This window comes from Hetaerina americana, unplaced genomic scaffold, assembly GCF_022747635.1.
Source record: "Hetaerina americana unplaced genomic scaffold, ioHetAmer1.1.p SCAF_2, whole genome shotgun sequence".
NCBI lineage: Eukaryota > Metazoa > Arthropoda > Insecta > Odonata > Calopterygidae > Hetaerina > Hetaerina americana.
In genome coordinates, this window is record NW_027286763.1 from 87,339,686 (window position 1) to 87,411,774 (window position 72,089).

The window sequence follows — 72,089 nt, forward strand, 5'->3', positions numbered from 1 at the left end:
AGCTGACCGGTCGGACCCCCATTCACTGCTCTGTTGAGGCTACAGCCAACCAGTCACGATACTAATTGTACGGACCCTGTATCACGGGAAATAATTGAAGTTGATTCCCTTTTCCTTCCTCCAGTGTATTTAATGTATGGTACCATCGCTGAGATGGGCACCCCGCTGAGGTCAGCTGCCTACGCCGCTGCTTGACTGATGAATGGATACTGCATGGACTACCTTTTTTCTGGCTTTTATCCTTTGCCCAATCTCACATAGGTGACTAAACCAGAGCAACTATCCCTTGACAGTACAGAACTAGGTGTTTATAGAAAGGGCAAGTCCTTCTATCATATTGAAGTCTTAGTCCATAGGCATGGGATACAAGTTAGTACATGAGGTTGGTTTTAAATATATATATATATATATATATATATATATATATATATATATATATATATATATATATATATATATATATATATATATATATTGTGAGGTTATGACTATTTACTAGATGCCTATAGCTATCAAGAACGCCAATCTTGACCTCCAGTGGAACTACAATAAGGTGGGAAATTCTAATTGAAATTTGTCCCGATATTTTTGTGCTAGTGATTTTCCTGATTCCACCTTCCCCACCTCTCCTGTGTTTGTCCTTCAGTGTTCCTATCCCTTTTCCTTATATCTATTTCCATGTGAATGAATATTTATTTGCCATACGGCGGGACTTCGCATTTGAATGTTCATAATACATATAATATACATAGAGAGATAGCACATATGACACTCACAGAAATTTCTATATACTGGTAAGTGTGCCACCACAATTGTCAGACATAGAAGAATCTAATATGCCCGATGATGGTAGCACAACTGCTGAAACATAACATCTATAAAAATCACAGAATAACATTTAAAAATTGTTAACAAAACTTGCTGCTGTTAGGTAGAGAACTTCCATATTTTACAATATTTTGTCCAATGAAGTGCTGGTTTCTCCTCTCAGCCACCTCAATTATACAATTTTTCTACTTCAATTGTAACTATCATTAACATTAAATACCTTGGCAGGGACATTATAATCCTTAAAATGGATTTTTAACATCTTTCTCAGTCTAGTCTGGCTCAGCATGCATTTTTTTACAAACTGAAAGGCAGTATTCAACTGGTTGATGCATTTACAGCACACTTCTTGAGGCAGTCCATCCACTTGAGTAACCTATACATTTGTCAGAGAAAAAGCAAGCGGTCAATAATTTGTCAAGAATGCTACATTAATAAAAATATGTAGAAGTATATATAGCTGCTGTTAAGTCAAATGCTAGCTAAAACCCCAAAGTCTTTATTTGGTGAGCAGACATATTACAGATTCACCTCTTTACAAGGTAACCTTTCAGCCATCTAAGAAATTACATAATTGTTATTCAAGCATAGTCTTCCCTGCATATTTGCCATTATTCCAGTTTATGATGACAGAATAGAGCTACCTCTAGCATTTTCCCTAAATCTTCTTGCTGACAGGAAAATAATCTGTGAAACTCTGAATGCAGAAGTGGACTTAAATCAGGAAAAACTGATCCCTTCACTTTAAAAGAACATTATTTAGCAATAATCACCACTACAGGAGGCATGAAGGATAAATTAAATTACAATTAAGTCTCATAATTTAAGAACTTAGAATGTGATATTTTTATGTAAAAACCCAAAATGAAATTAATAATGAAAATATTCATTAATCAGGGAAGAATTCAATTTTCTCCAAATAATAGAGAATATGAAATTATCATCATGAACTAATTATACAGGTTTAATGAAATTGTGAACTTTTCCCAATTTAAAAATATTTAAATGCCATCACTGACTCCCAGCACTGTTGAAATAATAAATTGATTCTATAATCCTCGAGTTTTGCAAATGGGCACTGAGGTTGCTCCTTATTAACACTGGTATACACACCTAACAACTATGAACCAACATAAGCCCTGAAAACCTGGTTTCAGGCCAGCTCACACTTTTGGCAAGGAGATCAAAATAAATATTGAATAGAGTTGTCCAAAAAATATTTTTTCTATGTATATACACACACACATTTTTTTCTTCTTGGAATATCCTTAATTTGTATGTACGAACAAATTGCTGGACAAATAAATTATACTGTTCCCAAGCACACACATACCATGATGATGGGTTAGAATTTCATTACACATTTATAAACATTCTGAAATACAAAAAAGCATTCACTGTGCAGAAGCATTTATTCCATAAGTTTTCTGCTAGGTCAATTCAAGAAATTGTGAAGGATAACACATATAATGGAGAGTTAAATCCAACCCTGTGTTTAATTCAGATTTGATGGGAACAAGGCACGGGTAAAGCTACCATCAAACCAATCACTATACACGACCATCTATAACTAATAGGTACAATCCGAGTAAATTCTATCATTTTTCGGGGTACCTAAATAAAATAATGTGTTAACTGCAGAAAGCACGTAATGACAATCCAATCTGCCATCAACATTACCCCATAAAAGAATGGACATTGAAAAAAATATGATGTATTTAAAATGAGTTGTAACATCGTTCACTACTTAATAGGTTGATGGTCTTGTTTTGATCTCACCATGGTTGGTAGTAGCTTATTGATCTTGTATGCTAAATCCAATCCTTTTCCTTCCTCGCTGAAAATGGATACCATTTTCTCGTTTCTTGAAATACAAAGTCTACATTGTCTGTAGAGCATTGACTCTAAACTGTCTGCGTCTGAAAAAATAGAAAAAACCATATATAACGATTACAAAAACGAAGAACCTAATCTAAAATTGGCTGTATTAATTATGTGGAGCACCTTTTCCGTTTTCTATGAATGGGAAACATGACATCCCTTCCACTGTTTTCCTCCATCAGCAGCTTTTACTCTGAAGACACTTAAATAGCGTTAAATTGTTTACACATGACGCTTCCAGCAATTAGAAAAATAACTCGCGGCCAAAAAAATTCCAAAAGTGAACGAAAATGGAAGAATGTGATAAGGTTTATGATTCTGGCATGTTTAAATATCGTGATAAAAAAATAACTCAAATGGACTGCCAGGAGTGACTTCTCGGTGTTACAGCAGTAAACGGCAGTGAAACTCTGTTAGGTAATCGACCATATACATTTCAAAATAATATTTCTCTCAATAATAATGTTAAATAATGCGGTAATGCGTATGCCAAACGATCATTGATATAATTTATTATGACGAGAAATTTGTTAAGATTATTAAAACATAACAGTTTCATATTACCCTATTAAAATCACAATCCGCAAAATTGGCGGTTCCATAAAAATGACTGTTATTTAACCAAACTACTTTCCCAGTTCTCAGGATGTCAAGAAATATTTAACAATATTACATCAATAAAATGAGGAGTAATACTTTTAATGCAGATATTTATTTGAAATAATATCGTCATATTCTCGGATTTCATACCACAATTGTCTTCACCAAGGTCCATGCTTGCTCCGCCAACTCGGCCAGGCGTTGATACAGTTTTTCACGTAGTACTTTTCATTATACCTGGATGGCGTAGCAAGCAAATTTACCTAATTCGCCAATCATGAATTACGAAACGGGCATAATTATTTTCCATTTCTAAGGCCAACCCAATATTTCCTTATTCTGTCATGCACATTATTTAAGCTCTAATAAATTGTCAAGTGACAATTTTGCTGCGATAATTAATGTTGTTAGTTCTGTATAAAACATTTAAATAGCGTTCCAATTCTAAACAAAGTTTGGCTACGTTGTCAGTGTATGTGAAAGTTTCTGGCAAACTGGATGTAAATCGTGAAATGGCATTATGATTGGATTGGGTACTTTCCTTTGAAATATATTCATTCGTTTTTCCATGTTTACTAGTAGATAGCAGTACATTGAAGACCGCTTCGAATTTATGAGAGAAGGGATAATTAAATGAATGAAGGATAAAGAACTTGGCCGATGAACAATGCTAGGCCACGACTCTCACATAACAAGAACAATCATCAAATAGTTGTTTAAGACATTTCTACCATTAAGCCACCTCGCAATTATCCCTAATATTTTCCCAATACCAAAATAATTGATGCAGCAATGGATGGTATCATCCAAAAGACGAGGGAAAATAGGAAAACCTTGTATGGAATTAATTTAGTTTTTTGAATGTATTTTGCTGATACTCTTAATGTTAAATGATTATTTTAAACACGTAGGAATAACCGAATTCCTCAAAGCATATTCTGCTTGTGTTACATTTCAAAGCCCCACAAACAAGATACTTTACCATCGGCTGAAAATGAACAATTGATATTATAACTACCTTTTAAGTAAATTATCTTTATTAATCTCTACCATTGAAATATTCATGTGAATGTCGTCAGAACAGTACAATGATATTATAACATGACGAGCAGGTACGAAATGGTCAACAGTACATTTAAAATAATAGTTACGAAATCCAGCCGGAAATATTCATTAATAAGAGTACAATGAGTTGATTCACAACCGTTTCACAATTGCATTTTTGAACTTAATTCTACTAACTGCCTGGCATCTAGTTGAATTAAATTACCTAGTTAGATTGATAATAGGTCTTTGACAGCTCACAATGGTCAATATCAAGAGTGTGTACTCATGATCGGCTAGAGTATAGATAGAGGCTGCATAGCAGAAGCAGGTTGTAGATGGTCAGAATTTGAAGGTCATGTGGCTCAATCCATTCTGTAGTGGAAGTATTTCCATAGTTTTATGAGCCTGCCTCCTGAGTCTTAGTCCTTAGGTAAGTATTTTCTGAAGCAAATCAAAGTGGGCTTCTATCAAGTAACACACTGGTTTTAAGTTCGTTTTCAAGTGCAAACCCTTGGAAAGTTTTTTATTAATATGGAAAGCATGTGAATTCCATGTTAACTTCCCATCAACATTAAAACCTAATAGCTCTACAGGATCATTTTTTGCATTGGCACCATCAAGATCCCATATAAATTGTGATTTAGTTTCATTAAGGAAGAGATGGTTGCCTCTCAACCAGAATTTAGCTTCTGTTTGGTGAGAAGCTAGACATCCCGGGGGTATTACATTTTTGAATCAGAGTTGTGTCATCTACATATAACACGACACTCGAAGAAATCTCTTATCGGAAAATTAGAGTAGGATCCCAACAATCTAGTCCAAATATGGGAATTGAATTATTTAATTATCTACAGGCAACTGCAAGAATAGCTAGCTTTGCTTAATCAGATCAGTGATATACTCATGGCTAGTATCTAAAGCTTTATACTCAGTTGATGAATACTTCTCTCATAATATTTCTGATCTCATGTTCTGATATATATTTTGTACACCCATATTGTTTGTATTGTGTGTAATGTCTTAATAAGATCTTATTTTTCACATGCAACGACCAAATATTATTATTATTATGCTGTAAGCAGAGAAATTGTATGGTGGGTCATTAATTGAAATTAGATACAGGATGGGATCAAGATCAGATCACTTCGCCACTCCATATATTCACCATGGATCTATGAGACCAGAAATATTTCCTTGGTTTAAACAAGCCATTTACTTAGAAATTTCGATTTATCCTGAGATCAATGACCAATTGCAAATATCCTGTCAATCTCAACCTTATTCTTACAAAGGTACCTCAGCATGCAATGATTTTTTTGTAATTGAGTGAGATAAATTTTTCTTTAACATAACTCTCAACCAGGTGTGTGTGTGTATATATATATATATGCATATACACACGTGTATATATACTATATGAAAATATATGTGTGTGTGTGTGTATATATATATATATATATATATATATATATATATATATATATATATATATATATATATATATATATATATATATATATATATATAACTTTTAAAGTTTTTATAAGTTAAGCTTTTTAAAGTTATATATAGATATATATAACTTTAAAAAGTTATATATATATATATATATATATGTATATATATATATATGTATAACTTTTTTCTATTGCCTTTTAATTGGACAGTCTGTACCTCACCCCTAAATATTAGAATCCCTCATGTAAGAATTCTTCCCTGATTGGGATGCTCCTAATCCTAAAACACACCTCTCCCTTTGATAAATGCTTTAGTGTATCCAATTTAGCATCCCTCCCGCCCTCTGATCCTCCACTCAAATTCAAAACAATAGATCAGGTGTTTATCTGGCTCCTGGAATTACCCAGGTATTAATATTATATATTAATTACCCCATTCTTTACATATTTTCACCCCCCCCCCCCTCTGCTCCCAACACCTTCAATATTATTCCAACTCTTCTAAAAATTCCCCTCCCAACTCTTCCCAAACCTTTCACCACCTACCTCTTCCAACCAGCATCTCCAGCCCCTTCTGTTATAACCTGTCCCTCAGTTACTTTCTGCTCTTCCCTGAGAGTATTTTTGTCTGCTAGTGCTAACTTCACATACATTATATATATATATATATATATATATATATATATATATATATATATATATATATATATATATATATATATATATATATGAAAGAGGATAAAAAGAACACTCACACGTTATATCTTAAGAAATAATGTGTCAGAGTTCTTTTTGTGTGTTATTATATTGTTTGTTGCAGGTCAAGTTTTATATATATATATATATATATATATATATATATATATATATATATATATACATATATTTACATATATTTGTATCTCTATATATATGTGGTTCGTGATAGTCCAGGGGTAGAGCGTTGGACTGGAGGGTCCTGGGTTTGATTCCTGGGCAAGTCTCTGGGCACCTGCAGCTCCACCTCCAAGCTATGTGATTTTTCGGGTACCAGATCTTCCTGGGAAACCATAACAGGCACAGGGAAAGGAACTGGCCCCCCTACCCTGATGTGTGAATTTCACATGCCGTCGGGCTTAGTACTGGGTGAACTCTACCATTACCTACCAAACCGACCTTCGGGTTGATTACTGTGTATATGGTTTTTTATGCTATCAAAGCAATCATTGCAAATACTGTCTAATTAATAAAAAAACACAAAAGTTACTAAATTAATGAAAGAATAATCCTCAAGATACAAAACTCCCAAATAGCTCTATTGAGGAGATAATAGTATTATTTTCAGGAAATGAAAAATGACTTATAAAAATCATAACACTTTAATTTATTTTCAGTTTTCTCCTTAAGGCTTTGACTATTCCTGTTTACCCAATGTTATGCCTTCCAAGAACGCCTTAACTGCAAAATTGTGAAAACTTACACATAGATAGTGGCTGCCCTTGCAATCCATTCATTTTATTCACAAAGGCTGCAATGTTTAAAATTTAACAGGATAAATAAACAATTTGTTATGTCATCACTCTGATTTGAATAGACAACAGGCATTCATAAGGAGATCAGTGATGCCTACAAAAAATGGCAGAAATTCCAATGGAGGGTAGACTCAGCTGATATTTCCATATCAGCTGTTTGGCTTTGGTCCTTTGATTGATCATTGTAGTAATGCCTCTTTTTTTTTGAATACCTCCTTCATCAACTTCCTTGCCATTGATTTAGAGGATATGGTTATGCATGATAGCACATCAAATGCATGCTTTCTAACATTAACTGGCAGGCCAATAACCAGCTAGACATTCTGAAAAGCATTGAAAATATTATAAGAAGACAGCTTAAAAATACATCATCATCTTCACTGGTCAATCTGCCCTCAGGACAGTTGCCAGTTGAATTGTTCCCTTCTTGTCTGTTCCTGTGCAATTTTCTTTTAACTCTTTTAATTCCTCTCTACTATTAGACCTGTCATTCAAATATACAGGTATCTGTTTATTTTGATCTGCATCTCCCCCTTCCTCTTTGCCTCAATCTTTCCTTCTATTATTTATTCTTTCTGCAAACAGCCTTGCCTTAAAATACAACAAATCCAATTTAATTTCTCTTTTCTCCTAGCTTTCATAAAACTTGTTTAATTCATTCTCCAAATACAACAGTTAGCAGTATTTTCTTCAGTTCTATATTTTTTTTGCTGTAAGACTTTGTGTAAATTTATTTATGTTAAATCTGTTTCCAAAATTATACTTCTTGTCTCTTCTATACAACTTTCCCTTCATTAAATTGCACTTTAAAGACTTAATGAGGATCATTGATATACATTCATATGGATATATATTTACTAGTGCTTCTGAAGGAGGCAAACATTTATCAAGGGAGTTGGCATTACAACAGATTTGGTAGCCACAGATGGAGAGTGAATATGCAAGAGAACAATTACATTGAGATGGGCAACAGCTGAGGTACCACTGTTAATTTGTGGCTTTTATATGGATAGAGGTGTGGAATTTTTAATGTGTGAGAGATATAATGATGCTAAAGACTGTAAGGGAGTACGCCATCCATTGGATGGGATGTTAAAACGCAGACCCTTTTGTGCCATTTGTTAATAGTAGGCTAAAGCCGACATCAGTTTTCTGTCCTCCATTCCTCATAGCGCAAATTACCTCAGCTGCCAATCATCTCCCCTAAATGTACTACTACTTCATTACTGCAATGGCATCAGAGATGCCTCTTCCCTTCGTGAACCCAAACTGATCAATACCTAAGTAATCATTTACCCTGCTCTCTATCCTCTTGCTGATGATCCTGAGAACCACTTTAGCTGTGTATAAAATCAAACTTATTGTTCTTTAACCCTCACGTGATGTAGCCTTTACCTTTTTGGAATAGGAACTAACACTAATCTCACGAAGTCTTCCGGCCAGATTCCTTCCTCATATATGCTGCGAATCAGTCCCTATAGACTCTTCCTCCCACATTTCTTTTAGTAGTTCCACAGGAATGTTGTCTACCCCCATGGCCTTATTTGATTTCATCTCCCTTAATTCCCTTTCTATCTCATTGTCGAGTAAGCCTAGACCTAAGCAATCTTCATCTATATCACTCTCTTTCTACGCCTAAACTTGCTGGCCTAAGTTCTTCACCATACAGTTCTTCTATATATTCCCACCATCTCTCTTGATCTTTTTTGGTTCTTCTGATATTTTCCCCAACATCTCTGATTTTTAACTTGGCTTTTCCCTTCTTACTTACTGATAGTGTTTTAACCCGTCTTGTACGGTGTACTAATTTCACTCTTTTTCTGCAAACTTTCCATATCCCCACACTGCATCTTCCACCATGCTTCTTTCGTTCTATTTATCACCCGTCTCAATTTATTATTTAAATCCTTCCACCTAGCTCTGTCTTTACATTCTTCCATTTCCTTCTCTCATCTATCTTTCGAATCGTCTCATCCATAATCCATGGTTTCGTTGTCCTTATCGTATTAACAGTTCATATTGTCTCTTTTGAAGCTTTAGATATCCCTTTTTGATAATTTCCATTTTTTCTCAATGGTACTCTTGTTCCTTTCACTCACTCATGATTTCCGCCACAGACTGATAATCCTCCTTTCTTGTCATTCTAGCTAATTCTTCTACTTTCCATTTCCTAACTTGCCTGCTCTGCCTTATCTTTTTGAACCGGATGCTATACTCCATGACTACTAAATTGTGATCTGAGTCCACATCTGCTCCCAGGAAGCTGTGCAAATTGATCCCACTATTCCTGTATCTGTACCTAACCATAATATAATCTGATACCTTTCTCAGTCACCTGACATTTTTCACGTATATCTAAACCATTTGTGTTGTCTAAACCAAGTGTTGGTGATGATTAGCAGGTGTAGCGTGCAGTTCTGAAATATTTTCTCTCCACAGTCATTCTCGTAGCTAAACTGTTATCCCCCCCACCTCATCGCCATATCTTCCTTTTGATACCTACAATCGCATTTTAATCCGCCAACAATAAGGCGATAATAAAAATACGATTTACATAACTTAAATTAGGAAACAAACAATACATTCATACCATCAAGGTTAACACTAGTTAAGTTATTTTTCTAACTGCGTCGATTTTCTAGTGCAATATTTCACTCAGATGGCGCAGGAAGCCAAGGCACCGAATTGCCCAATGAAATAACAAGAGGACTACCAACATTATTAGATCAAGTTGTAAGATGCAGATGCTGCAATTCCTTAATATCAGGCTTATTTGAACTTAATTTCTCGTAGATTGATAGTAATATATGTGATATATGTGATATGATTCTTAAATGAGACCCACTCTTCAAAGGTTTCGATACCCTTTAAATTTGGTCTGTATGACCGGCATTATTATATTTGGCTGTTGCCGCTCCGCATGAAGTTAGCGAGAATTTAAAATGTTATGGAGTCTTAAATGATTGTGATTCTGAAATGGATGAGTTTATTATTGAACTTAGATCAAGTCGACGAATGCCCAATGATCCCTTTTTTGCCAACGGCAACGCATATTGCTCCATGGGACGGATAGAACCTGTTTACGACGTTGATGAGGAGGAGCTATGTCATGCGACGTATGTTTTATATGCATTTTGTTAGTTTAATCAACATGCGTCTAATATTGAATTTATCAAACTACTGCTACTCCAATGAAGTAGTAGTTGATTGCTTCTAAGCTAAACATGAGCTAACTCATGTTGGGGGTTCAGACTAATTCGGAGAACTTACGGTAAAGGGGTTATCAATTTTTGGTTTATGCATTGAAGGTCGAAGACTTCTGATAGATAATCTAAGAAATTTGGATTATAGATAAAATTTCCTTTTAAAATTCTGTTTATAATTTCTATCCGGCTATATAGTTTTTGGTTTTATGTTTTTTCAAAATGGATGAATTATATTGACAACTATGTACTTGCTTATAGAGTTCCAGTGTTTTCTTGTGATGCGGCCGGGTGCTTCAAGACATTTACGTTAGTTTACGAATATGAGCAGCATTATAATTCTGCGCACCGGTATGTTTGTAAGGAATGCAGAAAGACATTGCCTTCCCCTCATCTTTTGGACCTTCATATTATGGAAGCACATGACACATATTTCTCTCTTCTTGCCGAACGAAAACCGATGGTAACGTAGTAGGGTGTATTTTACGTTGTATAATTTTGTTGTTTGTTTTTTATTGCTAATTAGAAGTGAACTAACAAAGGCCAGGGACGGTATACTTCACAAACAAATACAAACATCTTCTCATATCTACTTACGTGTTCAACATATTTACTGGGGTCTAACAATATGAGAGGAGAAAAGAAGGAAAAGTTACGCTTAATGAAGTGCCATTAGTAAATATATTAAGCCTTAAATATAGGGTTTTTATAGTAAAAATGTTGATTGATAGGCAGAATACTGTGATTGTTTATACATTTATGGCATGCATATATTGCTTTTCATTTTCTATGGGTGCATTTGCTAACTGTGGATATGAACACGCGGCTATGGTACCTATGCTATAGACTTGTTGTAATATCATACATCTCAGTATATATTTGTATTCTGTCCAACTTGTGGGGAAATACATCCACATTCTCCTCACTACCATAAACCTCCCCTCTCCTCCTCACCTCCCACTGCCTGTATCTGCCATCTTTTAAGACAACATGTTGGTTCACCTGTTGCATCTATATGAACAATATAAACAACATAACTTTGCCTTTTATTTTTTGGATCAAGCATCTTGTTAGTTTCCTTTGGTACTCTCACATCAGACACTCGACTAACATTTTTAAGTGACTTTCACTTCTCTTTATTCTGTTTCTTATCTAGTAGCTCATCATACTCTAGTTCATCATATAATAGCTCATCAGCTCTAGTATCTCTATCTCTACTGCAAGTCACTTCAATACCTGGCTTCCTGGAAAGAAAAAAAAATTACATTAATAGCTGCAATTTACAACACTATGTAAATGGGTTCAATTAATATGCAGAATAAAGTTGATCCTGATATCTCGGTTATTTCTGAGTAATAATGTCTTAAAAGTGACACTGTACATATAACAGTTTTCATCTAACCCATGGTCTACAGCCTTGTTGAATTGGAAGGGGCTTGTACTTCAATTGACCTATGCAACTGTACTGATGGAGCCTATGAGAATTGCACCTGGTAGGTGCCAGGAATGGAGCCACAAGGCAGGAGCAAGTTGAAAGATATATTCCTCACAACAACTACAACAGCCTGTATTATTCAGGTGGCTGCATAGGCATATGTCCCTAGTGGGATCATATACATGTTTAAGTGCTGGTTTTACAAAAAAACACAATTTAGGAAGGCAGCAGGAAACCACCTCAATTTGGATGGAAAAAAAAGAGGTGAAGAATCCTGGTAACTGCAAGACTCTGTCCACGGGGTGGGGTGTTGTGCTGAGCAGTGAGAGAGGAAAGGTGTCCTGTGGTCATCATTATATAATATCCTTACACAGCCAAGCTGAAATCTGTGGAAAGGAAGACCCCAAATAGGATCACATTGGTTTAGTTAGGTATGTAGAATGTAATGATGATAATGAGGACAAAGTAGGAATGGTGGAGAATAGGAGAATTAAGAAGCCATGGGTGACAGGAGAGATTGCTAAGAGGATGAATGAAAGAGAAAAATGGAAGAATGTAAACCCACAAATGGGGAGAAGAACATATAAAGAGCTAAACAATAAACTTGGGTGAGTAACTATTAGTGCCAAGGAAATACCGTGGAGATATAAGTGCAATTATATGAAGATATTTCAGATGCTAGGAAAAGTGGAAGCATTATTAAATAAAAGGTAAAAGAATAATCAGGATATAGCAAGGGAAAACTATACCTGCCATATGAGATAAGACAGATTATATTAAAAGAGCCAAAATAGATTGAGGGAAAGTGGAAATAATAGGCTTGATAGCTTTATGGTATTCGGCCAGCCAATTTATAAATAGATGAGGAATGTTAAGTATGCAAGGATAGCTTGAGTCCAGAAATACTAGATAATGAGTTATAAAAAGCACTAATGGAGATAATATCAATCAAGGCAGTAGGAATAGGTAATATCCCTGAAGAAAAAATAATAATGTAGCGAAAAACGGAAAGAAGAGATTCTTTGAACTTACATGCAGTATTTATGAAGAAAGAATTGGCTAGAAGATTTCAGAAGAAGTAATTTTTGATCCCCATCTGGAAAAGTGTAAAGCAGACTACATAATGATTACTTAAATTTCAGTTGCAGCAAAGGTATATTTCTTGGAATCATCAATAAGTTATAAAATAGTGCAAACAAATATTCAGGAGAAGATCAATTGTTGTTTAGAAAAGGAAGAGGGACGTGTGACACTATTGCAGTTACCAGAGGGTTGTTAGAAAGGGACCGTGAATATAATGAGGATGCCTTTGTATGCTTCATAGGTTTTGAGTAGGGATTCAATCATGTAAAGTGGGTAGAGTTCATGTAGATAATGCAGAATATGGTAGTAAACTGGAAGGATGATGGGTGACTTCAGAACTTGTAGATTAATCAAATGACACAGATAAGAACAGAGAGAGAATCAAGTTGGGCAGTGGTTGAGTGGGGAGTGAGACAGGGTTGTCTGCTAGCACTGGTTCTTTTCGACATATATTCTGAGGAATGTTGAGGGTGGGTCTTGGAAAGGGCTTCAGTATAAGTGGCTGGCAAGGTGATTGAGTCAGTTATGCAGATGATCAAGTGAGTGAGTCAGATGGCAGCCATGGGATTTCAGTTATTATTGAATGAATACTTTACAGGAACAGTGAAGAGTTAAGGGATGGCTGGGTCCAGTTATTCCCAGGGTTGGGAGGTGGATTCTTGGATCCTAATCCTGCTAATGAGTTTTCACCTCAAGCTCCTGGCTGTTTTGAGGCTTGATTTTCATTAAATGATTTTGAACTTCACAGTTTCATTACTAATAATTCATAAAGTGCTGTGAGACAATTTGCTATTAAGACCAATAAATGAATGTCATTTATTTTCTCCCCATTAGGAAACAACTTTTGGGCATGAAATGCTTTTCTGTAATAACATGTAATATCAAGATGAACTTTGTAAGTCTTGGGCTGTGTCACCTCTCTTGTCAACTAAGTTGCCTTTCAAGCCTCTTTCTTTCATGCATCTCAGAAAAAAAATCTTCCATGTTCCCTTTGTAGTGATAGAAATTTGAGCATTATGTATAGTGTACTACTTAAACAAAGGTTAGGTAAGTCTTGATCAGCTCTTGCATGACTGTGTTACTTCTGAGTATTCTTACTCTTATTGCCTCCGCTGGATACCTAGTGCCTTGCAATCGCAAAATCTAAATGCATAATTAGCATTATCATTTTAATTTTCATAAATAATTCCCATCCTATCCATGAAAGAATCCTGACTAAAGTCAAATAGGCTCCCAAGTATGGCAGCTATGGATTTATGCTGTTGAGATTCATTGTCTTCATAATCATGCTAGTCTTTACTTGAAAAACCTTGTATAACAGAAGCATTGAAATTTACAGGTATTCTGTTTTATAGGTAGTCAAACTCATAGGTATATGTATTCTGTATACTCTGAGCCCACAACCTGGGATCCATTTGTTAATGTAAGAAGGCAATTTGTAAGTCCTTGTAGGTACTTGAGCTGATCTTTCAAATTAAAGTAATTTTATTATGTGTATCTCATTTACTTTTCAGTGTAGATATGGTTCTTAATATTTTTATTGAATTTATGATTGGTTTTAGAAGACTTGTTAATTGGGTCTTAGCTTTGAGAAATGGATCCTTGGTGCAATGGACAGTAATCAGGAGTCAGTGAAAATAATTGGATATGATAAGTAATTAAAAAGTATTTATTTTGTGGTATCCTAGGGTTATAATCAGATCAGAAATAAACGAAAAGTTATGAGCAATTTCTTCAAAAATTTAAATTATCAAAATATGACAAAGAGTTATTTAAGTAAATAATATCTCTTTGTTGTAATTAAGAATGACAACACTTTTATATAGATTTTATATAACATGCTTCGATAACATTGGTGACCATGTAATCACTGATGTGTGGAATAAATTATTCAGGTTTATGTTTTGTTGATGCAATATTGCCATGCTTCAATATTTTTTATGACTAATCTTTTGTGTGCTGAAATATTTTTGATGTTGTCTGTAATTACATTTATTTTAGGTTCACCTGTAATTTTTTTGACCAAAATATGTCATATTGATATCAGTTATATTCCTTTTTTTAATTTGGCTAATTTCATCATTTCCAAAGAGTTTGGTTTTCTTGTATTATTAGTTATGTGGCGAAGTATTCCTAATGTTTACTGATAGTTGTAAGCCCTATTAACTTTAAGACAAATGATTAAACAATTACATTTTAAGTTATTGGTAGTGACAAATTATAAATAAGGTTTCATATACATAGGGCTAGGAAAGCTCAGAACAGTGATAAGCCATAGTGCCAGTGAGCCCTGAATATCAGTTGAGTTAATGAAAGCCCCGCATATTCAGTTGGGTTGGAGTATCAAGAAAAATGTTATTTCCTTAAAAACCATAAGGTTTATGAAATTTAAATCCACAATTATCCTTGACCTCGGTAACAATTGGAAAATATTTTGTGATTACAGCTTCTTCAGTGAGGTAAACATAGAACTAGACAGATATAACAGCAACTGTTTTGAGTATGCATCAACATAAATGAATATATTGATTTTAGCGGTAATAATTTTAGCAGAATAAGTTTTTTCTGATTGCCATGCTTTTAGAGTTTTGCCCGCAAATCAGCAAAATTTGATTATTGGCTATAGTAGGAAAGGGTGACTTCAAGAACTATGAAATCCTAAATTCATTGGAAAACTCAGCTAGGAATCAAGTCATATCATCATAGATATTTATAATGCCCCAGAAAGCACATGAAAATGGAGAGGCTCTCATAAGTGATAGTTGAGTTGCATTTCCCTCTGACATCTCAGGTACTTTAGGAATCCATTACTGCTTACACAAAGGCAGATCAAATGTAACCCCTCTTTTAATCTTTTAATATAGGTAATCTAAGGGTTAAGGTAGGTTTTGGGATGGACACAACTATGAAATAGTTATTTGGTCTCACCTAACAAAACAATCCCAAAAACCTTCTCTAAAACAAACCTCTCTTCATCTCCATCTACTTCCTTCCCCCTTCATTCTGCCCAACATCCTTATCTTATTCCTACCCCTTCCTTGCTTTCTTGTTCTCCCCTCTTTCATAATCTTCAACACTCCATCGCCATTCAAAACGCTCTGCTTCCATTTTTTCGTGCCTCTTTTTGATTTCTTCCAGCAATCCTTTGTCCTCTGCCATCATACCTAGCACTTCATTTGTTTTCCTTTCTGTCTACTTCACCTTCTCCATCCTTTCCCACACCCACATTTCAAAAGCCTCTGATCTATGCATACCATTTTACTTCAATGGCCATGTTTCCGCAGTGCACAGACCTGCAATTAAAATCAAAGTTAAAGAGTCTTCTCTTAACATCCTTTCTCAACATCCCTGCTATCAATTCCCTCATCCTTGTGATGGCTTCTATAGCTAATGCAATCTTCTCCTTATATCCCTATTACTTTGGCCATTTGGGCCCAAAACACTTCCAAGAGACATAAACTATTTCACTTGCTCTAGTTTTTGCCCTCCTGTTGTAACATTTACCTTCGCCTTTTTCTTTCTGGAAAACCACATAACTTTAATCATCTCTAATACCACAGTCGGGGAAAGTGTGTATCCAGAGAAAAAGAGTAAAAAGCAAAATAATTCTCATTTATGGGAGATATTAGATCCTTTTATCATCCATAAATTTTGCTAGAGAAAGAAAATAGAATGACACTGAACCCTATTTGGAATATATTCATCCCTTTGGGATACTTTACCCAGATGTGTGTTGCATTATTTGAACTCTTGGTTAACTTTTCAAACAAGTATGCTGGAGACAGAAGTAATGTTCCATTAACATGCATTATCTTGCTAGTAGTAATACTGTACTTGTCAGTGGTATGAGGTGATTAATTTTTGAGGAAAGGTATGATTTGAAATTGATTCAATAAGATCAAAAGATACTTGCACCTGTCATATGATTAAAATCTGTAGGAAAAAAGATTTACTTACCAAAAATAGACCTTTTTATCAAGAATTGAATGACTGTTTCATTCAGTTTGTCATAGTCTCCAAAAAGGTTGACATTGATGAAAAAATATTTCCTATTTCGGATGACATTCAGCAAAGATGTTCATTTATGGAAAACAGATTAAATCTGGTTTTAAACTGTTGTTCTTGGACCATATGTTGTTGGGTCTTGTTGCCATATGAAGGTCATAAACTAAGTATGAATAAATATTTTGGATCAGAGAATGAATTTTTGTAATTACCTAAGGGTTTTAACTACTCCTTGCGGTTCAGTTTTAAAATGTCATCATGTCTAAAATACTTAATAACCCTGATTGACCCGCTTGTATGCAGTAGGCATTATCTGATAACATTGAACAGGGAGCATAAAATTTTCATTTTTCAGTATTGAACTAAAATGTGCAATTAATGATTTGTTTTAATGTTTAAAGAATGTTCCTTGTGCTCATTGATATGATAATTCTTTGGTACCATTTTGTTTGGAACAATATAGTCATTAATAAAGTTGAAGAAGTACCTACAGCAGAATGCAGAAGAAAAATCAACTGATTCCTCAGCTTAACATCAATATGCGTACAATCAATTAATGGGAATGAGAATAATGACAACATTCAGATCAGGGGAAAACTGGTAGTGGCCACAATTAATTAATGGATAAGATATGTGAGCTTGCAAAATAATGGCAGTATTTTACTGTGGTCTCTAGTAAAAGCCTGGTTTAATTTAATTTCTGATATAAATTAAAAAAATCTAACTGAAGCAGTAGTCAATATGTGTAATAATCTACTGCATGCTGCCACAGTTTACGGCTGGGATGTCCAAAAGGAAATGACAGGTCTGAAGACAAAAATGTGCATGTCAATAAAAGGATTCCTTAAAACTCATGAGAAAGGTATAGAATGTCAAATATTCTTGCTGTGGCCTCATTACTCTTTTGAATCTTTGCCTAGCCTACAACTGGTGGCAGTTATTTTGAGTTATGGTGGACAAGTGTGGTGTTCATCAACATATAAAAGTGTTCAGATATTTCACCAGAAATAAATTATGAAAAATTTTTCAATGTGATTATATTTTTATGGTGGTTTAATCAGTATTTTGTAAATGAAACATTATAAAACAATTAAAATAAAATTAACCTAATGCCATTCATAATAAACTTTATTGTCTCCAAATTGTTTCTGTCTTAATGTTTTCCAATTAATGCCTCTCTAAAAAAATACCCCAACAGTTTATTTTAACATCATTATTAGGCTGCATTATATGTATAAAGTTACCATTAAGTATTTATGTATACATTCTGAATAGGAATTTTGCCACCTTCTATTGCAGTAATTGTGTAACATATTGTATAGCTTCCATTTTTATTTTTTCAGTATCAGTGTTTCGTGGAAGAATGTATAGTTAAATTTTCAACCCCTGAAGAAAGACGTAGTCACTGTATAGATTTGCACAAATTTCCTTCAAATTTTCGATATGACTGTGCAAAGAAGAGTAAGAGTAAAAAAGACCAAATAGACCACAAGAAGGAAATTATAGGTGATGATGCTGAGGTAGCGGCAGGGGGAGAATCAAAGAAAAGCATCATGGGTTAGTAGTTTTATTAATGGTTAAATATATTAGGCATGTTGGGGCATCCCACATTATTTTCATTCTTCTGACCTGCTAGAACAGAAGTTCCAGTGGGTCATATTTTAACAAAGTTATACTGTCTAATCAATTCATTGATGACCCTAAAAATCTCATTCAAAGTATAATTTCCATTTCATTCATGTATTTGCTCATTTTCACCTAATTCTGATATGCATATTTATGTATATCTTCATTTGGTTCTACCCCTCTCATTACTTTGCATTGTGTGCAATTGATTATGTTTAGATATTTCATTAGTTAATAGTCATGCATAAATTTTATCTACTTCATCCTTAATACAAGGTGCGTCCCAAAAGTAATGCAATTGGATTTCTTACGCCGCTCCTATTGGTTAGAGTGGGATTGAACTACTTGGAGTTGGTGGGGGGGACACTAAGTTTTGCCACAAAACTGGTCTCAGTGCTCTCCAAGCTGTGAAAGTGGCAGGACGTCAGTTACTGTAAACCTCTGCGCGCCGACTGTGTCACAAAAAAAATGGAATCAATGATCGAGCAACGTCACGAGCTTACTAAGTTTTGTGCTTAACTGGAATAATTCTCTTGAGGAGACTAACAAAATGATTTGTGAGGCTTATGGGGACAATGCCCTGTCCTACTCACAAGTTTTGAGGTGGTTAAAGGCCTTCAAGGAGGGCTGGGAAGAGGTTCAAGACAAGCAACGCTCTTGGCGGCCATCAACCAGCAAAACCAACAACAATGTGGCTTGTGTTCGACAACTGTTGGACTCTGACTGTCGATTGAGTATCCAGATGGATGTTAGTGAACTGAACTTGTCGTCTACTGTTGTGTTCTGCATTGTCACTAAAGATTTAGCGATGAGGAATTTGTGTGCCAAGCTCATGCCCAAGGTGTTGTCAGACGACCAAAAGACCAACTGTGTGGAAATTTGAAGTGAACCTTTGCAACTAACTGAAAATGAACCTGATCATTTTGTCAATGTTATCACTGATGATGAAACCTGGGTTTTTTAATACAACCCAGAAACAAAATGCCAAAGCTCTGAGTGGCACACTGACCAGTCCCCCAAGCCCAAAAAGGCAAGAATGAGCAAATCAAAATGAAAACAATGCTCATTCTCTTTTTTGACCTGTAAAGGAGTGGTCCATTAGGAGTTTGTTCCTCAAGGACTGACATTTAACTCTGCCTACTATGTGGATGTGTTGGAAAGACTCAGAAAAAGAGTCATCAGGACGAGAAAAGACATCTCTGCTACCTGGCAACACCATCATGACAACGTGCCTTGCCACAAGCTACAAGTCTGCGAGTTCCTGGCCAAACACCAGGTACCAATGCTACCCCAGCAGACATCTTTTAGAGGCCGAAGGACAGTACTTTGAAGAATTTTAAGTGTTTGTGCAAATCTGTGCAATAAATTAATTAAAAAAAAAATAATTGCATTACTTTCGGAACGCACCCTGTATTTTCATGGAGACATGTTAAATGGAATAGTACTGTATTCAGTCCATAGGTCATTTAAAGAAATAATTTTTGGTCCCGTCTTGCTAGGATCTTTCCGATACATACTAGAAGAATTTCAATATCAAATTACAGGGGAAACAGTATTGATAGTAAATAACTGCTATATTCGTTCAATAGTTTCAGCCTCAACTTTGTGGAAGTTCATTTTAATAAATGAAAAAGAAACACTTTGTTCCAATCCACCACCTGCTATATTTGTTTGTTTTTACAATATGTAAGGATCTTTCTCTTTTCCAGTATCCTTGCAGTAACTATGCTTGGCAACTTCATTATATATGTTTCGTATTCATTTTTCATTATTTTAAAAACATATTGTAATACATATATTTGTTCCCTCTTAGGAAATTCTTCTAAGCTACCACCTACAAAGTCTAACATTTCCTGTACGCCAAAAGCTTTTACTTTTGGCTACAATCAAGAAAGGGCATTTGCAGCCAGTAAAACTAGAGGAGGGAAGAGTAAACATTGGTATCAAAAAAAGAAAAACGCTGATGATAAAGAAGAAATCTCCACCACAAAAGAAATTCCAAATATGGGAGAGTTGATGGATGTTCTTCCATCCCATTAGCACTGGTTTATAGCATGCAAAGATTTTGCTCTATATACATTCAAAGATTTGGCTCTTCGGTGAGGACTGTGTATATTACAAAAACCCTAGATTTTTTTGCCTCATGTTAGAAATGGCCATGCAAAAATCATATGAAACCAACTATGTACTTATGGCTCTTGAAAGGTGAGTTTTGTAAAATAAATTGTCAGCATAAATGTGTAAGCTTTAATTACTACTGGTCCTTAATTAAAAGCCTTGAGATTTTTGAGATGTGCTTTTTCTACCTGCGATCTGTGCAATTTTGTCACTGCTTGAACCTTGGTGTACAAGCTCTATACAAAGAAGATGTGACTGGTCTTTCTATGCATGAACTTCTGGAAAGATCAAAATCTATGAGGCGATGCCCTATAGCAATGTCAGTGAGAAGTAAAACACTGCCTTGCTCGTGGTCCTATCTCAAATTGTCTCCACATGACAGCAATTCTTTTCTGAGCTTGGACACATTTGCTGTACAAATTCTTGCGTCAGTGAGAATGAAAGTGTTAGAGAAGCAGCACATGTACTATGAGTTTTGTTTTATCCTCAGAAAAGGTGCGACTGAAACTTATGCAATGATTTAAGAGGCATTCTGCAATGAATCTATGAGTCAGGCATGGTGTTTTCGTTGGTACAACCACTTCTGGAAAAACCTTGACTGATGAAGAACAGAGAAGCAGATGACCATCGATGTCAACAAATGTTACCCATATCGACAGTGTGAATGATTTAGTGAATGCATGCAAACCGTAGGTTAACTGTCAGTGAAATTTCCAATGAAGTGGACATTAGTGTGGATTTTATTTTACCATTTTGACAGATATATTGGGTGTAAGAGAACACAAATGTGGAAAAATAAAGTCCTGGTGCTTTAATCACGACAATGCACCGGTGCACACATCATTGGTTGTTACCGAGTTTTTGGCCAAAGACAGCACATCGGTGATCTCCCAGCCATCCTACTCTCCGGATCGTGTTCCTGCGGAGTTTTTCCTATTTCCTAAATTGAAATCCACCTTGAAAAGATGCCTATTTGAAACTATTGAAGACATACAACCTAATTGTGCCGCTGCTATCCCAAAAGAAACATTGCAGGTGGCATTCGAAAGTTGGAAAAAATGTTGGGAGAGTTGTATTGGCAGCCAAGGGTAGTATTTTTAAGGCAATTAGCATGATTGAAGGGCAACTAAGAAATCAAGTATTTATTAAAATATTCTCATCTTTTTTTTTTGAACAGACCTTTTACTGTGATCTCGTCATGTACAATTTGTGCTACCCCTAATTAAAATTGAACCATGATAAAATATACTATTTTTTAATGCAAAGAATTTACTCATTAATTTAGCAAAAGACAGCATACTGTACTTGCTAATGCATGTCTAAATGATGGATAAGTGACGTTAATAAGCAAATAACATGCCACTTAAATGAGCTTATATGAAAGAAATACAAATTACTCGAAAAGTTAAAATTCTCCAGGGACCCCTTTCTTTAAGTTACCAGCCAAATTATAAGTCCTCACAGAAACAGTTTTAAATATGATATAGAACATTCAAAACAATGTATTCTGTGAAACGTAGGAATAATGTATTGTCACGGATAGGTTTTCACTGGAGGGCTGAACAAGAATAAGCTACAAGTATTTGTAACTTAAAAATGAAATTGTCCAAAGACATACGAAAGCCCTGTGAATGACCTTACTTGACCCTCGATGAGACTTTTTCATTTGTTATGTTACTTCTACTCTCTTACCCTGTTTTCTTCCTTCTTTTCTCCCTCCCTATAATCACCTAAATACCTTCCTCCCATCCAAACCCAAGCCTTGATGCATACTTAACTGATGATGCTGCTAAGTGGCAAAAACTTGGTCAGATTGATTTAAAAAGTCTGTTGTGAAATGTTGCTGTTTGCATTTCATAAAGTTAGCTGGACAATATTTATTACTGCAAGATCTCTTCTGAGGTTTTTGAGTTATTTTAATAAGTGATATAGTTTTCTATATTTATCTTTAATATACCAGTTTTTGAATATTATACTCCACTTCTTCTATGTCATCCATATTCTAAAGTTTATTATTAGGATTTTCAGCACAGTTTTTTATAATCATTGGGGAGCTAGTCTGAACCTCCAACATGCAGGACCAGGCCATTTTTGATCACGGTTCATTCCCCTAGGTTGAATGGTTTGCATGGGTGTTGAGCTCAGTGTACTTTTTTTAAAATTTTTTACTCCTCATAGCCTTTGGACATTGTGATTTTTGTATCCAAATCAGCTATTTACCTGTAACCTAAGGCAGCTAATGGGATCTTCTCTGGGTCAGGTAGAGCTTGTTTAATAAGGCTCCTCCCCTCTTTTCCTAACCCTTTTTCAAACTGGTTTTTGGTAGAAATTTCAAATAAATGGCCTAATGAAGTATTTTACGAGTGGCATTTCACTATATGCCAATACAGAACATATGCTGCTCCTACTTCCTCCAGTCACTGTTTTATACTTATCTCATTATGGCCGAATTAAAGCAGCAGCATGATTATTGCTGCTGTCGAGAGTGACCATTAAGTTGATGTTTATTTATTAAAGTTTATATGAGGTAAGGTTAAGGTAATGCATGTATGTCTTGCCTTTCATAAGTTGGTGTCGACTAATCAAAAGTCTCCACTTCTACAAGTCAGTTCCACCAATCATTTTCATTTATAAACTATAAGATATTCCTTTCGGTAGCCGCACACAACTGGGTGGCAATCGATTTTGATTTGGCCTGCCCAATCAACTTGATTTATGATACAATAACTTTCTCAAATAAGTATCCGCTGAATTGAAACAGATTTCAACATTAAAATTAACATAAGAGAATAATCAGTTAAGTGTATTGTAAGAGTTAACAATGGATAAACTACAAAAGAGTAATTTGTTTAATTTTTAGCAATGCTTTGCCAATACAGTAACATCATTCCTAGTGTGCTCCACTTGGTTTTGAATACCATTACTTGAGAGTGAAAAAAAGTCTCACATTTACAAGAGTACCAAAACAGTTCTGTTTCAGCGAACAAATTGCAAACAAGTTTAAAAAAATTATTTAAAGTTGTCTTGTAAAACTAATATACATAGATTTCACCACTTTCTCAATGAATGCTTTTCAAAATTGCCATCCCCAGCTGAAGTATACATTCTTAGTTTGTAATGCAATGAGTACATTTATAAGTGGTTATGTTGCTTAAAATACGACATGAGGAAAGTACTTATAATGGAAATTCAATTGAAAGTCTACCAGCAGTTCTTGGAGGTCAAAAAAGTTTCAAACAGTCCTTTCTTTTTTGTCTGTAGGCATCAATTGATAAAATAAGAGTCAGTGGTTTTTTTCAAGTTTGATGGAAAAGGCTTTTCTGGCCATATTTATTGAATAATAAAATGCAGATGGTAACTAAAAAATTTTCTTTGAGATCATGAACAATGGAGTCATAAAATATCACAGCATCAGCAAAAACTTTTGTATATGTCACACACATGTGATATCTTGTGGCCTGTTCTTGGTTCTCACATGTCGACGTCTGGAATTTCGTGAAAATCTCTTCCAAATTTTCATGACCTGAAAATTAAAAATGAGATTATATCAATTTTGTTTTTATGTTACATTTACAGTGACTGTTACTTTATTTCTCAATGGTTTTGAATTATTATAATTCTTCAAAAGAGTTTAAATGCTGTAACTTGGTTTTACTGGCATAAAATTGGGCCTATGAAAATGGATTCATTAATTAGTTCATTTTATGAAAAATTTTTTCATTCATGAAAATGCATTATTTTAAGATGAGAAGAAAGACACAGAGATCATTAATTAAAAAGGTCGGATTTGAAATTTCTTTTTCTACTTGAACACAAGTTAACTCATGGGTTGAGTGACATATTAATTTATTAATATCTAAACAAATTTGGCACTTGGATGAATGCTTCTGTAATTCTGGCGGTGCAATTAAGTCATGTCCAGTATTTAATATTTCTTGCAATTCATTAACTCTTTTCTTACCTCAGAGTGGAAAAAGTTGGTGAGAGAAAATAAAATTAGTATTCCGATGCTGACATAAACAATCAGCCGCAGCCAAGCTCGTCGAGTTCGCCACTCTTGAAGTTCAGACATTTTCAGAAAACGGTTGCGATACTCTGGGGGTAGTTCAAAACTTGATGGCTTAGGGTAAAGAGCTTCAAAGAGATCTTGAAGGAGAATTCGAACTTTTTCATTATTTTTTGGCTGGCGTGGATCCAAATTGTCATTCAAACAAACAAATTTCCTACAAAGAGAAAGTGATATTGTCTGAACAGTTCATAGTTAAGACATACAGGTACATGCATTTAATTTCACCTACATTAGCATTTTAGATTATAAACTATGTGCAGCAGCACTTTCTTAAACTTTTTTACTCAATTCTCTGCTAACAGTTATAAACATGCCTTTATTACTACATTTGGGTCATATATTAGTTTTACAATACAGTGAATATAATCACTTGACTCATTGTTTTCCTTCACATTAATTCCCATAGATCACAACTCTTCGGAGAAATTTCAATTCAAATTTTTAAGAAAATAATGAAAGTACTCTTCACAAGAAAACTAACCAGCATTAAATAATTAACATTTACGCTAACAAAAAATGATTAGAATGTGTGTGCTAGTCTGCACTGGACTCATTAGTTCAGATGGATGATTAAAAATCACCCAATATAGCTTAGTTTTACTGTATCCAACCAACGGCCATAATGAGGCTTGTAAGAAACTTAAACTGCTTTTTCTCTGGTGAGGCAGCATTTTAAATAATTTTAAAGGCTTCAACCATTTTTCCGAGGCCAGTTGAAGAGAGGCTATTTCCATATTCATTTCAAAATGTACTTCCTCCACAATACTGTACCTCCACCACTTTTACATTCTTCAACTTAAATGATGATTAGCAAATGATTGAACAAATATGCAGTTTCTACCATTTTAGTAATTTATCCAAGCTCATAAGATAATATTTAAAAAAATGCAGTCTAATAGCACTTTTTATATAAAAGTAACATACCTGGGTTTTTTGCGAATATCATCTAGCTGAGCAATGGCAGAATTAAGATCAGAGCTCAGCATTTTAAAAGCAACCTCTTCATCACCAACAACTTGAAAATTAAAGCGATGACATTTTCCAAATTTCTTCATTAAGATATCCTGAATGGGATGGCATCCCATAATAAGGGCTTTGCTAACCACAGGCTGAAGGAAAGGAAATGTTCTGATCATTCAAAACCAACCCCAGGTGGTGACAATTATTTAAAATTACAGACACTGTGGTATTGAATGAGTAAAACAATGAAATGCATGTCTATAGTTTTCTATTTCATAATTATTCATGCAGAGAAGTGCATATCAAGGGAGAAAGAGAAAGAATTTGGACACATGCAGGATTAATAACAAAACTACACGGTGACTTAATAAAACCACATGTATGTGAAGGCTGCGGTCTATCTCCAGCTTCATTGCAGCTTCAACAGTTTGACTGATTAATTCACCTATGGACACAGGACACTGCTAGAATTAAGATCCATTCCGGGAGGTTGTATAAAATTCACATGAGTAGGTGGAATTCCATAGTTTTAATAACACTTGATTGATTTTAAACTGGTGCACTATTTCCACAATAACATATACACTTAAAAAAGGAAAATGGGATTCTTATGCAAGTTTATGCTTCAGTGAAAGAGGCAGTGTATTATGTAAAACAATGATACAATAATATAATGTGAGTGAAAGTTGTCACTACATTCCATAATAATGGCTTCAAAATTTGGTAGTAAATTCATAGAAGTATATTCTTTCGTCTATGGGTTTTTGTGAGATTGTTTAAATTGCTCCATTATAAGCACAAAGAGAAATAATCATTATTCCAAGAATTTCATCTCTTGAAGTTAAAAGAAAAATAAAGTATTGGAATACTAATTGAATCGCAATATAATCCCATGATCAAATTAGTATTAAGGTGGTTTGATTTTTTGTTTCATTAAATTATTTCATACTGCATAAAACAGCCATTGCAGAAGAAATTAAGTCAACAGGACCACATAAGATTCTACTGTTAGCATTACCTACTGAGTGGACCAGTAATACCTATAGTGTTGCAGAAATAAATATGACTACTTGAGGGTTAAATAAAAAGTATGCAATTTTAAGATGAAAGAAAAGGTCAAAGAGAATCAAAATTCATTGATTGGAGGAACCTCTATGCATATAAAGAACCAAACTTTGTAATTTCTATTTGTTCAGCATGCTTTTCTTAATTTATCTATTCTTTCCAGCTATGAATTTTTAGAAATCATTGAGAAACCAGCTGAATCTGAATCAAATTACATAAGTACATCAAAATTTTCAATATTATTATAAAACAATTAATCATGAAAGACATTTTCTTACCAGTTTCGAGTCCATGTATCGTTCATTTAGGGGTATATCAATTTTTTCATCCAGCACAAGGTGCTGGGAACAGTTTAAGAGCATCCTTTCAAAGCGAAGTACTTTATCATATGTGAGTGGATGATCATATATTCGAGCAAGGACAGTGCGGATTTCTCGATCAGACCATGTTCTGCAAAAACAAACAGAGGTGCAGACAGTTTCAAAATGCTTTGCATACCTGATAATTCTGTCATAGAGGACTTGAAGAAGTTCAGAAATACCCATACACAAATGAAGAGAAATGCCCCTTGACTTTTAGGTCACTAATTTGGGCTATTGGGATTTGCCAGTGCTAATTCCACAGAATTTTAGAACCGACAGAAATGTTAATTTTCACCACATCTAACTACATGTATCAACGATGTCAAATTATGACAGATTAAAATGCATCAATCTCAGAGGGTAAAAATTGTTTTCCTTGACTGGGATTTGAAGGGGCAAATGATTTTTACATACTGAAAGTGATGCATTGTAATGCACACTTAGTACATGACTCTGTTTAAAGTTACTTCTAACTTAACCAAATAATATGTAAACATAGTATTGGTATGCATACATATGTATCTGTATCTATATATGTTGTATTTTTCTACAATTATGAAGTTTATATCAGTCCATATTTGGGTGTGAATTTGCACCAAATCTCTGGACAAATAAATCCATTATTATTATTATTATTATTGCATTTATAAAAACTGGGAATCAACAGATTGACAGATGATTCTTTTGGAGTTTTAGAAATTTACTTACCCTGAGTTGTCTGTGTCAAAGTTATCAAATATTTGGGAAACTAAGACGGTGGTTTTTTCACTCATCAGAAAATAGAAGTATGAAAATGCATATTGCATATCACGGGGGCTTCGAACCTTATGTGATGAGGTCTCATCCCATTCACTAGGAAACCTGAAAAAAATATTTATCAGAATTTAAAATTGGTCACATTCCTCATGAGGTCAGAAAATATCAACATTCTACATTGATGTGCCCTACGTTTGACTGATAAAATTATCAGATAAACAGATGCATAATTATTATTGCTGTGACAGTATTTTCCCCCAATATAGTGCCCACTTACTTTATTTCATGAAAAATTTTCAATGTCATTTTGAGTTGGAAATTTCATATGAATTTGGTACTGAGCATATTAGAAGTTTATTTTCTTCCGAGTACTGAGAGCAATGTGTTATTAAAAAGACCACCTCATGAAATAATAGTTTCATTGCTTTCTTGTTGCAGCAGTCAATGGTACTGTTTCATATTTTATTCTCAGGTCAGAGCGTGCAATCCAGGCTGAATTTCATTGACAAAAAATCTTGTGACATTGGTGAGGGTATCAATGAAAGCTAATTAAATATTTTAAGCAATTGCTTTACAATATTAACATGTGCACATAAAACCAACGAATAATATAAAGAAAAATAATTCACATTATTCAAAATTTGAAACTAAGAAGTCAACAGTAATGTTTCACAAAATAATACACCTGGACAGGAATGCTAATTGTGGCAAGGTAAATATCATTTCAGTCATGTTAAAACTACAGAGTATATAATTATTATCGATCAACAGAAAACAACAAAATGACTTCTTTAGAGGCCTAATTTAAAATAAACACAATACATATTCTCTACTATTAAGCTCTGATTTAATATATATCAGCAGCATAATGTGTTGTTAAAATAGTAAGGGGAATATATTTGCAGAGCACCACATGCAAAATCAGAAATTTGAGACCCTCAAATGCTGACTGACCTTAGCAAAACCTGCATACATAATTACTTAATATTGAATGCCATAAAAACTAGAGCAATAAATTGTGGAATACTAGAATGTGGACCTGACCTTGCTTGAAGTTCCTTCATGACTTTTGAGTCAATGAGATGGGCCATGTGAGCTGGAACTTTTCTGGCTTCAAGTCCATATGCCTTGTCATACAGGCGATTAACATAAAGAAGTGAATCTGCAAATGAGTCATGGAGCTTTCTTCCAATCCACCTCTGACTATAGTATGGATTATCAGGCCATACTGGATGATTATCCTCTTCTTCCTGGGGTAAGGGAATATTTGGAACATCAAAATCATTTGCTTCAGATTTTTGTCTAGGGATTTTCATATCCACTAAACCTTGAAGATGCCTCATAGACACTGTGTGTTCACCACCAAGGCCTAGAGGATGTGTTTCTGGAGGTTCCAACTTTTTGGTATCTTGATCTCCATTCTTTGGAGTTAAGGCAGAAGCATTCATCTTGAAAGTAGCATAGGATTGCTTTGTTGCTGAGGCTGTTAGTTCAGTTGCTGGCTTATCCTTCATCAAAACCACTGGAGCTAATCTTACACCTTTTGGAAAAGAAGTTATTTCCATCAAGGTCTTTCCGGTGGTGGATGATGAAATAGCTGTCTTGCTTTGCTTAATCGATTGTGATGTAGATTTAAACTCCATTACTATGGGAGTCTTCTGCCCCTTAGGAATGTGAAAACTTCGATTTTCCATTAAACTGTAGAACACATTAAACTCCACCTATTGGAAAAAAATGACCATGAGGCAAGGGTGAGTGATTATATAAAATTATACTGACACACAAAATGATAATTTAAATGGGCAAGAACTAACCACGACTGGATTTCCATTCTGCTTTCCTTTGAGGTTCACATACACACTTGTACTATTCACTCCAGACTTAAGCACCAAAGTTAGAGTAAATGACTTAATTGACAAAGCCATAACTCTTACTGCTCTAGATTCAGAGTATTCTCCTTGCACTATGTCATATCCACTCTTTATTAAATTGGTTAAATTCCAGTAAACTGCAAGGGCACCTGCAATAAGTATTGTACATGTTTCTCTGTAGTTATTGATCTCACAACAGGTAATTGGAATTATTACACAGTCTGCAATGATTTGAATGCCGATTCATATATTGATTGAAATGATAGAGCAATGAACTAATCAAGTTTTTGCTGGACCAATTTTCTCAACAATCAATTATTGTTGTTCTTCCTTGGTGGCCCTGAATATTATCATTAACCCTTAGTATTGATATTCATTACTAGTTACATATAATGGACTGCAAATATATGTGACCTGTAAACATATTTCAAGTCAAAGGAACCAAACCTTCAACTTCAATGTTGGTTTTGATATTTAAGGATAGAGCTCACCCCATATCAAGACCAAAGGAAGTGGATTTCAGAGAGTTCTCACCATTACCTGCAATACGTTGTTTGGAGGAAAGTTTTAGATGGCCCTTCATCAATATATCAAATCTTCATGGACATATAAGCTTTTATTCCTAGCTTAAACATTAGTATCATATATTGTGAGTAATTTCCTTCCTTCGGTTATTCATATTTTCTACCATCTTTCATGGCATCCAAAAACCCTACTCCCTTCCATTCTATCCCCTATTTCCAAAACATTCTCCCAACCATCATTACATTAAGAATCTCATTCTCTCTCAAGATCTATTATATCCACTTTTTCTACCTTCTTGGAATGGCACCCAACAAAATCCTCTTTTCCTCCACCATATGTACAACTTTGTCATTCGGTTTCCTCTCCATTCAACTTATTTTCTTCATTCTTCTCTCTACAGAAAGCTCTGGCACTCTGAGGATTGTATTTCTCAGGTTTTATCTGAGGATTTTTAGAGGTATCACCTAGCTTTAAATTAAAAATCCTCCTGTCAGTAGCTGATCTTTCTACCTGCTACACTACCATACTACTTTGCCAGTAACATAAATTAAAAATACCTGTGCACACAAATCAATAAACCATAGCCATATTTCTATTGTAGTGATAAACAGGAATTATGGTTAAAAACGCACCTCCTATAAAACAATGAGCACTGAGTAAATAATGCATGTTTTTGTCATAGTAAGCAGAAATGGTCCTCTCAATGGTTAAAATTTTGTGGTCTATTGCTTGGATATAATTATTTTTTCATGGATTCGAATTCATAAAAATATGGCTTAACTTTCATCTTTGAAAATTTACTAACACTAATTTATCTCTCTCTCTTTAACTCTCATTTATTACTTATGATATTTCAATTGTGCTCCCACATATTTTGATATATACCTTCTGGAATGAAGTATTTTTTGACACTTGGAATGAGCTCAAATGCAGGCATATCTTGAAAATGAGATGTGCCACAGTCTCCTGCATCAAATCCACAGGCTAAAATATTACAATTCTGAAAAAGAAAATAAGGGATTAGAGCTACAAGTTATAATCCATAAAAGTGAAGATACTTTTTAAACAATTCCATTATACTTCTGAAATCTAGGGATGCTCATAATAAACATCAATCTTTATAAGAGAGAAGCAGAAACTGTGCCACATAACAAATACTATTTATTACTTTAATTTTGTCACAAATATATATTTTGGTGAAATTTAAACTACAAAATGTTTAAAATTTCTCAATAAGGCAAAATTTGATCATTTTAATCAAATATTAATTTTGATTGTTTTTAGTAAAGCAGATTTTGATTTCACTGAATATCAAAACTCGCATTACATTGACAAATTTAATTGGCATGCTTGTCAAATTTTAACAATTTAAAGTTGTTCATAATGTCCAAGTGAACAAAGGAAGATAATAGTATGTAGAATTGAATAGGGGCATATAGTAGAGTCCAATGTCAGGATGTTTCATTACTACTACTACTTGGCTACCACACAAGCTTATATTAAAGCTACTACCCCAGTTGAAAAGATGGAAATGCCACCATTTTGTGATTAAATGCATAAATATTCATCTGAAAGTGGTGATCTACCATCTGCTATTGGAATATGTCAAAAATATAATCCAGTGCTTGGAGAAAGATAAATACAAGAATTAAAGGAGGAAGCACATGGTAAATACATTATTATTTACAATAATAAAGCCATGGACAAAAATGGTAGCTGTATTTTCAGCATTTTGCTATACAGCAGTTCTTCTTCGCCTTCAAGGACATCCTCTGTTCCATCTACTGAACAGAAGGCACACTTGGTGTCATCAGTGATGCTTGACATGCCAAAAGTACATATCAAGCTAATACTATAATAGATGTAGACACAATTAGCTTCTATGTGATTAAAGGAGAGAATGCTGTTGATTAAGCACTATATTTAAGATGTGTGTCAAGACTGCAGGTTTTGAGGAGAAGTGAACAATGTCCAATGTTTGGACAGCAAAAATTTAATTGACAACATTTTTGAACATCGGAACCAATTCAAATCAATTCAATTAAATGAGTATGTCTTTCTTTAATATTGTAAATTGCGAGTGTAATAATACACATCAAACACAGGCCACTTAATCTGAGGATTGGTTAGTAGCAGCTCTTTAGCCATAACCATTACTTTTGTACACCTATTGGTAAACATATAAGAGGGGCTTTACATTCATTAAAATTCAAAGGAAACTCCCCAAGGTTATGCTCTTCAATGTCAGAGATGTAAATTCATATTTTATGCTTCTGCAAGTTACCTAAACTTCCAAGATTTTCAGTGAAATTTTCCAGTGATTCTAACTTTCACATTAACATTTATACGGAAAAGCTCATGCTGTGATAGAGTACCTTTAAGGGTGACTAAGCTAATACCATTTTTTAACATGGCAGATGTTAAGATTAGAGAAAGTACTGCTAAATGGCTGAACTGTTTGGCAAGGTCCCTAACCTGTCGCTGACTGGAGCATGCTTTTGTAAAGCTCCTCTCAAATGAACATAGTATTATTTCAAGAGGGAGAATAAAAATGTGTGGGAAATTATTGGAAGAATACGGTCAGAAGTATGGGTAATGTTTAAAAAATTATTTTGCAATTTTCAAATGTTAAACAACTGCATGAAATCAAAACAATTGTTACCAGGGCCTATATTTTTCCCATTACAGGCATCAAAGTATTGGGACCTCAAAATTTCAAATTTAAGCTTTCTTTAAGATCCTAATAAGACTTTTATCCAAAATGGTTCAAAATCAACTAACTTCTAGTTCTAACTAAGTTCTAATTCAAAATATGATTTTTAGTTCGATCAATTACTCATCACTAACCACATCACAGTATTTGTCAGCAAGCCAAGAGTCTGTACAATGTGAACCACACAACTCCTCCGCCACCAAGCTATTTCCTCCATCTCCCCAAATGTCGCCATCCTCTTCTGCCCTCTGTAATGTGTCTTCATCTTCATCCAAAGCATCTGGCTCACCTCTTCTGGGGTAACCTGGGCGGGATCCCGTGCCCAGCCATCTGGCAGACACTTCGTTGCCAGGGAGACAATCTCCACCATCCCAGTGACATTCAGAATGGTTGCATGCACGGTCACAGTATCCATCACCTATCCACAAAGGTGGACAGCCCTCATGGCACTCAGGAACAGGCCATGACAGATATACCTGACAAAGGAGATTTAATGAAGATTAATATTTTAAGATTGATCAATGGTACATTTATTTTACAAATTTTTGAGGCATTCATTTTCATGTGAAAAACCAACATCATGACTGGATATTACTCTGAGCAGAAAAACCACCAGGATCATTAAAATAAATCACAGCTAACAAAGAAAATAAAAATGTCCATAGACATATTTTAGCCATTAGCATTAACAACATTTATAAAATATGTATTGGAGAAATGAATGGTACCTCAAAGTGATAATATACACAGCAAAGCCTAAATCCATGAATGCATGCATTGAAAAGTTTTGAGCTTACTTTGATTTTTCTTGAGTTCAAACCACTATTCATTGTTAATTTTTACTTATTTCAGTAGGATAATTCTCACCTTCTGGCCATAAGTAGTCGTGTAGAAGTCATCAGGCCAAACTTCTTTTCCAAAAAGCATGTCATCATTGAGATACAGGAATTTTTCGGACAATCCAGGAATTCTGCAAAGATAAAAAATAATTAGTTTAAATAGTTTACGTAGTAACCACTCAATCTTCTATGGTGGTTTAGTTTTATTTGAATCAAGATGCACATTGAATCTTTTGTGAGTGATGATTATACACAATAATATCTAGCACACAAATTATATCACTGACCAATGCCTTTTCACAGAACTATCTATATATACTGTATTCCATACTCACTTAATCAAGAGGCTAATATGCTAACCAGCCAACCTTAAAGTTCTGAGTTGAACAAATGTGATTATTTATGGGTTCCATCATGGTATAGCATCATTACAAACCATTTAATGGATACCCAGTCGTAACCCATTTTGAAGACTGCCAATTCAAAAAGAAAATATTGGTAAATTGCATAATTAAAGATGGTGAGGCAAAATAGGAAAAATGCTTTATCTACATACATATGACAAAATATGACTCCTGAAATTTGAGTGTAGGTATTTTACCATCCATTTTCTGAGGCTAAGATAGCTGGTGCAACAATCTCAAATAAACCAGGTAGAGTCATAGAGTGCAAATGTTTACATGTTCCACTAAGCAAAATCATAAATCCTTGAGCTACAAAAACTATATTTACTTACCTTTCTACACTATCTCCCCTCTCAATGTTACACAACTAACCAATTTGGTTCACGGAAGTAACTTTGATGAAACACGAGCATTGTTAAATTAATGAAAATGAATCCCAAACAAATGGTAGCAACTTGGTGTCATAACCATGAGTATACATCAAAACAAGAGCAATTTTATTCATGAACTTCAACACATGCTATATTGCAAGCTAAAAGAAATATGCAACTAGGTCCTCATTCATTTTCAGCTTTCAATTTTATTCTCCTTTCCTGCAACCTAATGAGCTTAACTGCTACTTCTCTACTGAATAACACTTTCATTGATTTTTATGCCCCCCTAGGATGAAGAGCAAGTTTAGTTTCAAGATTAAGTTCTTAAAAAAGGGGAAACATTCTCTGCTGAAAATCTCGATATATTCTTGAATATTTCTATGATATACATTGAATGTTAAACAGACAGCTATCATTTTGAAGCCCAGTAAGGAATTTTGCAGTTTAATTATGGTCTATTTATAATTGTAACCAATGAAATTTTATTGTATAACTGCCCAAAAAATCACCTTCCTTAACAACTGTCAAATTTTGGCTCTTCCATTTGGTGATCGGGTCATTGGCATGTAATTTTAAGCAAAATGGGAGAAGGGTTACATTTGGAGTTTAAGTGAGTAGAAAAACTATACCTGTGCAGGTGACTTTCAATGGCAGGGCTGCCAAAAGTAGGAAGATGGGACTTGTTTGGGAATATCTCACTATGGGAAACAAGTGTAAGTCTGGGATGTTCAAGATTGATCCAATAAGGTATCTGTCCATTGGTAACCAGCCAAATATGTCTGATCCAAGGAGCAAACTGCTCTACTGATCGGAGTGAATATCGAAGCTCCTGTAAATTCAGTCAAGGAAGATTAAAAATCTGAATATATAAAGAACAGAATTATATTAAGTAAACAATATACATTCAAATACCTCTTTATCATCAAAACGGGAAGGGGAGAAGTCATCCAAATTTCTAGTAGCTGGAAGTTCCAGAATGAGCGATGCTCGGTTAACTTTTATTTTTTTCCCAAGTATTGTCACATTTCCAGTCAACTGATGAGATTGTTTGAAAGAACAAAATAGCAAATTTAAATAGAAAGCATACAAAAGCTAATAATAATTACATTATGCTATCCCTTTATGGTGGACTTTTAACTTATTTTATCTAGGAATCGAACATTGGGGCCTGGGTTCGAATCCGGGAGACGGCAGATATATTTCAGTGATATCCCAAGCCCCACTTGAGGTGCTTTGTGGAAAGCACTTTGAGTGAGTATGCCATCCGTCAGATGAAATGTTACACCATGGACCCCTTGGCACCTTATGCTAATAGTAGGCTAATGCCAAGGCACGATTTCTCTCCTTCCTTCTTTCCCATTCATCTCTAATGGAGCCAATGACCTTAGCTGTTAGCTGCCACCCCTAAAACTACTATCACTATGGATGACCAGTTATTTCCATACACCTGTTTACAAATATTTCTGCAGATAACATGTTTGCCATTTATGCTCTTCCACTTTTCCTTAATAAACTATATCTTCTTGATACACATTAATTTAAAGGTATTTCATCTGAATAGATGTCTTCATATAATGGTAGGCTTCATTTGAATAAAGTTAAAGCAGTGATGAGCATTATGTGGATACAGTAACAATTTTTTATACCAACCTTAAGAAGATCATTCATAATTTCAGTTGATGGTAAAGATATTATTGCCACACCTCTTTCTGGGTAGAGTAAAATGTGGTCAATGGCCACAAAGGCACCGATTGGGGAAGATACTATGTGAGATAAACCAGTTGTACTTGGAAGACCACTAACCAGGACAGTTCTAGGCATTATATATGACAACGGTGCCTTCTGATCAGCTGCAATAAAAACACTGTAGGGTAAGCAATGCTAAAGATAAACAAGTGAATAATGTGGACACCATTTATCTAACCTCAGTCAAGTATACAGATACTTAAATATCCAAATATAAATTCTTAAGTAGCTATATTACCAATCGAAGAGTAACGGTTACATTATAATTAAAATGGCACTGCTTAGTAAACCATTGAACAGGGTTCAAAAGTTTATCAATCTAAATCATAATTTTTAATATTTACTACAATGTATGAAAAGGATAACAAAATGGAAAAATTTCATACCAGTAGTCCAATAAGCATTGTGTGCTGAACAATTTTGGCTAGACCAAGGACTGCTCTGAGTCAGTGATATCAGAGCTGAAAGAACAGCTTCTTCTGAAGGAAAAGAAATCAATGTCCAGTGGTGGGTACTCTTTTCAACTTTATCAAGGATTCTCACTTCAGTGACACTAGCCAAGGAGGCATGAGAAGATCGTATGCTAATCAAAGATGCATGGCGAGGAAGTTGACATCTATAAATAAAAGTTATTAAGAGTAAATGTAACTGCAATTACATTATCTCAGTGATAATGTTCACAAACTGTTTTATTTCTTAGGACTAAATTAATTTATTTTAAGTCCATTCACAACATTAGTTACATGCAACTATTTTTCAATCACACATAACCAAGCCCTACGGAGCCCAAGCCAAGTGGAGGAAAGCATATTTAGGTCAAACCTGCAGCCTCTAAAACAGCAGATGAGTATGTGCATGTTTATGTGGATAGCCCCACTTCCACTGAGATAATATAATGACACAGCAGAGAACATTTCATTATAGTAACATCATGGGTACTTTCTTTTTCTTATTTATAGCAGTTGCTTTTCCTGGTTGTTTACAAGCAAGCATATTAACTCTGCACATTCATGTATTTAAAGAAAGGAGCTTTCAAAAGTTTGAAAGATAGACTATTCATTAGATGGAATGATTTACGAATATCTCCTAAATGAACACCATAAACCATGGGTATAATTATATGTTGTTGAACCCTTACATTGCTGTTTTATGTAAAAATACTACGAAATTAGTTAACATATTATTTTTCTATCATAAATATTTTAAATTGTATAGGAGCAAGTACCAAAATCTGAATTACATTAGCCAAATAGTAACAGGGGATTTCACTGTTTTGTGGCATAGAATTTGGATTTTACTGTTGCCAGCATAAGGTTAAACAATCTATTAGAAGGTGAAAAAATAATGCTTAGTGTATACAAAAACCAAGGGGTTCAATTAAATTGGTAATAAGGACACTTTTAATGATCAAAAGTGGAGGATTAAAGGAATGTGAAATGAAAATAAATAATTTGAACATGAGTTTATATTTGGAAGAACCTAATGCAGAGGAACTAACAGAGGAGTAATTACTGAGGAGAAATGCTAGTTCTAAGAGCCTTTGGGTCTCCAACAAAATCAAAGAAAATAAATGAGATTGTTCCATGCTCACACATGGTTATCCTTAAAATTCAAACATTTAAATGGATCATTTGGACGGGATACCAGTATGAACAGACAAAATTAAGCGTTCTCAGAATGTTAAGCTACGAGCCTGAGAAAAAGGACACTGTAAAAGAATGTTATTCAAGTAAAAAATGTACTAATATACTAACCTTGATTCACCTTATTATGAAAAGAACGTTTAAGTTATTTAGCTGCAAAACAGTTTACATATATTTGCAAGAAATACACCTTTAGCATTGTCATATGGTTGGAATCACAAATTCACTTTGTTGGAGAGCAAGTAACCCTTTAATGACTCCAGATTTGCAAAACAGGCAAAAAACGAACCGGTAGATTATGTACATTATCATAGATAGGTAAATCAAATCGGTAGATCAAGGAATACGGTTTTATCTACGATCGAATGATATAACAATAGAATTCAAGGAAATAATAATGAAATGGAATAAGAAAGGAATGGAACGGTCACCACTGACTTTTTCCCAAGCAAATTTATCAATGGCCTGAATGCTACACATACACACAAACGTAAACCATCAGTCGACACTTTTAAAGATGAAACTTCTTCATACTTGAGGGAAATATGCCTGGACGGAATACATTGCTGGAAGCCACATTCACTTTTGGAGCCTTGTTCCTCCTTAGTATCAGAACCAATAGTCTTGCCTTCAGAGCTTTTTCCATTCATTCGCAACTTCATTAGCTCTTTTTGCAGCTCAGGATCGCTCCCATTTACCCATGTATAAACAATATCGATAGGAACGTGATGGCATAGCCTGAAAACAATAAAATAAATTATTTCCAGCAACACGGATTTAATAACTGATAAAAACCATTCGGATTTGCTTACTCCTTCTGATATGATTTTCCAACGATGTTTTCGCTGAATACCGAGAAAAATGAATCGTACTTCTTCCGACTCCACGTCAGCCATGTCTGAATAGTAAGACAGAACAAAATATATGAAATATATATGAATAAGAGGGAAATCTCTCCCTAGATTTCCAGATAAATGATGTACAGTTGCACTCTACGCGAAATTCTTCAAGATTTTTACCTCCCCAAAGTGAAAAGATGCTACAATTACCGCCGTTAGCGTTATACATGCAATGATGAAGGAACACTTATGTGATAAAATATCATAAGCCTGTTTTTGTACTATTTTTCTAGTATTTGCCGAAGGGAACATGGCAATTCACGGTCATCAAACATTACAAAAGCAAATCCTCATTCACATTTTGCGTCCAAAACCATTCTCGTAATGGCCGGTAAATCATAACAAATTTTGTTTCTATTTTGTTTTCGAAGCGAAGTGGTTGATTTGAAGACTAAATTTATGGCGTCATCTAACGAGCCGCTGATATTTGCTTGTACCGCGGTTAAAGTACTTGATTGAAGAATATTTAAGCTTAAACATTATATTTTGCTTTGTAATTATCATCTTTCAAAACTAATTTGGCAATGTTTTTCGTACAAAAGGTCACTGTTTGCAGTTCATGGACGAGATGGAAAATACAGCATGAAATTGCCTCGGGCCCCACGATGTGAACCACCGCAAATTCATCATTAGGTAATATAATAAATGTCTGCTTGCTTCGATAATACTATCAGAATCTCACAATAACCTCTTCCAATAGTTCATTTTTCAACTGTATGTAAAAAACGCCTGCGATCATGTGGTGTTAAATTTCGACCAACTATAAATTGCTTAACTCTGATCGCATTTGACTCTAGTTTGATCTTAAGTGATAATTTCTCTGGTTGGTGATTTATATAAGGTTTATTATATTTCATTTAACTTAGGATAGTTTCAATTTATTTGGAAGAACGGTCTCACGACTAAATTATATGTATGAAGTGTATATTAAGGTACTACAGGGTGCGGCAACGTAACTTCCTTTGTTGAAAGCGTTTTGTGTTTGTTTAACACACTTTAAGTGTAACATTTTCAAAAAAATAAAAAGCAACCCAAATTCAATCACATTTAATAGCCTACATCTGTATGTTATAAAAAATTGCAAACTTCTATAATCTTAATTATAATATACATTAAATTTACTGTGTGAAGTTAAAATATCACGCCATTGGGCAACATTGCTTTCTTTGTTACCTTATGTGTTGGAAAAAGCTAATAAGCCTGTGCTAAACCTATGATTCATGATATTACTCATATGGAATCAGGATTTGAAAATATAAGCGATTCTATTGTATAAAGATTTTTATTATAAGTATAGGATAACATAGAAATCATGCTTCTATTTGTCTAGATATTTGGTGTATATTTACACATCCGTAAATAAATATAGGAGTCATCAAATATAAAATCACAATTTTGAAAGTATATTGACGCTCACTTGATGCTGCTTTGGACTTTTTCGGGATAGAAATTAATATTGATATACCAAATCTTTCTAGCAAATTAAATGTTATGAATGAGCCCATAAAAGGTCTTCCTTCTCCATTCTCCTTAATTCTTGAGTAGTTCTGCAGACATGTCATCTATTCTCACAGTCTCCTTTGGTTTCATTTCCTTATTTGCCCTTTCTATCTTCAAGTCAAATATTACTGGTCCGAATTCATCATTATTCACATCATATCCATTTCTATACTCAAACTCACTGGCTCATTATCTTACCATATAATTTCTGTGTATATTCTTTTCATCTTTTCAGAACCTCTTCTGCTTCAATAAATATTTGACCATTGCAATTGTAATGGTGTAATTGGGTTTTCCTTTCTTGAATCCTGACAGTGACTTCACCTTTCTGTATAGCAAGGCCATTGCATCCATCTCTTTTTAACTTTTTATATCCTCATACTGTTCTTTCCACCTAGTTTTGTTTGTCCTATTAGTTTCTTGCCTCAGCTTATTGTTTAATTTGTTCCCTTTTTTCCCAATCCTGTGTTCATGCTCTTAGATTTCTTTCCCTCCACCTATCTTCCTAATCGTATCCCCTGTAAGCCAAGGCTTCATAATCCCTGTTCTATGTATTTACCTTTCATATTATTTCATCTGCCACTTTCTTTATATGCACTTTGTATGAGGTATTCACATCTTCCATCAACCTTACCAATTCCAGCTCAGAATTGTATCAACTGTTTCCTGGTAGTCCTTCATTTTTGCCTTAGTTTAGTAATCTACATTTCATTTTCTTATACTCCTTACCTTTCTCATTTTCTTGAATTTAGCATTACACTTAACGAGTACGAATTTGTGATCCAAATTTGCATCTACTCCAAGGAAACTTTGTAAATTGAACACTCTATTCCTTAATCTATTTATAACCATGATATAATGTTACTGATATCACCATGAACATCATTGTATTTTTCATGTGTACCTATATCTGTTGTAGTATTTAAACCAAGTGTTAGTTGCCATTTAGCTATTTCCCCTTCAAAAATCTACAGTTTTCTCCTCACAGTAATTTCTTATTTTTTAGCTGCGCTCTTCTTTGTCTCTCTTGTCTCTCCTCACCACATTCCAATCTTTCCATCACTATCAGGTTTTTTCTTCTCAGTAAATTCAAAATCATTTTATCAACTGATAGTATTCTCTATTTATGTACTTCTGCCTCGGTCTGAATGTGTTTCAGCATGTATATACGTGAACTCTCAAGATTGATCAGTCGGCTCTAATTTCTATTTGTAATATTGCCATTCACCTATTCCACATTCACTACCCTTCTTCCCAGTTTCCTGATCATTACTATGGTTACCATATTGAGTTTCTGCCCCTCTGATATACATTACTCTATAACTATCACTCCATTAATTCTTGGTATTCCATCTCATGGGGGATTGAGATGGTGCGGGGGCTAATGTACTGGCTTCCTACCCAGAGGGCCCGGGTTCAAATCCCGGCGGTGTTGAATATTTTTCAGAGGTATCTCAATCCCTACTTGAGGTGCCTTGTGGAGGCCACTTTGAGTGAGTACGCCGTCTGTCGAATGGGATGTTAAGCTGCTGTAACCACTTGGCGCCTTTCGTAAAGAGTAGGCTAATGCTGACGCCGGGTTTCTCTCCACCCTTCATCCTTTCCTGTCTATCCCCTATGGCGCAAATGACCTCAGCTGTTGGTCGCCTCCCCTAAATAATAAATACTCCATCTCACCTTTGGCTTACATATCTATATTTCCTCTCTCTAGCTCTCACTTGATGTTTTCCAATGTTCCTGTCCTCAGTATTATCCTAGCATTCCAAGTCCCTTATCTGATTGCAGATACTATCCACTCAGCTGTGCAAGTTCAATTCAATTCAATTTATTCATTCACCATAAGCATAGAATTATGCATGGCTTTGTCAATACATGTTTTACACTTCATATCAATAAAAGGCGTTATGCAAAATATCAAAACAATATGAAAAATAAAAATACATACAATTTACAATTTTCTTGGGATTAACACATTCCAATTATACATTTAAAATGGTATGCATTAGAAAATCATCTACACTATAGAATAATTTACATGAAAGTAGCTTTTTCACGGCACACTTGAATTTAAAGGAACTTTTGATATTTATAATAATATAAGCAGGCAATTTATTGTACATAAGTGTTGCATTGTAGTCCATGAGGAGGAAACTCCATTTATTTTATTTCAAATGAAAAATAAAATGAACCTAAATAAATTTCTAATATCATATTATATCACACTGGATTGTGAATTGCAATGAGAACATGCATATATATTTGGATAATATCAAATACATAATTTTGGTACAAGGGACAGCCTCTGTGCTTACCCTAATATGTAAGGCATTTTATCGTCAAGAGATGAGGTTATATTTTAGTACTTTTTGCATAGGGAAAAGTAGACCTTTGTGAGCATTCTACGTTAGGGAAAAATCTAAATATGCACCTGAGTGTAATAACTAAGAAAAGGAGGGAGAAAAAGGTGTGGCATAGTGAGAAAATGATCCTCCTATCTGGTGGTGACTTTGGATTGGTAACTGTAGCACTGGTGCACATATTGTTGATACATTCAAACTTCCAATAAAAGCTGAGGGTTTGAAAGGATTTATTCCATAACATGGAGTAAATCCTGACCAATAATGGCAAATGTTTTCAATTATTTCTGGATTTTTCATATTTGTTGCCTTCTTATCCTTGAAGTTTTTTCATTTTATTTTTTAACTCATCTGTGGAACCCTCTGTGAAAAAATGCACATTTAGCTCACATGCAGGAAAGAAATATATGTTAGAATACTGGATGAAAAGGATCCAGTAGAAGATGAGAAATGATTCTAGAGTCTCTTATCTGAATTTGGTGCTACAGGGAAAGAACTCAGGGCAAATAAGGTTCCATGGATTGCCAATATACCATTGGAACTAATAAAAAAAATAGAGGAAATAAAATTCATACAGCTGTACAGTCTAAATGTAATAGGTATGTGAGATGAGAAATACATGTAGACTTCAAGAAGAATATAATTATCCCTATACTAAGATATAAATAAGTAGGAAAGTTTTATAAGTTCAGGAATATATGATAACTATGATAACACATGCATGAAAATTTATGGCAACTCTACCAAAGAAGGGAGAAGAAAGTGCAAGAGTATTTCAGCAAGGGTCAATTTGTAATTAGAATTTGAGGAACAATAGATACTATTCTTACTTCCAGACTCACTCTAGAGAAGAGGATTATTATTATTATGTGTTTAGATAGTCTACCATTTAAGGTAGGATTTGGTTTACTTACTCTGAACAATAATATTCTAATCTAATATATAGAATTCTTTGCTTCTCCTAAAGGAACACAACTTGGTGCTTGACATTATATTAAACCCATCTTCAATTTAGCATACTTACTTCCTTTTTTCGATCCAAAGTTACATCCTTCCTTGCTTGGCATTCTCTCCTTTATCACAATATTCAACACCTATAAAAATGCCCTGCATACATATTTTCTGACTCATTTGGATTTCTCCCAATAATCACTTCTCCTCCTCCATCATGATTTTCTTTGTTTGATTTCCTTTCTCCTCAGTGACCTGATTCCATCTTTCTCTGCATCCACATTTCAAAAGCTTTTAATATATGCCTATTATCTTATTTCAATGACCATGTTACCATGCCATGAAACCACGCTCTACATAAAAGTTTTCATTAATCTCTTTTTGTCATTCTTACTCAACATTCCTGTCATCAATTCCTCTTCCTTATGTAAATCTGTGTGTGATACCATTCTTCTTCTTTTCTCCACTACTATGACCATTTTGGTTCAAAACACTCCCAAGATAGGTAAACTGTTTGATTTACATTAATTCTCATCCCATACCCATCACACTGATTATTAATGTGCTCAACAGTGATTGTAAACCTTAGCTGACTGGCAGACTAAAGCTTGATCATTTGCATTCCAGATTATATGAATTTCCCAACAACTTTTGTCTATCTCCAGTTCTTCCCAAGCCTCTTTTATCATTTCCTCCACATGTAAATTGAAAAGCAAGGTTGGTAATGGACATCCCAGTCTTGCCCCTCTTGCTAGCGCTGGCTATTCCAACTCCCTACTGGCCACTTGCACCTAAGCAGTCTGAGGCTTGTACAGTTTACAGATAATTCACCTATCCTTCCTATCTGCTCTTATTTTCTGCAATGCATGAATTAATTCTACCCAATGCCTTTTGAATACCTTATTGATATCTACAAAACAAAATGAGGCACCCTGATTGTACTCTGTGTGTATTAGTGACCTCATTACTGATATGACATCATGTGTGCCTCTCACCTACCTGAACCCAAAATGATCATCCCCTAATGTATTATTTGCCCAGAAAAGAGGGTACAGAAATATAAACTGATTCATTGATTTGAGAAATCTTTTGACTATGTGCACTAGAATGTGGTGCTACATATCCCAAAAGAAATTGAAATAAACTACAAGAATAGGAGATTGATACATGCTGTATATTGAGAGCAGGTGACAGTGATATTAGATGTGGTGAAGCAGACGAAGCTAAAATAAAGGAAGTAATAATGCAGCGCTGCTCATTGTCAGCCTTAATATTTATTTGTTCATTTACAAGGAAGCTTACAAGACAAAGAAAAAGATAAAGAGGTGGTATTGAATGCACAAAGATCTATAATTAGTAGATATCATAGCTTTACTTGAAGATTAATACAAAGACCTGACAAGGATACCTGTATGGTGATGGAGATGATTAGTACAGCCCTAAGATAAATAATATTAAAACTAAGATAATGTCTTGCAGCCAAAGTAGGGAAGATAATATCCAAGTAAGAATAAGGAAAGACGAACTGGAACAAATGAAAAAAAATTATTATCTAGGCCACAAGATTATTGGCACCGAGAGAAGCCAGAGGGAGATAGTAAGGAGAAGAGGAATGACAAAGGAGTCTTTCTGTCAGAAGAAACAACTGCTAACAACAAATAGTACTGGTATAAAATTTAGAAAGCAAACCATTCAAATCTTATGTATATAGTCTACTTTTCAGCAGGTGTATAATGTGGATGATCGGAGCAGCAGGAAAAAGGAGATTGGAGGGAATGGAAATGTTATGGTGCGGAAGAATAATGGGAAAAAATGGATGGACACAATAAGGAATGAAGGAGTTCATGGAAAATGTACTTCTAAGATTGGTCCAAGGGGGAAGCTTATGGATGACCCTAACAAAAAGAAGAGGTAAACTAAGTGTATTATTCTTGAGGTACAATGCCTTACTAAAGACTACAATAGAAGGAAATGTAGAGGGGAGGAATTACAGAGAAAGGCTAATGATTGACTACTAGAAGCAGGTAAACTGAAAATATTGGTGCAGTGACCAATGAGGGAACAAAGGGATTCACTGGGAACAAGATAGTTTATAGAGCTGCTAAAAAAATCCTTTGATTGATAACCAGTGGTGATGATGATGATCAAGCATTCGAGGGCAGTTCTGGAGACTTCTTTACATAAGACGTTTTCTCTTTGGTTGCAACCATGGAGACTATGGGTATGATATACAAATCTATCAATAGTATCCAAATTATGCTTACGAGTGTAATGAACTCAAAATTGGTCTTCATAAAAGGAAAAATGTAAGTGACGTTAATTCAGACTGTGAATTCAAATGATCTCCATTTTATATATATATATATATATATATATATATATATATATATATAAAATAGGGAATATATACTATATATACATATTAATATATCTCTGAAGTGTGTTGGACCAACATTGGTCAAAGTAGTAGGGATGTAAGGGGAAGAATTGCACTTGGCTAAGAGGCTTTCACAAGGAGGACAGGGTTGATGACAGGGACGTTGAGTAAGGATATTTAGAAAAGACTTGTCAAAATTTTGATATGAAGTGTAGTTATGTAGGGCACGGAAACATAGTCACTGAAGTAGGAGAATAGGCTTAGATTGGAGGCTTTTGAAATGTGGGTGTGGAGAAGAATGGAGAAGGTGAAATGGGCAGAGAATAAAACAAATGAGGAAGTACTTGGTATGGTGGTCGAAGAGAGGGGTTTGTTTGAAGAAATCCTATGGAGACAGAAAAAATGTATGAGGGGAGTATTGATCGGCAGTGGGATGTTGAAGACTGTAATAGAGGGGAGAATGTTAGGCAAGGGAGAAAAGGGAAGGAACAGGATAGGGATGTTGGATAGGATGAAGGGAGGAAGGAAGTACTCACAGATGAAGAGGGACCTGATGTAGAGTAGGTTGCTAGATTTTGTGTTTTGTTAGGAATTACAAAATATTTATTTTGTAGTTTTGTCCATCCATAAACCTACCTTAACCATTAGATTGCCTTATAATAATGATAATAATTTATATATATATATATTCCAACTAAGCACATGATTAACACAATATCCAGCATCACCATTCCCTTGTTCTCTCTTCACTGGAAGTTCATTGTTATTTGATCTTCCCAGGACCCCTAATTTCACCATTCTGATACCACTCTAAAATCACCCTTATACAGAGATTACAGTGGCAAATCACTAAACCATCTTGGTATTTTAAAATAGCAGCATTACCACCTTGAGCCAAGCTGCCATCACTTTCACCCAACATCATTCAACCATCCAAAATTGGGGGTGTCAGTGAATGCTTCATGGTTAAACTCAATTACTGGGTAATGAAAAGTTACATCATCATGAACCCTTGGTCTGATCTGGTTAAAGCAAGAACCATCAAATTTATAATTTGTCTCATTATAATGAACTGATTTTGTGGCACCTGTATCATAATAGCCATTCACCTCTTGCTATTTTTTCCCAGTTTTTCCGCTATATTAACTTGTACCTTTGGTTTCAGCACCTCTGATCTGACCGATAGCCTTCATCTTAGTTGCTTACCCATTAAGCTTTGAGCTGGTGATAGAGACTGCCCTGATGAGGGAGTATTTCGATATTCCCTTAATATATCTTTTAGTTTTATCCTCTTAAGCCTTACACAGTATGATTTTAATTATGCATCACCCCTTTTTGATCAGCCCATTACTTTTTAGGTAATGTGGGGTGCTTGTATCTAGTTCCACCCAAAAATGATCACAAAATGCTATAAACTCAAATGAGTTAAAAGGCACATTGTCTCTATATTTATATTGGTATGGGTATGCTGTTTATAACAAATATTTCCCTCAGGGCATATACCATGTCATTTGTCATTTTTATTTCGCTTGGTCTCCAGCCACTTAGAAAGTATAGTCAAATAAAACTAAATAAATATTTCCTGGGTACCAACACCAATATCTACACCAACTATTTTGAATCGAACTTCTGGAATCTCCTGCACTATCACGTGGGGCCTTGGGCTTATTTGACTTGTACTTAGCACTTCTACATTAGTCCACATGTTGAGTGAACTTTGCTGATATACTGGCAAATTCATTCAGTTATATTATTCATTCATTTATTCAGTCCAGTTCATTTTCTAAAATTAATTATGTGAGGGATATAGGGGTAGTCTATTTGGCAGGTCATTTGCAAACTAACTGAGTTGCCCTGGTTTAGATCTGGGTGAATCTAGACATCCTCAATTTTATCCAGCCTGTATTAATTTGCTGGTATCATGGGAGTTGCATTGCAACTGGGAGTTAGGCTCTACTTGGAAGGGTGGTTTGGGGTCATTTGACCTTTCACTTCTTTTTACCAAATTAGAAGCTGCTATACTATATTCTCATAGATATTTTTACTGTAGTGATGTTGATTTTATGTCATACCTATACCGCATAGCATTTTAATATATTTCATCTGTATAAAAAGATAATTATCAGTCCTGCAGAAGAGGTTCAACTAATAATGAAGCCATCAAATTGAATTTACTTTCAGTAATCAAAAAATTTGCTTTAAAATATTGCTTTAATTGATATAAAGATAAAACTACTTTTTAGGGCACTTTATGCAATTTTTTAATGATCATTTTCTGCTATATTTTTAAATTGGAAGTATATATTGGGCATTTTGTTTTGACAATTTGGTGATATTCGGCACAATTCTCTCTTAACTGATTTGAGTGACGTTGACATTGTATCTGATGAAGTTTTGTTTGTTGTAATGGAACATTAAGGTCAGGTTGTGTCAGGAATAAGATTCTGACCATTTATTTGACTGATGATTAGATGAACTTCTTATGACTTTACAACTTGTTGCTATTTAGGTTGTACCACCTTTTTACAAATCCAATATTTTGAAAAATACATGAATAGGTCAACTTCTGGGGACTGAGGAGGTGGAATATTTATGGCAAATACTCTCATAACATCTTTTCCCACTTTGTTTTAGTTTTAAAACAGGGTGGTATCTGGTTTTCTTTTATTGGTATCAGAAATAATGAGACCTGATTGCTTTGTAATTAGTCAAAGCATATTCTTTTAAAAATTGGGATATGACAAAGGTCTTTGATATACAATGGGATTAGGTTTTGTAGTTTCCCAATATCTTCTTTTAACTTAGCGTCCGCAATCAAACTTAATGCATAGAATATTTCTTTAAATCAATTCCTATTGTGCTTTCAAAGTGCTCACGGATTCAATTGGGTAAAAAAACTTTTGATTAGCACAAAATTGTAGAGAAAAACCTGTACTCCCCATACTTTATCAAGAATATGGTTTTAACTCTGATTTTTAACGAACTGCTGAAAAACAACGAGGTTCTCACATTTTTAATGTGTGTCATAAAAAGAGGAAGTAAATTGATAGAATGTCAGACATCCTGTAATTCTAACTGTAATAGAAGGCATCAATGGTGTGATTTTCACCTCCTAATGATAAATCTTCAAGAACATACAAAATTATCTGCTGTCTTTTTTTTTACCAGATTTATTTTATGTGCGTAAAAAAGATATGCTGCTGTTTCAATTCTCTCTACCGATTTTCCTGAAATGATAATCTTTGTTCTGAAGATTTCATGCATGCCAAAGGGTTACTATTCCCTTGCTAAGCTACTTGATTGGGAATTTAACAACGTCCTGGTATGGGGGCTCACCTATTTGAACTTGCTTCGAGCTTATTAGTGAGTGAAGATCCACTTTTTATTTGAATATACTTTTTATTTGAGTATACATGTACGTTTTCTTTGTTCTCCAGAATAATTTTGGTAAACCAAGTGCCTGTTGAAATTCCTAAGTTTTATCTTGTATGGTTTTGGTTAACCCAACACTGAGATCTGAGGCGCTTCCGAAGTGTCGCTCACCAGGCGAAGTGGCTGATTATTTCGGTTTGGCATTGAGTACATTTAGGGAATAATTCTAAGACTAGGATACTGCAATTTGAATTCAGAAATTATTTTATCAATTAGACGCCAAATTCTAATAAGGATTAGTTAGAATTCAATACACATATAAACGGCGAAATAATGATCGTGCAGCACTAACATTTCCAAATAATTATGGTGCGAGGATTGCCAACTGGGTATCATTGGGTTAATTATTTTAACATTAATTTAAATTTAGTCAGTGTCAATTTTAAAAGCGATTTTTTCACGTGATTTGACTGAAGTGTTGTCAAGACTCCCAAAATGGCGTTGATGTGTCTCTGCATGTCTCTAAAAGCAGTACTTTTCCATACCGTCATGGGATGAGGAGAAATGAAACTCTCCTTCCAACATTATTATGTTATGGACGCCAGAAGACGTGTAGAGTAATCATTTTTGATAGGAGCGACGGAATTATTGAATCGATATTTAGTGCACGTTTCTGTGGAGCAGATGGCATTTCATTGAGTTTGGAAATAGTATACCGATTAAGATGTAGGTATTTGCTATTTTTTTACGGACGAAGGCTCATCTGAAATCGTTGGTGGAATTCCTAATAGCCTCCATTGGTTTAAACATTGGGGTTTCTTAAAACAACGATTGATATATATAAATACTTTCGTTCTATAAAGGGAAGTTCGCGCTCAATTACTCACTCGGCGATCAAAAATAATTCGTTATGGTGTAGTAGGACCTTAAATAACTACACGTATTCTTTATTTCTTGCGCCCTGGTACTGTTTCAGTTTCGATTGTATTCATGTGATATAGCATATTTAATATGAAGTTCTCGTTGAATGTTTTTTATTTTAAGAATATTTATGGGTTTGTTATTGTTCTGCTCCTTGTTCCATCCGTTTTATTCCAGAATCGAAATAATCATTCGAAAATTGAGGTTTATTTTCTGTTAGACCTACGACCTAGATATATGAATATACATATATTATTATCCCAATTTTGCTGTTATTCATGGTAGATTTTGTTTTAAAACAGGAAATGTTGGCCTAGATAAGGAAACCAGTCCTACAAGATGTAATAGAATGGGCTCAGGGTGAAAGAGCTTGCCGTGCCGATTTTTAGAGTATTGTCACTGCGTGGTCATATTTTAAAAATTGCGGATGGTATTGCAAAAATATTCTTCCTCTTCGAGCACATTTCTCCGGAGAAAAAATTTCTTGGTGGCTTGGCAGGTGAAAAAAATCGATCCCTTCCTTTCAAAGCCGGCCCTCGCAGCACATGTCAGCGGACTTTTTCCTCCCGCTCCCTCAAACAGATTGCCATTCCAGAACATGAATTATTGCTCTTTTACAGTCATGCTATTCCCATATTCCTTGCCGAAATACCCGAAGGCTAAATGTTTCCATATTTCCTGAACGAAAAAAGGACCATATCCGTTTTCACAGCTCCACCCCACCCCCTTCCCGAGGCGGGTGGATTAATCATCTGGCAAAAAAGGTGTTGAAGCAACTTCCTCCTTCGCGAAGGGGTCATCTCGGAGCCTGAGGGCGGATGTGGTTTCGAAAACACTCGTCAAAATATCGCAGGGCGTGGCGTTCATCAATAATGCTTGCAAGGTGACTGGGAAGCATTCACTTGCTCAGTCGTCTTGTCTCTAAGCGGCGCTGGTAACTCAAAAACGAGGCCTTCGTTTCAGCGGTCCGAGGCGGAACCGATTCCCCGCCCGCTTGTACGACTTGGTCTGTGTCCAAATAAACGATTCCACTTCCCAACTCGTCCTAAAAATGAACTTTTTTCTTCCATTTTGGTCATCTCTCTACAGCGTAGTTTTCAAAATGATATCCTCGTAGTTTTGAGCAATCAACCCCTTCGTGATGTCTATGATTTGAGCTCTGTAGAGCAGTGCATGGAGGATATCTTGTACCACAATTACACGGATCTACGACTCTATCAATAGCGACGGGCACCCGTGAATTAGTACGAGAGAAGAACATTTAATGCATTTGCCAGTGCTTCGTACTTTTGTGTATCCATCGAAAAATTTAAATTTACAAATGATTCCGACGGTTGCTGAAGATCAAAACATCAGGCGTCCCATCAAAACGTCAGCAGAGTTGGCCCGCCCGAAAATTTCATACCCAGACGCTTTATAAATTTCCAGTTCCGATGGGCCTGAGGAATGAATTACCGCTGCAGAAAACTCTAAAAGTGGTGATCAACGAAACGGATTCATGAGGAGTTAGAGTAAAAATTCATAGATTTAACAGGTTTTACGATTGTGTTGGAACCTCAGAACATTTAAAAGTTCTATTCTCTATACTGTACTATAATTATTGAAATGAGTAATAAATAATTTATCTACTTTCGTGAGGCCACGCGATCAATTGATATGGTCAAGCGACTAAATATTAGAAATTACTTTTCGGAAGTAAAAACAACCTGGTAGCATACTTTCAATCGTAGATGAAATTATTTGGAAGGATATGGTCGTTCTGAAATTCCAGGGTATTCCTGAGTATTGTTGCATTACAGTATATCCAAGAATTAAAAATGCATACAGAGACGAGTACTTAGAGCCAGACCTTAATCTTAGTGAAGCGGTTCTATTATTCAAATTAAAAGCTCGTTTCCAAGTTCTCAATAGCTGGAGGATATGCTAGTGTGCAGTTTTAGAATTAAAAAAAATTAACATGTTCCGCCATGAATTCGACGTGCTTACGGTGTTTTCTGCATGGGTGCCAGTAGTATCAAAAGGTGCGCTGGGAATTAGAAGATAGCTAGAGCGGACGCTTTGGTTGTTATGTGTTACTGATTTTACTCACATAATTTTTATTTAATTGACCCTAATCGGATACAGTCAATTGTCCTTTTTACGTTGGATGAAAAGCATAAATTACGTAACAACAAGGATATTTGCAAACCTTCGAACCCCAACCCTTGTAATGGAAGGGGCGGCCGTTACTCAGACAACTTGGAAGATGGCGACCGATTTTATTTCAACTCACAAAATGTGGGAACCTCATTGTATTTCAGCAGTTCGTTATAAATCAGAGTTAAAATCACGTTCTTGATAAATTATGGGGAGTACTGGTTTTTCTCTACAATTTTGTGCAAATCAAAAGTGTTTTGACCCAATTGAATCCGTGAGCACTTTGAAAGCACAATAGGAATTGATTTAAAGAAATATTTTATGCATTAAGTTTGTTTACAGACGCTTAGTTAAAAGAAGATATTGGGAAACTAAAAAAACTAATCCCGTTGTATATCAAAGCCCTTTGTCATATCCCAATTTTTAACGAATAAATGTGCTACCAAAAATCGATCCTAAGGTCCGCATTGGTCGCCCAAAACTGCGTCTGCCAAGGGAAACGAAGAAAACATCCAAGCGCTTACAGGGCTTATACCTGTATATACGAGTAGCATAATCGGAGCTTAGGGACGACGTTTGTTTCTGCTGCCAGGGATGCCTTGGCAGTGGAGATTTCAAAGAAATTATGATTAATATTGCGATTTTCGTGACTTTCTCTTGTAATCACTTCCATAGATTGTACGCACAATCTATATGCTCACACTTTAGGTGGTTATATCGATACTCGTACCTTGCATTGGTGGGCAGATTAAACTTGATAGTCTTTAAGGTTATCTTTACAAATTATCATAGAGGCAGTGCTCGACCATGGAGAAATAATGTTTTTACAAGTGAATAGTAGAAGTGTGCCTTGGTTAGGAGCGAAATTTCACGCTGGCTTATTATTCTTAAGGTGATGATTCCTCAATATACCATACTTGGCATCGAGTGTTCGGACAAGCTCTTAAAAATCGGTTTCACGAAATTGAATAGTTCTGAGCCAAAGTTAATGACGAAGCAATCAATTCTAAAAATAGTGTTCACAAATTACTAATAAAAAGGATTAAACTGGTGATAGTGTTTAACGAAAAATATAATAATAAAAATAAACTCACCCTGAAAGTGAAGCAGAGTGTTTGTTTAGTAGAAGTAGTGATAACATCTATGATATATTTGCATTATCTTCTTCTTGTGTTGCGTAATTGATCACCTATTTCGGTAGTCCATATACCTTAGTGCACATCCCTGATGAAGCATAATATAAAGCTGGAATGGAGTTACCTCGCCATAAGAATCAAACCCAAATGAATCATGCTGTTGACATGTTTTTCGTTGTTTCGACGTGACCTGTCCATCTATTGGAACATTTCCAATCAGGAATTATTACGAGTATACTCGCGAGACTATTTGGGTAATGGTTTTTAAGAATTTTAATGGCTTGATGTCTTATTTAGCGTTTCCCAACTCCTCGCTGGCAGCAGCCGACCCTCGTGTTTTGCGGGATTATGAGGCCGAATATGGACAAATATAATTTCGTTTGGTGTACATTGACGTTTCCATTCATTGCCAATGAAAATATGATAGCCATTAGTTGAAATAAGTGATTTTTCCTGCTGCCGGACAATATTTTTTGTATTCCACATCTGCATCTACATAATACTCCACGAGACGCTGCAAGAGCATATGACGGGGGGGGGTATTAGGGTACCACCCGTAAAATAGAATACAACTACATGAAAAACCAACAGAAACATAATAATGCACACCTACACAGACGTATATATTCATGTATTTATTTGGCTTGTGCAATATCTTTAGATATTTAAGTTATTTCAGTGTTAAATACAGTGAAACGGTTATAACATTTCGTGATGACTCGAGGACAGATTATGCTTTAAACACATTTTATTGGACGAAATTTCAGTTTGAAATCAGTTTCAGGCTTAACTTTCAAGTAAGTTTAAGCGTTTTACATTGCATATTACGTTATAAGTGGGTCGAGGAAAAAGGAATATTTTTCCTGATTAGTCATATGAATATAAAAGTTTAGGTTTGTGTAGGTTTGTATAACTAATTAAATCTGTAAAAATTGTGAAATCATATATTTAATAGCGTCTAAAGTCTCTTTTTCGACATTAATTTTTATTACTGACATATTTATTTCATTCCGAAAGATATCTAAAACCAAATTTGTTAATAAAAGTTGACGTAATAGAAAAAAATTGTGAAAGTACCAGTCGGTTTTTTCTAAAATTACTATTTTCGCGCTACAAGCACATTCAAATGGATAACACCAACTCGGTTCTGTCCTATGTCAATGGTCTTTGGTCTAATGTGGCCCACATGGGTGTTGAAAATTATATATATATATATATATATATATATATATATATATATATGCGCCACATAGAGGCTACCTTATTTGCTCGAAGCAGCTTCCAAGAACTATCTAGGGAGTAATGCAATATTTACTTGTAACGTTCCGCAATTGTGGTATGCCAAAAATCTGGGAGTAAATTTAGAAAGTTTATTTACACGGGTGCCCACCACAGTTTTCTTCTTTCCCATCCTTTGGTCGTTTGTTACGTTCTGCCCATGGTTTGAACTGTGTAGCAAAGCAAATAAGAGAAGAATTTCCCAAGGTGAACAAACTGAACAAAACAACGACAGGTCGTTTACTACATCCCCATACACATTCCTTACACGTATTATTGATGAATTGTGGGTGTCAGGAAACCAATCTTCAAAACCACTGCTTTGACTGATGAAGTGAAACGAAAAAGTCATGGTGGGAGAAGAGTTGTGAGCAAAATACTAGAAAAAAATGCTGCCTTAAACTATATGGTTGCTAAGTACTTAGTGCATCAGCAGATATAGCAGCAGAGTAATCCAGTGTTAAACTCCATTTTAGCAAAAACCTATTAAATGAAGACATTTAATAAATTAAGATTTCTCTTTATCATGTCAGTTGGTGTAGAACGTTATTGTTCTACGTACCCGAACATACATAAGGTTTAAACGAGTATTTTCTTAACATCATTACTCAGCTTCCCTGCCATCTTTTGAACGCTTCTTTGCCTTAAGTTATTCTTCTTCTTATGTCCTTACTACCTTGAAATCACAGTAATATAGAATGTACGATTTCAATTTTTGGCCAAAAACTAAGGTGTGATTTATTTCCAATGAATTAAACGTTAAAAAACGTAAAAATAAATTATAATTTGTGCGTAAAAATCAGAAATGATCAAATTTGAAGAAAAAGGTATCTGATATGGAATGCCCAGTGAATTTAAAAGCAGAAAACATATTTTTATCAAAATTAAAATTTGTTTCATTTCAAAAGAATTAGTGCATGCTCTTTATTTTTTCGCATTATTTTATCAGTTTAACTGCTTTCTTTTGTTGTTTGTCGGTTGGATAAATGAGGTGTCTACAACCCCTAATTCATCAAGAATACGCCGAAAAACATTGGACTCTTCTCTTACATTCTGGTCGCTTTGTGAACAATCACAAAAACATTCTGAGACAATACAAACAATACAATACTCTGAAATACGTTTTCAAGAAAATTGGAACTCTGGGTGAAAATGCCATCTAAAAGACAATGCCGACCATTGAACTGCACCAAATTGAAAAGCAACTACTTAGACGCGTGGTATTAGAATGCGATGATTGATTGGAGAGTTAGACAGAAAATATCTAAGGAGTTTTTTTCTGGAGTAAATTATTTTAAAGTTATTTAAATGATTAACATGCTACTTAATTAAACCTTAATACCATAGATTGTGGGATTTGAAATTATTTTTTATATGCTGAGAGAAATTACAGTAAATAGGAATACTTAGGTCTTGGTGACGCTAGTTCATGAAAGTGAATAACTCTGATATTGCTATTGCACTATTTGGTAATTTCCAACTTTCAAGCTTCCATATTATCTGATACGATTCAGTATTTGGGCCACTTCAAATGTTATTTTTCTATATTTTTGGTAATGTAGCACTTCGTCAAAACGACGAGGTGCTGTATAGTAAAAGTAAAAATCCTTGTCAAACACATATCCGATCGCAATTCAGATACTTATCCTGCATGAACGATGGCGATGCGAAAGTCCGCCATGGAAAAATTGGTTGATGAATAAATAAGCCAATTGATGTGGCTTCGTATTATCAGATTTTATTGCTTACAAATTGTAATTAGTATTAGTCTTCCGGATTAGCTTAGGTTTTTAGTGGACCCTGCGGCTACGCACCACTCATAAGCCTTAACTAATATGGCACTAAATATCTTTAAACCCCATATTAAATATTAAAAACCCATAATTTAGCTCTTAGTATTTTCTAGCTCCCCTAACTTTATCCAAAAAGCCTACTCTTTTCCTCCCTCTAACTCGCTTTCCCAGCAATCTACCCTTTTGGTTTCATCATCATTTCTTGAGATAAATAATTGAGGTGGTTTTCTTTTGCCTTCCTCAATAGTGTTTTCAACGTGACACTATCATTGAAAAAGTCGCCTCGCTGGGTTCAAGATACCTTTGCAGCTGCTGAGCTACTTCGGAAGTCGCTGAGTCGTCTGACTCCTACCCCTCGACCTATCTCTAACAGGAACAATTATCATTGCTCACTTCAGCCAAGCTCTAGGGGTCATTGGAGTGAACAAGCTGTTCCACAACGTCAAGGATGCAGTCTACAACGCAAAGGATGTATGTCCATGGTGAGGGCTATGATAAATATTACTTTTAAAAAGGGTGACTGAAAAAGCATATCGAATACTTTGCGCGATGTAATTAGAGATAAGGTTTTCTATATCCTATTCACAAGTAGAATTCTCCCCTTATGCGTGCTTCTTGACTTGGCGCTCAAAAACATATAATGTTCTATTGGCTATTGGCTCTGTAACATAATAGCCAAGGAGAGTAGATACTACCCACGATTAATTAGAGAAGCAATTGAGATCGCAAAAAACCCGGAGAACATTAACAGAGATGAAGGCTACCATCTCCACAACGCGTGGAAGAGAGTTCTCCGGGGACGGACCAATCAGCGAGCAGCCACGAGACGGGACCACCTATATAAGGGTGGCAAAATTCCGAGTCCCTCATCTTCGACCTGAAGACGCCGAATGCAACTTCGGCGAAACTGTTGTCAGAATCAAACAACGACGCGGTGAAACCCGACAATGCAGAATACTTCATATATGTGTGTGTATGTGTGTATATATATATATATATATATATATATATATATATATATATATATATATATATATATATATATGTAAAAATATAAATACATACATATATATATATATATATATGTAAAAATATAAATACATATATATATATATATATGTAAACATATAAATACATATATATATATATACTACCTTGATCAAAAAGTTCCCGGAATAACCACCGTGTGGCGCTCCCATCGTTCCGATTTGAGTTCTGTTTTTTTTGTTAAATTGGTACATCTGTTGTTGATATTCCCTTTAAATCTTAGTGTCATAACTTGACATTTGCAAAAGTTACGTAGCCAAGAGTACATCTATCTCTGTGTGTGTTGGCGATTTTTTACAATTTCAGAAATGGATTTAAATTTGCAACAACGAACTTGTATTAAATTTTGCGTAAAAAACGGATTTAGTGGCGCACGGACGTTGGATGGGGATCGAGATGGTGCGGGGGCTAACGTACTGGCTTCCCACCCTGAGGGCGCGGGTTCAAATCCCGGCGGTGTTGAATATTTTTCAGAGGTATCTCGATCCCTACTTGAGGTGCTTTGTGGAGGGCACTTTGAGTGAGTACGCCGTCCGTCGGATGGGACGTTAAGCCGCGGACCCCTTGGCGCCTTTCGTAAAGAGTAGGCTAATGCCGACGCCGGGTTTCTCTCCACCCTTCATCCTTTCCTGTCCTTCCCCTATGGCGCAAATGACCTTAGCTGTCGGTCGCCTCCCCTCAAAACTACTACTACGGACGTTGGAAATGTTGGAAAAGTGTTTCGGCAACGATTCTCTAAAAAAAAACGGTCGTTTACCAGTGGCACGAGCGGTTCAGAAGTGGTCGTGAGTCAATCGAAGATGATGAACGCAGTGGCAGACCATCGACATCGAAAGTCGGTGAAAAAATTGATAAAGTAAAAGAAATGTTGGTCAATAACCGCAAATTAACCATCAGAGAAATAGCGGAGGACTTGAACATTGCCTATGGATCGGCCCAAGACATTGTTATGTCTTATGAGACGTCATATGTCTTGTTATGTACGTTATGAGACGTTTGCGTGAAGCAATTCGCCGAAAGAGACCAGAAATGTGGGCAGAAAACTCGTGGATTTTGCACCATGATAACGCACCGTCGCACAGTGCCATCATTATTCGTAATTTTTTGACGAAAAATGCAACAAATACCATCCAACAGCCACCGAATTCACCTGATTTGGCTCCCTGTGACTTCTTTCTGTTCAATCGAGTTAAAAAACCATTACGGGGAACGCGTTTTAGCAGCCGAGAGGAAGTAATGGAAAAATCGCAGGAAGCACTGATGGACATACCGAAAACCGAATATAAAAAATGTTTCGAGGATTGGATCAAGCGCTGGCATAAGTGTGTTGCAGTCGATGGGGATTACTTTGAAGGGGACAATATAGATTTAGATGAATAAACTTGTATTTTTAATTTTCTGAATAAATTCCGGGAAATTTTTGATCAAGGTAGTATATATATATATATATATATATATATATATATATATATATATATATACTACCTTGATCAAAAAGTTCCCGGAATAACCACCGTGTGGCGCTCCCATCGTTCCGATTTGAGTTCTGTTTTTTTTGTTAAATTGGTACATCTGTTGTTGATATTCCCTTTAAATCTTAGTGTCTTAACTTGACATTTGCAAAAGTTACGGTCGGTTTTCGGTATGTCCATCAGTGCTTCCTGCGATTTTTCCATTACTTCCTCTCGGCTGCTAAAACGCGTTCCCCGTAATGGTTTTTTAACTCGATTGAACAGAAAGAAGTCACAGGGAGCCAAATCAGGTGAATTCGGTGGCTGTTGGATGGTATTTGTTGCATTTTTCGTCAAAAAATTACGAATAATGATAGCACTGTGCGACGGTGCGTTATCATGGTGCCAAATCCACGAGTTTTCTGCCCACATTTCTGGTCTCTTTCGGCGAATTGCTTCACGCAAACGTCTCATAACGCCCAAATAATACTCTTTGTTTACTGTCTGGCCTTCTGGCAAAAATTCATGATGCACTACACCGTTGTAATCCATGAAAACCGTCAGCATTGCCTTCTTTTTTGACTGAAAACGACGTGGTTTTTTTGGTCTCGGCTCATTTGGTGAACGCCATTCACTTGCCTGATGTCTGGATTGCGTGTCGTACTCATAAACCCACGTCTCGTCTCCAGTAATGATCCTTTTGATGAATGTGGGATCGGATTCAGCCTCGCAAATCATGTCTTTTGCGACGTCAACACGGTTTCTTTTTTGCATGAAATTGAGGTCTTTTGGAACCAACTTTGCTGCTACACGACGGAAACCCAAATCATTAACCACAATGTCTTGGGCGGATCCATAGGCAATGTTCAAGTCCTCCGCTATTTCTCTGATGGTTAATTTGCGGTTATTGACCAACATTTCTTTTACTTTATCAATTTTTTCACCGACTTTCGATGTCGATGGTCTGCCACTGCGTTCATCATCTTCGATTGACTCACGACCACTTCTGAACCGCTCGTGCCACTGGTAAACGACCGTTTTTTTTAGAGAATCGTTGCCGAAACACTTTTCCAACATTTCCAACGTCCGTGCGCCACTAAATCCGTTTTTTACGCAAAATTTAATACAAGTTCGTTGTTGCAAATTTAAATCCATTTCTGCAATTGTAAAAAATCGCCAACACACACAGAGATAGATGTACTCTTGGCTACGTAACTTTTGCAAATGTCAAGTTATGACACTAAGATTTAAAGGGAATATCAACAACAGATGTACCAATTTAACAAAAAAAACAGAACTCAAATCGGAACGATGGGAGCGCCACACGGTGGTTATTCCGGGAACTTTTTGATCAAGGTAGTATATATATATATATAGACCATTAACACAGTAATTAACTCGAAGGAAGTAGATGGTGGAGTTCACGCAGTACTAAGCCCAACGGCGTATGCAATTCACGCATCAGGGTTGGGGGGACAGTGATTTTCCCTGTGCCGGTTATGGTTTCCCAGGAAGATTTGGTACCCGGAAAATCACATAGCTTGGGTGGAGTTGAGGGTGCCCAGAGGGCCTAAATCGAACTCGGGCCCTCCAGTCAATAGTCCAACGCCCTACCCCTGGACTACCGCGACGCACACACACACAGATATATATATATATATATATATATATATATATATATATATATATATATATATATATATATATATATATGTAGTCGAATATGTGTTTATAAAACTGCCCAGAGCTTATCGGTTTTTGGGAGTATCGAATGAACGGCGTAAAGAAGCGTAAAGCCGTTACGATACCAACTACCCAAGATGGCAGATGCATCCGATGAATTCCTTTACTGAAGTTGCATCACTTGTCTTTTAATCTGTGAAAAAACGAGCAACATAGCTTCATTTTCTTATTTCACTTCTCATAATGCACCGCCTCTTATTATTATTATTCTTGTGTTCAGCCGCCTGACAGTATCGATGTTATACGCATCTGCAAGTTATGCTGCCACTCCCTCGAGCTCTGTGATGAACTTTAGTTTTTTTAGAAATGTGATGCCCGATAGAATGCTAACTTTGATGCTAGATGAATTGTTATTCGGTCTCATGTTTGCAGTAAATCCAGCCTTGTAGGTCACAATACGCATTACTGTATCTTCGGTAAATGCAGATTCTCAGGGAAAAAATTAATCAAGAAATACCTAATTCCCACAATGTCAGAAGGATGTTTAACTGATTTAGAAGTCACATCTATAGAAAGCGAATGGTTTACAAGTGGTCAATGTTCATGATGTTCTCCGCGTGTTTGCAGCCGTAAAGGCATTGAAAAGTGAAGTATTGAAGATATTTTTTGCATTTATCTTGTCCCTTTTCGTGTTACCAAGATTTTGAATTTTAAGAAAGGATTAACTGCTGGAATCAGATTTGAGTTATTGCTGCCCAAAGCCACCGATGTCCATGCGTATTGCTCCCAAAATAATTTGAGCCTTTATTGCTTTTTATTTACGATTTTTTTTATCTTCTGTACGATGTAACTTGCACCTGTCTCTTTTTTAATCTTGGATTATTAGAAGAAAAGAAGAAGTTCAATACGGAGGCCAAAAAGTTACTTCAATTATTACGTAAATGGAAGTTTCTCGTATTAGGTGATTATACGAATATGTATGTAGTATACTATTTACTTCTCTTTTGGCGAACTAAATTCCGGAAGGTTCGTGATAGTATTGGATTATTAGCAACTGCTCAAATTTTGGTGCATGTGTTATTACACTTGCTAAAAATGTGCTTTACAAACAAATTCGTAATCAATGTTTAACACAAGTAATACATACTTAGTGGGAACCCACCAACTATTTTTATTGAGAAATCGAAGTGGCGGTCCTAATTACATGAATCCGCTATTTTTATTTTGGCCTTGTTTCCCCTCGATTATATCCAAAAATCTCTTATGAAATCTAACCTTGCCTAATACATGTAGGTATTAAGATTATACACTTATGTATTAAGTTATAGTTTAATCCAATTAATGCGTTTAACAAAAACTGGTGCAATGGAGTCGGTGAATTTTGGAAGCGAACACCTCAAGTAAATTCTTCGTATAAATATTGTACCATTCGTCCTGGGATCACGTTTGTGATTTCGTTAAATTGCAGGGATATCGATGATGTATAGTTGAAGCAAGATGTGAGTAGCGGTATTACAGAGACACAGTAATAGTCTGTAATTTGAAAGATCGTTTAATAGTTATAAACATATTATGGAAGTGGCCAAGTTGGGCTAATATATAAATAGGCTCTATTATTTGATCAGAAATATCCATTCAGTCGATTCTGTTTAGTTTCTCACCGGTTAAGATTGATCACTTTTCCAAACCTGGTTTCGGGTCCTGAGTTACGAAATTCTCACTTGGGGCTCGAAGGTTATTTGTTTGGCCGTCCTCAAAGCATAACCGACGGGAAGCACTGATGATCGTGCGTGAAGATCACGATGTGTTTCAAGCACATCCGTAACTTCAGATTTAAGTGCGCTAATTTCTCCTTGGATTTGATTTGGGAAAAAGAAAAGGTGAGAGAAACGTAGAGAAAAATAAGGAGAGAGTCGAGTAGTAGTAGTAGTTTTGAGGGGAGGCGACCGACAGCTAAGGTCATTTGCGCCATAGGGGATGGATAGGAAAGGATGAAGGGTGGAGAGAAACCCGGCGTCGGCATTAGCCTACTCTTTACGAAAGGCGCCAAGGGGTCCGCAGTTTAACGTCCCATCCGACGGACGGCGTACTCACTCAAAGTGCCCTCCACAAAGCACCTCAAGTAGGGATCGAGATACCTCTGAAAAATATTCAACACCGCCGGGATTTGAACCCGCGCCCTCACGGTGGGAAGCCAGTACGTTAGCCCCCGCACCATCTCGATCCCCCGAGAGAGTCGAGGGGGGGTCATGAGAAGAGGGGTGTTTCAGAACGAAGAGAGAGGTGCGTGAGGGTTTTAATCGGGCGGGAAGCGTGCGGGGCGGAGGGGAGTAAGTTCACTGCCCATACCCTTTGATACGAGGCATGACGGCCGTGAGGGGGAGAGGTGCAGCACAGGACGGGTCCCCCGGGGGCGATCAGGCACGTGGGGGAGGTGGTGGGAAGGAGAATTCGTGGCGAGGGGAGGGCGTGTGGAAGAAAGGAGGACGAGGAGAGATGCGGGTCTGCTGGAGGATACGGCGGTAAAAATGCCGAATGCAGAGGAGGGGTGGCGGGGTAAGGGGCGAGAAGTTTGAAGAACAAAGAAGTCGTGAAGGTTGAGAGATTGTTGGTCTTCCTATGTAATTCTCCCTTCCAATTTTCCTTCTTATATTGATTTTATCGGGCTTTTAGACGGAAAAATCGATTATATGCATTAGATTTTATACCAGATTGAAGGCATTTAAAGACCCGTGAAGCGTAATGCCCTCCCACAAATCATTACTTATGAATGTACATATTTTCAGTATCAAACGTTATATGCTAAATGAATTTTTTCTGTAAGGGTGAGAATATAAGGTCAGTGAAATCCTCATAATAATGTGTTGCATTTTTAAATTGTTATGAGCGTACGATTACAAGTGATATTTTTAAAATATCATTCCTAAACAGCACGTTAACATGCTATAATTGTGGATTAAATTTCGATACCCCATTGCACACGTATTAAGAGACTTTCTATTCCCTTTTTATAATTTATCCTTTCAAAATTTTGATCTTTATAGTCCAACTTGAAATACTCTAGTCAAACTTTTATGAAATGGTATTTGTCGGAAAATTAAATATTTTATGCATATTTCTATTTTATGTTATCAGTATTCCGATATTAATTTTTTTTCCGTTGACTTATAGGTTAGAGTCACATCAGTTGCTCTCAGTTTCTTCAGACACTTCTTTCGTCATGTGATTACCATCTTTCCCGCTGGGCCATTTGTGTTTCCAAAATTATTCCTAGTAGTACAGACAGGTAGGTAAACATTTTATATACGCTATATCTGGAAGCCTGTCATTGTTTATAAAAGCCACTGGAGGATTAATTTTGTACTTTCGTCTCAATTACGTAACAAAACAAGATATCTATAATGGGAAACAGTTCCATTACTCCTGCCTATCGATTTTTTAATAACACTTCTGAAATTATATATATTTTTGATTTCCCCTCGATTCGAAATTCTATTGATGTATTCCAAATACGAGTATTGCAAGTGACCTGAAATATTTATTTATTTCCACCCTCGGAAATCGGTGTGAAATAAAAATATTTTTATGCCACATTGGTGTGCAAGTCGGGTAGTATTTGAGTTAAGGTTTCATGGAATTCGAAGAGAACTTCTTACTTACCAATGACTTCCATGAAGTACTCGTATATTCTTTAATTTTTACGTATGAATTTATTCAATGGCTGTTACAAGACTTGAAAAAAATTACCCCTCAGAGATATTTTTGCATGAATAGATGAATTACAGTAGAATAATCTTTTTAGCGGGGCAAGTATTTCTGAAGGAATATAAATGAAAATCAATAATTTAGTTAAGTAAAATCGGCAATTGTTGAAAAAATCAATTCTTTAAGTAAATAAGTCGGGTTGAATTTGAATTAAAAAGTCGCATACAGCTTTTATTGATGGAAAAATTATTAAAATATTAATAAAATTAAAGGTATTAAAAACGCACTTATTTCTTAGTGAAGATGAAGCATTTTTGTTTGTATAAAAAATATTGCATAAAATAAACCTAGAAATTAAATTCTATCATAAAAAACGGGATCTACAATAGGGAACGTTTGAGTTGACCTTTATATTTCCCAGCCTCACTAAAAGTAGTGACGCTGAAAATATGACATTCCTCTGGCACTGTTGTTTAAAATTGAAATTAAATATGATTATGGCAGATTTTGACATATCATACCGGTGTATAACTAATTAATTGACTTTCGTTAAGGAATTTCATTAACTTCTTTTGCTAGAGTCCTGTTCGATATGAAGAATTGAATTATGTTTTCACCAGAACTCTTTTATCAAATATATTTTTAAGTTTTGTTAGGAGGGGCAAAGAAATGTATCGTTGTATTATTGTATAAGCTGTGCCCATCCAAAACCTAACTGAAATGGTACAAAATCAATAATAATGATTTCTTAAAACAGTTACCTGGCGGATCTGGTATAAGAAGAGGCATTTAAATTAAAGATTATGAGCAAATGATGAACATTACCGCTATCTGCTTATGTTAACGGCATATTATTAACACATAATTTTTCATTTATGGTTACGTTGAATACAGAGCTTTAGCAAACCTACAATATTTTTAAGAATAATTCTTCGATAAAAATTAAGCAAATTATTTTTCTTAGTGGTTCGTAAACTGAAAAAAAACTAAAGGATGATGGAAAAAATATTTTAAAACCCTTAGGAACTCATTTCATCCTAAGAGCAGTCGTACATTAGAGCAAATGGCTTGATCACGCTTGTGCGTGTACGGCATACTTTTTGAATGACTTATTCGCATGAAAGATATTGTCGTGTCCATTGCCGATTTCATTCGTTTCTCTGGGCACAAAACGAGCTTCATTTTTACCGCGGCGGAACCACCACCACCACCATGTTGTAATGGGCGAGCAATATCAATCCAGGATCCAGACAGATGGCTCAATCTCTAAATAAAGTGATACATCATCTCGGATTCCCTTCCACTCTGTCACCCTTCATCTCCTGAAAGGTTAAATATGCCGTGAGGGAGCAACGATTCGGGCGATCCGAGTCCATCGAAATTGATTCTGACTTCCCCCATTTCGCCATAAACGATTCGGGCGCCAATTCCATCCAGGCGTCTTTCTAATGGCACCACTTTAACTATGAGGAGGGAGACACGTGAGGGAATAATGCGCGTGGTGGGGGTGCGTATTTTGTCTCACTATGGGAGAGGAGTCATGCCTCGGGAGAGTAGAGAGGGTGACGGGGAAGGGGGGAAAATTGGAATCTCCGCGGAATCGGCGACATTACCTCATCGCTGATGCTGCCTTTTTAACCTGAAGGCGAGTGGGAAGAGAAGCATGGAAGGGAAGGGATGGAAGGAACACAGGAATCATTTGGAATTGAGGTCTGGATGAGAAATCACAGCGGTTTCGAGTTAAGATGAGCCAGGGAGTGGAGGGGTGGACGGACATGAGTCGTTGGGCGGGAGACGGAGAAGAGCGAGCGTGGGAGGGTGAGGTGGATATTTTGGTGAGGTCGCGGCGGGCGGGTTTTTGAAAGGGATGGGGCGAGGGGGGGTCCATGCCACAGTGGGTACGGGGAGAGGGGTCGCTCGGATGGGAAGCGCATAAATGTGCTTGTGTGTTGTGCACGGGGAGAGGCTCGGGGGGAGAGAGGGTGCCATCGCCGGCCTTCCACCTGGGCCCTCGGGACGGCTCCTGGCCCAACCCGAGGAGGACGGCGGCCATTTTGACGGATTGGCATTCCTCGCTGTGACGTCACGGGCCGCGGAGATTGAAGTCGGACAAGGAACGGGTGTGAGAATTGAAGGGAAATGGGAGGTTGGGGGAGAGGAGGAGTGGGGGAGAGATTTGGTATACATGGGAGGGAAGTGTGAATAGGGTGGCGGGGAAGGGTTCGGAAAAGGGTGTGGGGATGTTGGGGCAGCCCGCCTCCGGTGGAAGGGGTAGTTGGGGGAGGGGTGAGGGAAGGAAGTTCGGATAAAGTCTTCTCCAAGACGCTGAAGACGATGTCGGTGGGGTTATGCGCTTAGGAACGCGGCTTTGATGGGCGAGGGCGGCTTTCTTGGTCCCGTGGTGGGGAGGGGGAGAGGTTAGGGCCCTCCGGGTGGTGGGCGGGAGGGAGGGGAGGAACATGAAGGCTATAGGGAGTTCTCTTGAGGGGTGGGGTAGCTTGGAATTCTTGTCTCGGTTGTCCCATCTCGGGTAATGATCGGGTTCGTCTCGTCCCGGGAGAGCGAGGGCGCTTTAGAAAGAATCTTTAGGAAGTCCGTGTCCAGAAGGATTGCCGACATCCGAAACGTGCCTGTTTTGGTATCGCACTGATAATCGACGTTGTTATGCAGGTTCGTCCAATGTTGGAGGTGGGGGGAGTGAGGTTGGGAAGAGGGCAAAGGGCCCCTAAGAAGGTGGGAGAATGCGGCGGCGCTAGAAAGGGGAATGTGGGTACTAGGTTGAGGGGGCGCTGAAGTTTTTACCAGTAATAGTTGCGCACCGTAACTGATACGGCCGTCGTAAAAAAGACAAATATCTCGGCCGGGAATCCGACGGGTGGGATATTAATAAAAAGTGTAAAGTGTAATGACTGTAGGTGTAGAAAATATTTTCTCCAGCGACAGGCTTTACGACGTACCTTAAGTCAAGTTCCTTAATTTAATGTTGTTGCTTCAAGTAATTACGTATATCTCGTGCATTCGTGTCGTCGGTGACATTGGTGCATTAATAATCACCAACCATTTTGACGTTTACTCCGGTCTTTTACGACTGATTTCATTTGTAAACTGTAGGCTCATCGTGAACTTCTACTGTCCGAAAGCTTTCTCTTTCTGTTTGAATGAGGGAAGCATTTAAATTTTCTCTCATGTTATTAGTTAGAAGTGCAAATCATTTCGATTTTAAAATTCTACCTTTTTGTACGTACCACTTTTGTCATTTTTATTAACTAGGGCTGAAAAATTTTTAAAATGTCGAAAATTTGCAACTGAAATTTAGTAATTACTTTTTAATTTAACTACTGAAATACTTCTGAGCGCTATACACTTTTTTTCTGTACAATTGTCCTGTTCAGCTCCTCACACCATTTCATCCGAAATAAATTCTCCATATCTCAATTTTCCGCATGCCTAATACTCCACTCTTGTCTGAAGCAGTACTCAACATCCCACCACCTTTCAGGATTTTTCTCGACAGCTTCCTCACCTCATCCATTCTACCCAATCTTCATTTTTAGTCTTTCTCTCCACCTATCCAGTTTATTTTGACCAACAATTTCTTTATCGTCTTTTCAAAATCCCCCGCTACTCTTTCCGCAAAAACATGAGTTTACGCTGCAGATATTATTATTCAATTATGTTTTGTTTTCTTAATTAATTTAAGACTCTCTCATCAGTTTTCTCTCATTTCTAAATATTTCTTTACCTTACGCAAATCATCTTCTAATTCCATTACTGCTATCCTCATTTCCTTCTAAATTACTGCCTAAAACAAGAGAATTTTGCCTAATTTAATTTTTGATCTTAAATTTTGAAGTATAATTTTATAATTTTTTGCTTTAGAATCTCATTAGTTTTATTTTATTCTGATTCATGTTCAATCCTCCATTCATACCTCTCATGCTTACTCGTATTCTGTGGTGCATTCATCAATGACTGAAATATCGTGACTGACCGACTGAACATTTTGGTCATCCGTAGATCTAACTATATTGGGCATCTCTTTGCCTTCTTTAATAACTATGTTTTCCCCAACCCTTAGTATATTTCCTGGCACCGGCTTCCAAAATTAAGACGCCTAACCATTTAGTACACCCACTGTTATATTTTGAAATATTATCATGATTATTGCCCATAATATAGTGTGTTCTAAAATATTAGCTAAAATTGATATTAGAAATAGACTCATATCACCATTGTGTATGTTATAATTCAATTATCTGGAGATAATGGAACTACATTTTATTTATTAATTTATTATCTGGGATACCAAACACATTTATTTTAGTTCGCGTATAACAGTGTTTCATGATATGGATGCATTTATTAATACAACTCAAAGTAGTCATTGACGAATCGTAATATTTTATTTAATTACTCATATTAGGCTGTTTAGGTTCATGATTACGACTTACAATAAATTTGATTCAAAATCATTAACTCTTTGCAATGGTAACTTTCTCCTCGGAATTCACATGTGAAATATGTGTAGTGAAATTTGATATGAGGAATGTGTAATAACCTTATGAAACCTTCTATTGATATCTAAAATGAATAGCCATAGGGACAGTGTACTCGCTTTCTCAGTATATCTCACTATTACATTATAATTGCTCTATTATTTCCATTTCTCTATTATTTATATGCTTGAAAAATGCAGTGATGTAAAATATTCTAAAAGCATATTTTGAGAAGTATCTCTGTGCCGAGGAAATTCCTAAATTGTCCGAGTTTGAAGAGCTAATCGTTGAGGACAAATTTGAACTTATGCACCCGAATCCAGGACTTCCTCACGCTAGCATCAATAAAAATTCAATAGTCAATTCATTTTGTTAATATTAAACCTAAACGATTTGTCAGAGAAAATAGTGGGAATATCAGACTAATAAACCGGACAGGAAATGGTTGAACTCTGATAGCTTTGAATAGTGGAGCTACGCAATTGAAGAAAATTCTGTTACGAAATCGTACAGAAGAGAAATATCCCAGTTGGAACTTCTAGATTGGTGATCAGATTCTGTTTTCATTAGCATGATAGGTCTCATTACTTTTACCAGTTATGTATTATCCTTCGATGTAGGCAAGAAGCTAGAGAGATTTGCTCTCCTTGAATATAGGCAACAGCGCATGCCTCAAAAATTGGTACCAGTATTATTCCTATCTAAATTTCCTTAGAAATCACCCAGGATTCAAACCCTAAACCATCTAGTTAAAAGCATAGTTATACCCACTAGGCTAAGCCACCTTGAAAATGCTCTGCGATTACCCTTGTAATTTCCTACAGCGTGTGTTATTTACTCATCAGGATAGGAGGGCCAGTTTCTTTCTTTATGCTGCCTGTGATTCACCCGAAAAAATCACAGTTTGATGAGGGTCTTTAATTCAACTGGATTTAATCCGGAATTTAGTGGCAGAACTCTCAACCCAATATATCACAATGTTCTGTAATCCATATATCTGCATGACGCATATCGTAGGGGTGGTATAGAATAAAATCAAGTATCCTTTTATTATTTTCACCAAATTTACAAACTACCTCTGATTCCGGTTTGCTTAAGATGAACTGGCATATATTTTTAATTATACGTATTATACAGAACTCTAGACTATCATGGAGTATTTTCCTTTTTCCGTGTTATTTATAACAAGCCCATACGATTCGTATGTAAGTTTATACTTCTAATTTATTTTCCTCGGAGAGTATAGTACCGAGATTTCGTCGAGATTTCATTCCAATCCTCACTATTTACTCTCCTCTAACGTTTTGTGTAAATTGCTTGGGAGTGTTTTATCATCTGCTGACCGTGTTTATTTCTTAGGAATAACTGATATCGGTAAATAATATGATCTCTAATTCTTTCTAATCTTTAATTCTCTCTAATAATCTCCATATTCTTTCAAATTTATGATGTTAATGCGTATTGGGAAATAAATTGCATAGACTAATCATATTTAGAGGTCATCGTGTTATAACTTGAATATTTCCCCATAGTTGATCATCAAGAATTAAGATTAGTTGGATTTGTATCGATGACCAATATTGTAACACTAAATTAGTGGCCATTGAATGTTAGTCTCCCTAAAATTACGTATTCCTATGTAGCTAAAACTGAGATTATTTTCACACAATTTTCCCTCAATAACTAACTTGCTAGGGATTTAGCCGGATACATGTCAGTAATATTAAAAATTTTGTATATATGTTTCAATATGCACTTTTAGAGATGGAATGAGCATGCCGCCACGATGAATGATGAATGTGTTTTAATAAACTAACCTATGGAAATAGATGTGAAAATATTAATTAAAAACGGCTGTAGATAGTTGTTTTTTAATCTATTGAGCATTATTGCAAAAGGTCAGCAGTATAATGCAATGCTGCGATCTCGAAGACTTGTAAAAATAAATACTTATTATCCTTGCATTTTGGGAGGTTTCTCTCTCCTATTTTATTGGCATTCTTTTGATAATTATTGTATGCCTTTCCCGTTTCTGTTATTATTCATAACGGCAACTTCAAATAGGAATAATAGCCAAATTTTGATTTTTGGTAGAGGAAAAAAAAGCTCGATATGAATACTTGCTAGTTTTTAACGAATAAATAGCGCCTCAGTTCGCTCAATCGCGAGAAAAAAGTGCTGGCACTTGGAGGAAGTATGCGTTCATGCTTGACTAAGGGGAGTTAAAAATAATGCGATATTCTATGAAGGCACCTTGACCGGGAGAACGGCTGCCACCGACTAATAGTCTCCCCATTTCATCAGAAAATAGGCAGAAAACTCTTTATTTTCATTCTTCATCCCGTTAAACGAGTGGAGGTGGAATTCTTGGTACGGTCAGTACGGTGGTACTTATTTTACGTTAGGCATGGTAAAACTTACCTACATGGGTTTAAGTACTACAATGTGGAAGTCACCGTGAAAAAACCACATTAATCCGAGGATCAGCGAATCAGTAATTATTCTATGCTTTGTTTATTACCATAACGTAATGGAATCTTCTCTAATAAAATTTATTGGATTTCTTTCCATTTATTGGTTTCCATTTAATGTCGCATCAGTAGGAATGGAAGGCCTGACCTTGATACTTCAAAGAATGACCTTAGACATTTTGAGAATTAGTGAAATGAAAAGTTATGAGACAGACATTTTGGGATTGGAAACTACAAACTCATGCAGATAATTTATAAACAGAAATGTAAGAATGGGGATGGTTCTCTGAAGGGTTGCTTGGATTGAAGACTGTACCCGTTTAAGCGTACGTGACTGCAGCAGACTGCCACTTTAAGAAATCGGAAGATATTTATGAGGCTATTGAGATAGCCAT

The 72,089-nt window shown here is 35.7% G+C and overlaps 3 protein-coding genes and 1 long non-coding RNA gene across 6 annotated transcripts in view; 1 reads left to right on the forward strand and 3 right to left on the reverse strand.

The window, feature by feature from the left end:
• Positions 1–3,497, reverse strand: part of LOC139688277 (zinc finger protein 271-like) — a 14,270-nt gene extending 10,773 nt beyond the window's left edge. Inside the window, exons 1-3 of one of the 3 annotated variants that reach the window (XM_071585760.1) lie at positions 3,460–3,497; positions 2,608–2,747; positions 1,049–1,204 (exon numbers count right to left, since the gene is read on the reverse strand). In XM_071585760.1, coding sequence (XP_071441861.1) covers positions 1,049–1,204; positions 2,608–2,747; positions 3,460–3,484 — 321 coding nt within the window. In that variant the 5' untranslated portion in view covers positions 3,485–3,497. Of the gene's footprint in view, positions 1–1,048; positions 1,205–2,607; positions 2,748–2,832; positions 3,369–3,459 lie in introns of those variants that run through there. The other 2 variants (XM_071585758.1, XM_071585761.1) reach the window with 2 other exon arrangements.
• A 3,678-nt stretch (positions 3,498–7,175) lies between these two features.
• On the reverse strand, positions 7,176–10,006 carry LOC139687609 (uncharacterized). The gene is made up of 3 exons (XR_011700649.1): positions 9,915–10,006; positions 7,423–7,647; positions 7,176–7,320 (listed from the first exon to the last, which is right to left on the reverse strand). It is a non-coding gene; the product is annotated as an uncharacterized lncRNA (long non-coding RNA).
• Positions 10,007–10,137: 131 nt separating this feature from the next.
• l(2)k10201 (lethal (2) k10201) lies at positions 10,138–22,002 on the forward strand. The gene is made up of 4 exons (XM_071584833.1): positions 10,138–10,440; positions 10,789–10,990; positions 18,394–18,607; positions 20,490–22,002. Exons 1-4 carry the CDS (start codon positions 10,301–10,303, stop codon positions 20,714–20,716), a joined length of 783 nt encoding a protein of 260 aa, XP_071440934.1. The 5' UTR covers positions 10,138–10,300; the 3' UTR covers positions 20,717–22,002.
• Positions 22,003–24,121: 2,119 nt separating this feature from the next.
• Gnptab (N-acetylglucosamine-1-phosphate transferase subunits alpha and beta) lies at positions 24,122–39,346 on the reverse strand. The gene is made up of 17 exons (XM_071585764.1): positions 39,141–39,346; positions 38,934–39,019; positions 38,656–38,859; positions 36,865–37,094; positions 36,383–36,582; positions 35,645–35,767; positions 35,362–35,561; positions 33,983–34,085; positions 33,250–33,591; positions 31,288–31,402; positions 29,821–30,026; positions 29,051–29,727; positions 27,959–28,111; positions 27,167–27,338; positions 25,788–25,972; positions 24,756–25,017; positions 24,122–24,317 (listed from the first exon to the last, which is right to left on the reverse strand). The coding sequence occupies exons 1-17, from the start codon at positions 39,270–39,272 to the stop codon at positions 24,228–24,230; spliced, it is 3,480 nt and encodes a 1,159-aa protein (XP_071441865.1). The 5' UTR covers positions 39,273–39,346; the 3' UTR covers positions 24,122–24,227.
• Between the last annotated feature and the right edge of the window lie 32,743 nt (positions 39,347–72,089).

What these genes read in the sequence shown, in the direction of transcription:
- Gnptab (XM_071585764.1), bottom strand. Translation starts at nt 39,272, where the DNA reads ATGTTCCCTTCGGCAAATACTAGAAAAATAGTACAAAAACAGGCTTAT. An exon ending in CAATGCTTATTGGACTACTG is followed by an intron (nt 36,583 to 36,864) that starts GTATGAAATTTT and finishes TTTTTATTGCAG; the next exon opens with CTGATCAGAAGGCACCGTTG. An exon ending in GATACATGGACTCGAAACTG is followed by an intron (nt 25,973 to 27,166) that starts GTAAGAAAATGT and finishes CCTTTCCTTCAG; the next exon opens with CCTGTGGTTAGCAAAGCCCT.